The 72,089-nt window shown below is 40.2% G+C and overlaps 1 protein-coding gene across 1 annotated transcript; it reads left to right on the plus strand.

The window, feature by feature from the left end:
* The first annotated feature begins 4,906 nt into the window (after positions 1-4,906).
* bcas1 (breast carcinoma amplified sequence 1) lies at positions 4,907-60,516 on the plus strand. The gene is made up of 19 exons (XM_031894600.1): positions 4,907-5,087; positions 9,005-9,086; positions 11,628-11,700; positions 16,491-17,071; positions 28,196-28,357; positions 29,603-29,665; positions 37,489-37,632; positions 39,471-39,506; positions 41,084-41,269; positions 43,114-43,155; positions 44,325-44,516; positions 45,595-45,636; positions 46,245-46,424; positions 47,996-48,037; positions 48,793-48,834; positions 50,811-50,957; positions 52,299-52,364; positions 56,483-56,776; positions 59,126-60,516. Exons 2-19 carry the CDS (start codon positions 9,015-9,017, stop codon positions 59,198-59,200), a joined length of 2,439 nt encoding a protein of 812 aa, XP_031750460.1. The 5' UTR covers positions 4,907-5,087; positions 9,005-9,014; the 3' UTR covers positions 59,201-60,516.
* Positions 60,517-72,089: the final 11,573 nt, after the last annotated feature.

Genomic DNA, 72,089 nt, shown 5'->3' on the forward strand with positions numbered 1-72,089 from the left:
GGGTGCAGGGCCCAATGGGGTTCCCACCCCAGGGGCCCTGCAGGTGCCCCTGCCGGCTTTGTCCCCTAACCCCCCCCCGCAGGGGCCCCCCTAACCTCCCGCAGGGTCCCCCCTAACCTCCCGCAGGGTCCCCCACCCGACGTCTTCCCCTGAGCGTGCATAAATTTAATGCGTCTGGAGGAACAGAGGGTGTGCCGACAAGGGTCGGGTCTGGGCCGCCGGGACCCACTGGGATTTTTCCCGGTGTCCCGGTGGCCCAGTCCAACCCTGAGGGGACTGGCATTGCATAGTGGAATCTGACCAACAATTTGCAACAGTTACTGTTTAACCAGCTTGTCCGGCGCCGCCCTGACACTGAGCTCTAAAAATTCTGCCCATAAGTATAAAAAAGACTCTTTTTATCTTAAAGAAAGAAATCATTGTCCATTATAAACAGATCCTGTAGTGGTTTGGCAGCCTCCCTGTATGTTTTATGTTTTACTAAGATTTATTTCTTGCTGTATATCTGTCTGTTTGTCCGGCAGTGCAACACCGGTGTAGGTCAGTTTCCCATGAGCCCTCATTGTGTTTCTGACTCCTGCGCAACAGCTTTCTCCTTTCGTAACAAATCACTTGGAAAATGTATTAGACAGCAAATATATTACACTTGTACATATCCTGTTCCATAGTCTTTGAAGTCTTGTTTTTCTCTTCACTGCTATCCCACAGCCATAGTCCCTTCCCAGAGGCTATTATCCCCCCACTGCTACTATAGGCACCATCTCTCCCTACTATACCTGCTATCCCACAGCCACAGTCCCTTCCCAGAGGCTATTATCCCCCCACTGCTACTATAGGCACCATCTCTCCCTACTATACCTGCTATCCCACAGCCCCAGTCCCTTCCCAGAGGCTTTTATCCCCCCACTGCTAATATAGGCACCATCTCTCCCTACTATACCTGCTATCCCACAGCCACAGTCCCTTCCCAGAGGCTATTATCCCCCCACTGGTACTATAGGCACCATCTCTCCCTACTATACCTGCTATCCCACAGCCCCAGTCCCTTCCCAGAGGCTATTATCCCACTGCTACTATAGGCACCATCTCCACTTACTATACCTGCTATCACACAGCCACAGTCCCTTCCCAGAGGCTATTATCCCCCCATTGCTACTATAGGCACCATCTCTCCCTACTATACCTGCTATCCCACAGCCACAGTCCCTTCCCAGAGGCTATTATCCCACTGCTACTATAGGCACCATCTCTCCCTACTATAACTGCTATCCCACAGCCCCAGTCCCTTCCCAGAGGCTATTATCCCCCCACTGCTACTATAGGCACCATCTCTCCCTACTATACCTGCTATCCCACAGCCACAGTCCCTTCCCAGAGGCTATTATCCCCTCACTGCTACTATAGGCACCATCTCTCCCTACTATACCTGCTATCCCACAGCCCCAGTCCCTTCCCAGAGGCTATTATCCCCCCACTGCTACTATAGGCACCATCTCTCCCTACTATACCTGCTATCCCACAGCCACAGTCCCTTCCCAGAGGCTATCCACTGGTTCCACTGGAGACTGATGGGAATGCTAAAACAATCCCTAGCTGAGTATACTTCTTAGCTTTATACAAATCAAGAGAAAAATATAAAAAGGCAAACTGTTGGGACCCTTTGACAGAGGAGTGTGCCTTGGGGCGGCCATGCTCGGGAAGGAACAATGCAATATTAGGTTAAACAAACCACCAAGAACACAGATTGTTAACGTTGCGTAGATCTGTCCCAGTTCACAGGAGAGTTTCTTTTCAATATTTACTCGGTTTGTAGGGTGTGACCAAAGAAGGATTTCAAGAAGCCAGAGTTTCAGTGAGTTGTTCCGGATTCCTGTATGCCACCCATCTCTCCCCAGCTGAACACAAACAAATACAACAATTTTCCAAAATAACTTTCAACACCGCTGTGACCTTTTCCTAAAGGTACTGATATAGGATTACAGTCGGGCTACCACAACAGTTTTGCTGATGCCAAAAGCAGAATATTTGCGGGAAAATAATTGGCGCACACGGTTTCAGCTATAGTGACGGTTTCAGCGACACTGCGCCGGTGGAAATATTATGAGCACTTCCTGTGACCTGGGTTTTCCTTTCCAGCCATGCGAGAAGTTATTAGGTTCATTGTGACTGAGCTAACATGGGAATTAACCCATCATATTATGGTTTTTTAGAACAAACCCACTTGTTCAAAATGTATAATCTGAGCAGCCACAGCGAAGCAGGTAGATCCCAAGGTAATTATCATCACTCATCATTTACCACATGAAAGCCAGGGTGCAAAAAATAGGCCCTGTTCTACCCCCTCTGGGCCCTTGCCACCCACCCGCTCACCACCGCCAGCCCCTCCCCCCCACACACACTCTTTATAGGAGGGCGCACAGAGATTGGCTGGGGAGGGCAGGCAATCTAGTCTGAGTCAGCCAGGCCCGGATTTGTGGCGAGGCCACAAAGGCCCGGGCCTAGGGCGGCACAAGCATAGGGGCGGCATGCCGCCCCACCGCAGGCAAATTTTAACATTTTGCTCCCATACGGAGCAATGGGGAACTCTCCCCACCGCTCTGTATGGGAGATTCAACTTTGGCGCTTGCGCATGCGCGTTCGCTCGGCGGGGGGTTTCACGCATGCGTATTGGCGCGGCGGGGGGGGATAGGGGGCGCCAAATGGGGGCGGCCTCGGGGGGGGGGGCCCCACTACAAATCCGGCGCTGGAGTCAGCGAAGCCCACCTGGTTTTTTCCCAGTGTCCCTCTGGCCCAGTCTGACCCTGGATGAAGTGCTGCAGGTCTCTGTGCTCTGTGGCAACCCAAATGAATACAGTACTATATTTAAGAATACGGTACAGTACCTAAAGGAGAAGGAAAGGTAAAAACGAAGTAAGTTTTATCAAAAAAGGTCTACAGTATGTAAATACAGCCATAAGCACTCACAGAGTCCTCTATCAAAGGAAACACAGGATTTCTTGTCTCCTTTTTTTCTTGTTCTTCGGTATCAGACTTTCCTCTCTTCAGGTTTGGGGCTGGAGTCTGCTCAGTTCTCTCTCCCCTCCCTCACCCCCACCCTCCTCCTGCATAAGAACATATATATATGTTTATCTTTAAGATTCTTATTTACTTTTTATTCTGATAACAGAGTAAATACCTGTATCCTGCTGGGAAGCTTGTCCATCTTGATATCCATATTGATATAATCTCCTTATATCAGCAGTTTACAGAGTTCCTATTGTTGGGAGGGTGTTTCCACACACTATATCATAAATCCATGTTGGTCTATCATGAGGGTACCCCAAGTATATATCATAAAGGGAGCTCAGCGGAACCAGTCAGACTCAGTTTGGTAGCAGTTTGTGACTGTAAAAATGCATAAAGCTATAATATAAACCTACATGTTTCTGCAGGATACATTGGGACTTACCCTGAGCATGTGTACAGGAACATTTTAATGCTAGGATTGGCTACAGCCTGGTCTAGCCCTGCAAATGTTGTTGTGCTCTGATCGGCTACTGATTGGTCTAGTCCTGCAAAAGTTCTCATGTTCCGTTACTGAATGATCTAGTACTGTGTATATTCTAATATTTCACGTAACTACAGGTATGGGACTCATTATCCCGAATGCTTGGGACCTGGTGTTTTGCAGATAAGAGATCTTTCCGTAATTTGGATCTCCACACCTTAAGTCTACTAAAATATTATTTAAACATTAAACAAACCCACTAGGAGTTTTTTGCTTCAAATAAGGATTAATTGTATCTTAGTTGGGATCAAGTACAGGTACTGTTTTATTATTACAGAGAAAAGGGAATCATTTAACCATTAAATAAACCCAATAGGGCTGTTCTGCCCCCAATAAGGGGTAATTATATCTTAGTTGGGATCAAGTACAGGTACTGTTTTATTATTACAGAGAAAAGGGAATCATTTAACCATTAAATAAACCCAATAGGGCTGTTCTGCCCCAATAAGGGGTAATTATATCTTAGTTGGGATCAAGTACAGGTATTGTTTTATTATTACAGAGAAAAGGGAATCATTTAACCATTAAATAAACCCAATAGGACTGTTCTGCCCCCAATAAGGGGTAATTATATCTTAGTTGGGATCAAGTACAGGTACTGTTTTATTATTATAGAGAAAAGAGAATCATTTAACCATTAAATAAACCCAATAGGGCTGTTCTGCCCCAATAAGGGGTAATTATATCTTAGTTGGGATCAAGTACAGGTACTGTTTTATTATTACAGAGAAAAGGGAATCATTTAACCATTAAATAAACCCAATAGGGCTGTTCTGCCCCAATAAGGGGTAATTATATCTTAGTTGGGATCAAGTACAGGTACTGTTTTATTATTACAGAGAAAAAGGAAATAATATTTAAAATTTAGAATTATTTGCTTATACTGGAGTCTATGGGAGATTGCCTTTCTATAATTCGGAACTTTCTGGATAACGGGTTTCCGGATAAGGGATCCCATACCTGTATCTGTAAACTTCCAATTTAAGGGAGGGAGGCCCTAAGCAAATTTTTGTCCCCTGGCAATGTCCTAGTGATTTGCATCTATGAAAAATTGCCATACTGGAAATGATGCCATCTGAACTCTGAGCCTGAAGCCACAACTTATGTGTCATTCATGAAATTTGGGTGCTTATATACTTACTGTGTATATATATATTTTTTTTTTGTTGGTGTTACTGTTCCTTTAAATTACACAGTACCCTTGGGGCATATTTATCATTTGAGAGCTGATGATGCACAGAAGCTGTTCCTGTTGCGCTGAATATGAAATGTACACAAGCACGTGCGACTGTGCAAGACCATTAGGGGTATAGGCTGTAGGAGCTGTGACTTGCACTTACGTTGCACAAACCATGTGAGTACACACAGAGTTTCCAGTGCAGAAAAATACAATCAGAGAGGAGGCTGCTCCACCCTTTGGTGTGGGAGGAATACATCTGGTCTGTGCAGGTAGCAGGCAAGGGACGGGCACATCTCAAGGTTTAGAAGCTGCACAATTTCTGCGGGCAGGCTGGGAAGGCAGGAGAAAGGTGCCCCAAAGGTAAGAGGATCAACCCCTGTGTATCAGTGGTAAGCACTTTACTATATGAGTAGCTGTGCTGACATTGTATGTGCATCTGGTGCCAACACACAGGGAGGCAGGGAGATTATATAGATGCCAGTCGTGTTGTGGCCACACAGGTATCAGCAAAGATCTTCATTAGCATCTGTATAACAGAGCATGTTGGGGAGCATAGGAACATATCCGAGTTAGTCTGGGACAGTGCAGTTTGAATAATGAAAGCAAATGTCTGATTGGTTGCTGTGGCTTACTACACTGATGCAGTTACATATATATATCCGTTGTCCCATTAGGCTCAGGTAGCTGAGCAGAATAAAAGTGCTCCAAAACCAAGGCACACCACATAATTGCAATTTATTCACATTTTTCAGGGCAAGTCTGCTTCGGCTATTGGCACAACCAACAGTGGGAACCCTGGAATTACCTTTATGGTATTGGTTGCGCCAGGGTTCATCAGTATCAATAGGGGCACTTGCTCATGATTCCTCAGACAGTACTTTTAATAAACAGAGCAATGGTTTCATCAGTTATTAATGCTGCAATCGTGAATGAGCCCTTTAGTGTCTCAGCTCAACCCAATTAATGTTTATTGTTCTTAAGAGCTCAGCCTCTATATGCAGCCATTTACCAAGTGCTATAGCATTTGATAGTTAGGAGACCACTCCAAATGTTGGGGTATTCCCCTTGTCTCCCTTGTAGATATTAATATGTATTTCTGGAGTCTCTGCAGAGGAACAACATATGTACTCATAGAGGTGTGACTGCAGGTCAGGTGGGAATAGAATGCATTTGCCTGGAATGCTAAATGCCCAACGCGGCAGCATCCTTGTTTCCAGAAGAAATTCTAGGAAGAGAATCTAAAATTTAGAAGCTCACCAACTGGGGTTTAAAGCACAGCCAAGGCAGAATGCTGATTGGATTTCCAACTGCAGACTGGTTTCACCCTTATGTTCTAATGGCCAGGTTGGCTACAGGTTGGTCTAACCCTCTGAGTGCTCTAATGCTCTGATTGGTCATAGGTTGGTCTATTCATATTGATGTTCTAATGCTCTCAAGCAGCTATAGGTGGTCTAGGCCTATTAATGTTAAAATGTTATGACTCACTTCAGGTTAATCAGGCTGGCCACAAGTTGGTCTAGCCCTTAGAAGGTATATGGAGACATAACTGTGAAGTTACTCCAATCTGAACTTAAGCCACTCTCTCCACAGCCCTCCCACCACTCACCAATTGGCCTTTGACAATATCTCACTGTGAAGAGGTTTGTCTACGTCTAGTGCTAAGGACTATCTAATGATTTAATTGGCAACAAGGTGGTCAAGCCTCCTGAATTTCTAATATTTTAATTGGCTGCAGGATGATTTAGCCCTTAGAATGTTCCATTCTTCCATTCTCCCTGTATACATAGTTAGTCCATTTCTTAAATGATTTGTTCTGCTTGCTTACAGGTTGGTTAAGATTCTAATTAACTATAGAGTGGTTTAGCCCCAGGAATGGCAAAGAACACACATTTGCACAACAGGGCAAAGCAATTTGGGGATCTTCCCTCTGTTATTGTGTCTTAATACAATATTTTGAGGTGCACCCCTTAGTTAGGTTTAGCTCCAGGTCTAGTCCTTAGACAGTGACTATGACTAGAGGCTGAGTGTAACCCTTTGCCCTTCAAAACTATATAAAGTCAGATGGAGTTTCAGTCCCAGTAAATAATCAAATTAAAATTTAACCTCTACCATTGACATTTCAGTCTAACTGGACACCCCTAGTGTCAAACAGAATGGTTTAGCCAGGCTTCCCTGACTTATTATATGAGCAGTGGTCCCATTGGTTTCCTATTGTAGAATTATACAAATACTCTCCATGGTAACAGTGAGTTTGATAACAGTGAGTGGTAACAGTGAGTTTGATTTTGGGGTGGTGACACCCAGTGCCAGGCAGATATACCAGAACACTATAAGATAGCTACAATAAAACCAGGGTCCACCCAGATTGACTTTTTACAAGACAGAATTCTATGAAACAGTAACTGGGCTTAGTTCTTTACACGAAGGAATGCAAAGGTAAGGGGACTTCATGCATATATATATATATATATACATATATATATATATATATATATATATATATATATATATTGAGAGAGAGAGAGAGAGAGAGAGAGAGATTTGGAACCTGCTATCCAGAAAGCTCTGAATTAGGCCATCTCCTATAGACTCAATTTTAAGCAAATAATTAAATTTTTAAAACTGATTTCCTTTTTCTCTGTAATAAGAAAACAGTACCTGTACTTGATCCCAACTAAGATATAATTACCCCTTATTGGGGGCAGAACAGCCCTATTGGGTTTATTTAATGGTTAAATGATTCCCTTTTCTCTGTAATAATAAAACAGTACCTGTACTTGATCCCAACTAAGATATAATTACCCCTTATTGGGGGCAGAACAGCCCTATTGGGTTTATTTAATGGTTAAATGATTCCCTTTTCTCTGTAATAATAAAACAGTACCTGTACTTGATCCCAACTAAGATATAATTACCCCTTATTGGGGGCAGAACAGCCCTATTGGGTTTATTTCATGGTTAAATGATTCCCTTTTCTCTGTAATAATAAAACAGTACCTGTACTTGATCCCAACTAAGATATAATTACCCCTTATTGGGGCAGAACAGCCCTATTGGGTTTATTTCATGGTTAAATGATTCCCTTTTCTCTGTAATAATAAAACAGTACCTGTACTTGATCCCAACTAAGATATAATTACCCCTTATTGGGGCAGAACAGCCCTATTGGGTTTATTTAATGGTTAAATGATTCCCTTTTCTCTGTAATAATAAAACAGTACCTGTACTTGATCATAAACAAGCTAGAATGAATCCTCATTTAAAGCACATACATTCTACTGGGTTTAATTAAATGATTTTGTAGTAGACTCAAAGGATAAGGAAATGTACAATCAGTGGGGGTGCCAAAATGTTAAGCACCCCCCAGTGATTGTAATCACTTACCTTATAAGCCTTGTCGTTTTCAGTCTTTCAAGTCTTCGTTTTGTTTCCATTTAATTTGTCCCTTTTATAAAATACAAGGTTGTCAAAGCCATGGGTGTAACAGTCACCCCAAATCTCTCCCTAAATGGCCTTCAGGCTGGGCCCCCTTAGCTCATAACAAGGTTACAGATATATAGAAACATTGGGGTAACAGTCACCCTGCTATAGTTCCAGGGGTACCCAGGGCACAAATAAGCACTCACCCCAAATCTCCCCCTAACTGGCCTTCAGACTGGGCCCCCTTAGCTAATAACAAGGTTACAGATATATAGAAACATTGGGGTAACAGTCACCCTGCTATAGTTCCAGGGGTACCCAGGGCACAAATAAGCACTCACCCCAAATCTCCCCCTAACTGGCCTTCAGGCTGGGCCCCCTTAGCCCATAACAAGGTTACAGATATATAGAAACATTGGGGTAACAGTCACCCTGCTATAGTTTCAGGGGTACCCAGGGCACAAATAAGCACTCACCCCAAATCTCCCCCTAACTGGCCTTCAGGCTGGGCCCCCTTAGCCCATAACAAGGTTACAGATATATAGAAACATTGGGGTAACAGTCACCCTGCTATAGTTTCAAGGGTACCCAAGGACCTTGTGCTACAATTTCATAAAAGCTCCAAGGAAAAATGGTGGAAGCTTCTCTGTTTCTCAGCGTTTTCAGTCTCTGTTTAATTCTATTTTGTTAGCAATGTGTAATTTCTAACCTGCAACATTATGTTCTCATTAGGAGGAACAACACAAGAATAACTCTTTGTCCAACGCTTGGCTGAAATCAATGTATAATAAATCCCAAGGTTCTCACTGTTCTGTAAGCAATGCACAAAGAATTAAATATTGTCATTTTCCCCACAGAGTGGTCATCATGGGAAATGTACTTAGTCATGAAGAAGGATCAGAAGATGAGGATGTACAAGTCCAAGAAAAGCAACCAGAGGTACAGAGCTATGTAATTATACTGAAATTGTGGATTTCCAGGCATCATTGCTGGAATTCTATCAACACACAGTCTTAAAGGGCAGTTTAAAACTTGGCCTCTCCCCAACCCTCTCCAACCTACTTGCCCAGCTCAATCTCCACTTGTGTTGGCCCTGCCCCCTTGCGTGACATTAGAGATGGGCAGGTCAAGCACAGCTACTGTGTAGTGATGAGCGAATCTGTTAAAAGATCTGCGAAACGGCGAAAAATTCTCGAAACGGCGAAAATGTCGTGCGACTAAAAAAATTGTCGCCCGCGACTATTCTTTGTCGCCCGCGGCTATTATTTTGTCGCACGGCTATTGTTTTGTCGCCCGCGGCTATTATTTTGTCGCGCGGCTATTCTTTCGTCGCCCATGGCTATTATTTTGTCGTGCGGCTATTATTTCATCACCCGCGGCTATTATTTTGTCACCCACGGCTATTATTTTGTCACGTGCCTATTATTTTGTCACACAGCTATTATTTCGTCGCCTGCGGCTATTATTTTGTCGCACAGCTATTATTTCGTTGCACTGCTATTCTTTTGTCGGCCACGGCTATTCTTTTGTCACCCGCGGCTATTATTTCATCGCACAGCTATTATTTCGTTGCGCGGCTATTATTTTGATGCCCGCGACTATTCTTTTTTGACGCCGCCGACAATTTTTGGACGTGCTGCGAAGTTTTCCGCGGCGAATTTTTTCATCCGTTTCGCGCAACAATCCGCCAATGGCGAAATGCGGAATTTCGCCGTGAATCCATGCCTGGCAAAACATTTCGCCCATCACTACTACTATGTATAAGGATGTGCGGCACATATGGCTGGGCTGGTTCTGAGTTGGGAGAGGTTACATTCAGTGCAAGAAAAAGCAACCCAAGTTTAAAAATCTGTTCATACTTTATACAAATTCATGAACCTATTTTCTTAACCTTTGCCAAAACCTGTTTCAACTCCAACACAGTTCTGGTACATTTCTATACTGATTTTTTCATTTCCTCCTTTTATATTCCCCTTCAGATACAGGTAAGTTATTTGCTTTTGGGAGTTTTCTGTTTTACTTAATAAGACAAAAACACCTTCTTGACATTTTTGTACCAGTCCATTATTTTGTTGGATTCATAAAATGCTATTTTTTATAGAATTGTACATTTTTTGCATATAATGCTTAGATTCTAATTAGTATGAGTAACTGTGGTTTTAATACATAATATGATCAAAGTTAAAACTAGTTTATCAAGTTTAAATAAACATTCACATGAACAATGTAAACTGAATGCAAAAAGATAATGTCTGAGTCAAACAATAAAAATATCTGCTTTCACCTCCCTCACTCTTGCCTGGAGGCACAACATATTTTGGATTGGATCCACGAAGAATAAACATTCCTTTCTGTAACAACACTGTGTAACAGCACATACATTTACTTACTAGATTCACCAAGTGCAGAATCAGCCCCAAATCCTATGTCACCTGTAGACCAGTTAGGGGGAGATTTGGGGTGAGTGCTTATTTGTGCCCTGGGTACCCCTGGAACTATAGCGGGGTGACTGTTACCCCAATGTTTCTATATATCTGTAACCTTGTTATGAGCTAAGGGGGCCCAGCCTGAAGGCCAGTTAGGGGGAGATTTGGGGTGAGTGCTTATTTGTGCCCTGGGTACCCCTGGAACTATAGCGGGGTGACTGTTACCCCAATGTTTCTATATATCTGTAACCTTGTTATGAGCTAAGGGGGCCCAGCCTGAAGGCCAGTTAGGGGGAGATTTGGGGTGAGTGCTTATTTGTGCCCTGGGTACCCCTGGAACTATAGCAGGGTGACTGTTACCCCAATGTTTCTATATATCTGTAACCTTGTTATGAGCTAAGGGGGCCCAGCCTGAAGGCCAGTTAGGGGGGATTTGGGGTGAGTGCTTATTTGTGCCCTGGGTACCCCTGGAACTATAGCAGGGTGACTGTTACCCCAATGTTTCTATATATCTGTAACCTTGTTATGGGCTAAGGGGGCCCAGCCTGAAGGCCAGTTAGGGGGAGATTTGGGGTGAGTGCTTATTTGTGCCCTGGGTACCCCTGGAACTATAGCAGGGTGACTGTTACCCCAATGTTTCTATATATCTGTAACCTTGTTATGAGCTAAGGGGGCCCAGCCTGAAGGCCAGTTAGGGGGAGATTTGGGGTGAGTGCTTATTTGCACCCTGGGTACCCCTGGGAAATAGGTAGATGTGTTAAGACCAGCACATTGTTACCTAAATCCTATTATTTTAATAACATCTCTGTAACTTTAGCAAAATTATTTACAGGGAGAAAACTATTAGTGATTCCTTCTCTAATTCTGCCTAAACTTTATTCAGCAAATAATACATTTTCACCAAATATAAGTTAGTAAACCAAAATATATAAATGAAACATCTCAGTAAACTGGGAATAAAAACAGTCTTATTTATAAACTTTAACCATTTTTCTAAGTCCATATGAGCCTCAAAAAATCTCAAAATAAATTATCTTTCTCTTCTTTATTGTAGTTTGCAGTTCAGAATGGATCCGTCCCCCTGCAGAACTCTACTCTGGTTAAAGTCATACCAAGCACTGACCAAGGTAATTTCATTAGACTTTGCATCCATGTTCTTTAAGTCATCAAATCTGATAGAGAGGTGCCCGTCTGACTATAAAACAGAAGATTAAATTGGCTTTTTAATTAATAGGATGGTATGAATTATAATATTAGCAGGTAGGCAGACAATGCATAGAAAGAGCAATGAGAGGGACAGTGGGGAGGCACAGATGGGACACAGGGATGGGGGAACGAGGCAGGGATTAGCCGAACTGCTGGCCCAATTGCCGCATATATGGCCAATTTAAATGCTGTTTCAGATGCTTGAGAATCTCCATGCCATTACTAATATCCATAGGGCAGTACACTGTCGGAGTCTCTGATGTGGCACTTATTCTCCCTGCCTACAATTTCGCTGCTGGCACTTTGCTACCATCGGCTGTTTTCTCCCTTTCGTTCGTGACATGGGCAGGGCCAACTCTCTCCTTTTTATTTTTAAATATGTCAACATTCTTGTATATATTCAGGGTGTGAGCTACAACCCAGGCTCCCAGAAACCTTGACATGTATCAATTCCAAAATAAATATGTCATGATAATAAGTAAACTGTCAAGCGCTGTATTAGCTTGTTGAACATGCTGCCAGGCATTAAAGGAAAACTATACCCCTAGAATGAATTCTTAACCAACAGACAGTTTATATTATGTTAAGGGACCTATTAAAGAATCTCACCAAACTGAAATATATATATATCAGTAAATATTGCCCTTTTATATCCTTTCCCTTGAGCCGCCATTTAGCGATGGGCTGGGTGCTCCCTCAGAGATCAGCTGACAGGAAATAATGCAGCTCTAACTATAACAGGAAGTAGTGTGGGGGCAAAAGACAGAACTCTGTCCATCAATTGGCTGATGGGGCCTAGCATGTATGTGTGCCTTGGATTGTTTGTGTGCACTGTGAATCCTATGATCCCAGGAGGCGGCTCTGTGCGTGTTGCATGTTGTGTGATTAGAAGATGATTTTTTTATGTACCAGAGCGGATCCAAGCAGTAGGAAATAGATGTGTAAAAGACACAAGATGATATATGTCTAGCAGATTTAAAACAGGTAAAATCTAGGTTACACATGTTGTTGTGGACATGTTGATGCACATAGAGCAGGGGCGACCAAGACGTCATTCGGGGTCCACCAGTCGATCCCCAGTGGATTTCTGGTGGACCCCCCCGAAGCCGGGGATGTGGATGTGCAGCATGAATGCGTACGTACCCTGCATCTTCAGTGACATTTACATCTGCAAACAGTACATGTGTGCTATGTAAGACTGCAGGCTTACACAGGCAGAACTTACTTTTGATAAAATGTCCTGCTTGGATTGAGCACAGTAATGGTTAAGCTGAGCTCAGGAGAGGAGGTTAGGAGAAAAAACATTTCTCCAGCAGAGTGCACAGCTAGAGCAGAGTTGCTATGGAAACCAGCAATGCCATCTTTTCATTGGCTGCTAGACTGGAGGATGTGTTTAGTAACCTGGATTAAGAAGAACTGGGCATGCTCCATTAGCCAAGAGCTAAAGTCAGTTCCCAAAGGAGGAGGCCTTGTGGGTTAGAGGAGAAGTGATTAAGGGGATGCTGTGGCCTTACTATTAACCTATGAACAACCGGAGTGGCAAGTATTTCAAGATTTCAAATAGGCTGTTCACTGATTAAACTGTTTTGTTGGGGGTTTACATGTCCTTTAACATATAGACAGAGACAAGAGGTCCCCTACAATCACCCGTTATCAATATACATAGAAAATTAAGATATTCTGTGCATTAAGGTATCAAAAACAGGGATTGCTTGTCCATATATTGCAATATAATCAAGTTGGTCAAGTTTTACCTAAACCTTACTTGCTTTCAAGTCCAACAAAGGCTGTCCTTCCTCCCCTTATATAGAAGCAGATTATATGGTGGCCTGTGCCACAGTTGTGAGACTGTATAGACTGCTGCTTGTAGTGTTTCCCTACAAGATATCTGTCTATAACCTGTATTGACCAACATGTATCCCCCCATTTATCCTGAAAGTCTTGTCAACAAAATGGCTACTCTTTCAAATAAGAATACTCACAAACCAGCTGATAAATGCCGATTCTGTAACAATTTATAGAATAATAGAGTGAATATAAAGCAGCTCATACAACGTACAGGAGATATGGTTGCCTTTAATCCCAGCTGACTTGCAAGGTGTTAACCGCAAACACTGTAAGCCATGTAAGTGTGGACTTTAAGGCATAACATACACTGATTAAACAAACAGTTGGTATGGTTTCCTCTCTTCCTGATCACTTGCTGCCTACGCCCTAGGTGTGCACATACCTGTATTTGTGTTTGGGAAATGGGTGGCTGGTCTGATACCAGCTGCTGTACCTACCACATGTGACTCACCTTGGACAGATACAATGGCAGCCTGGGTAAAATTCCACAATTGCCATAAATACATAATTCACCAATATGTCCCTACTGAGATCCTGATTCTGACCCTGTTGCTCAAGCCAGCACATCTAAATTTCCACGTTCACATTCCAAGGAAAGTCCAAATATATCAAAACCCCACACCTTTGTTCCACAAGCTGAACCAGCAAATCATCATATCAGCTTGTCATCCCCAAGCCCTGCTGCTGGGCTTTAAACAGTTGATTAGTAATGTCTAAACCCAAGGCCTTACGTAAATGATGGATACAAACAATAATTAAGAAGATGGACATCCATGGACAATGGACATCCCATCAGGGACTTGTATATAATGCTGGTTAGGACCTCAAAGCAAGAAATACATTGAGAAAGACTAAAAGACTAGAAGGAGAGACCTGATTGTGAGAGGGGAAGTTTTTGGTACAGGTTTGGAAGAAGATAAACTAAGGAAGCTGCCCAACTTGCTGGAATAGTGTCAAAGGGAAAGCTTATGGAGACGGCATCGCCAACTAGGAGCAACTGTGCAGTAAAGTCCATACCCCTCTCCTGTAATGTCTGTTCAATGGTGCCATGTACACATAAAACAGATATTCAACTCTGTATAAGGTGCACAGATGCCAATCTAGTGAGTGCAAAAACAGTCACACCATGAACAGGGCTACTTTCTTTAACCTTGCTTTGTACTAGTTAAACCCTGAAAGGATCCTACAGTCGGCACTGCCCCAGCTGAAACATGACTCATACCAGGCTGGTGCGGGTTCCTGCCTTGGCACACACATATTCAAGCCTTAGATACGGACTTTGACCTTCATTGCTTAATCGAATGTCAGTTCTATTGTCTGTTGGATGGTTCCTAGAATAGCTGCAGTTTGGATGAGGATTATAACCACTTGTCTGCCCTATTAGCCTAATTAAAAATATTCTATCTCTGTACAGGCAGCACACATAGCCACAGGAGCCATGTAACTGTAACTGCAAAGTGAGCATCTATAAGAATACCTATGGATGTAAATCTAATTTGCTCTCATATAGATAATAGACGCCTGCTCATCACTGACACCGTGCATTAAGCCACATTCCAGTATGTAACATTGCCTTCCCCACCCGTCTAACCTCTCATGTATCATAGCTAAAATATTAAAGTCAAACAGGTGTGTCTGGCCTCGAGCCAATGCTAGTGCTCACAAAGGACCAAAGAGAGGCAAAAGTGCCGCATTTATGATGCTCGAAGACAGGATAAATAGCATGTGAGTCACTCCTTTACACTCCAAACAAAGGCTAAACTCAAGCCAAACTGAAGTTTGGGCATTACGCTAAGGGGCTGATTTACTAATCCACGAATCCGAATCCGAATGAGAAAAATTCGGATTGGAAAACGAACATTTTGCGACTTTTTTGTATTTTTTGCGATTTTTTTCGCCGCCGCTATGACTTTTTCGTAACCGTTACGACCTGCGCGAATTGTCGCGACTTTTTCATTGCCATTACAAATTTCGGGAATTGTCGCGACTTTTTCATAGCCATTATGACGTTCGTGAATTGTCGTGACTTTTTCATAGCTATTATGACTTTCGTGAATTGTCGCGACTTTTTCGTATTGAGCGCTTGAAAATTACGAAAAAAACGGATTCGGACGCTTTTCGGACGTTCGTGGATTAGTAAATGTGCCCCTAAACTTATGACTGGGGGTTAACCAGTTAATTGCTCAAAAGAGCTGAAATATGAAGGTCACTGATATTTTTATTACTATGAAGTTCTGGTCAATGGCAAAACATAGGCAAACTCACCAAAATAACTCGGCATTGTTCCTTATAAAAACTACCTACAACAGCTGGTGTAAGTATTCTTAGCCAATATATATGGGGGACCATAGAGTGCAATATCAGATGATTTGGTCATGGATAATAGATTTTAATGAAGGCTTGGGAGGTTAAGCCACCTAAAACTAACAGCAATGGATTTCCTAAAACAAACAGAATGTATTACACATAAAGCTGACACCGATTTTATACCACAGTACATTCTGGGTGTATTAGTGATGAACAACGTTTTACGGCAAGATTTTCCAAAAAATCATTTTTGGGCTACCATTAAACACTGTGGGCAAAACTTTCAAAATCATCCAATATGCCACTGTCCTAAATGACTACAGTTCAGTATTCCATTAAAATGGGACTGTTATAGTTAAAAAAAAAAAAGAAAAATGTACCCAACCCATAACAGATATTTCATAAATTAATGGCTAGTTTGGATAAATCCAAACCTTGTGGGGTTTTTTTATGCCCAGAATACCCAAACTAGCCATTGAGCCCAATCATGATCCTTATGTTTGTATATCAACGATGCATTTTTCCTTTGATCCTAACAAACTTTTTTCTCTTCAAGTTGTTTTAGTCGATGGCAAACAAGTGACGCGGCAGAAAAGCATCATCTCATCTTCCGAAAAAATGATTGTTTTTAGTCCCATCGCTAACGGAGGAATTGACTCCAAGCCACCTGCACCAACGGCTCAGTCTAAGTTTAGACTCTCTATTTCACGGCCGCCCTCAGGCCGTACTATATTCCAAGTCAATGGTCTAGAAGGAGGAAAACTTGAGACCCCAGGTGCCTCAGAAGGACCACTTATAACTGAAAATCAAAATGACACACCAGTTGTACTGGAGACATCAGTGACGAAGGTCCAAAATCAGCCACCTCCCTCTTCATTTGCCATAAACACAGCATTGTCACCATCTGCACCTGTTACTGTTGAGCCACCACTGGCGGCATCAGTGTCTAGTGGATTGGAGACACCTCCCAAACCCAAAGAAATAAGCTTTTTCCAGAGGATATTTATGCCAGAAAAGAAAGTGCAAATTGAAGAGCCATCACAACCTCAACTGGAGGAAAATGAGGAGGCAGGGATCATGGTGAAACATAATGCTGGATTACAGAGTATGCCAGTGACCAATAACCCTCAAGCTCAGGTAAGTCAATTGTGCACTTATTGTACCTATAAATAGTTTGGAACAGTATTTTCTCAAAATGTATGTCCATCTTCCTCATAATCTGGGTAAGGTCAAATGAACTCCTTTTTCTTTTTTCTGCATTTTAAAGGCAGGTATTATATTGAAAGGTCAGACTACAATTGGAAAGGGTTCAAAATGTTAGTCGAGTTTGGACAACAGGTCAGTGAAGTCTTTGTTGGCCACAGCACAGTCATTGGTAGGAAGTCCTCATTGAGCTCTAATTGACTGCAGTCTGTCTGTCTAAAGTAGATTTTGTACCACATAGTCAAATCTAGTTCCCACTAGTAAAGGCCGGGGACTAAAGACTGACAATATCTAGAGCAGATAAACCCTTTGTTATATTTTCATATCAATGGAAGAATGAAACCAGTGTTCTCTAAAGAAATATTTGGTAGAGGAGACATGGGAGTGTCCCAGTTTCTGACTCTCTACCTCGGGCAAGTGCCTAAATTCCTATGGGGTTGTTTGCTGTACCCCAGGGCTCACCTCATTGGTTGACCTCCTCCAGATTGTCAAAGGGCATCATCTTATCATCCTAATCCCTCCTTTCTCCCTTGGAGAGGAACATCACAGAATGTATAAGATTTTGTTTAGGTTTAAACCCAGGGAGTTTGCTTGGCGGACTTGCCATGCAAATAAAATACCAATAGTGACCCTTTTCCTTAGTTCTGTGATGGGTTTATAGGCACTCTGGCTGCAAATGTCTTCAGGATATGGAATAATATTGTCCCTTAAATGTGTCTTAAAGTCATTTTACTTTTATGATCAGCCTGTGCTAGAGGCAATAGATGCTCAATATGACGTGACGCACCAGGCACATTTCTTATGTGAATCATGAGCTGAGTGAAGCTCGTGCAACAGTGACATCTAGTAAATACATTTCCTTATTTTGCCGGTATCTTTAGGGCACATGGTATTTCTCTAAAACTCAGTTGAAAACTGCTCACAAGGAACCTCTTAACCCCAGCAATGCTGTTCTGTGTCATGTCCTGTAGATTCTGTCCATCAGAGATGGATGTAGGATGTCCAAACAGACTGCTTCCCTGGGCCTTGTATAAAGTGGGGCCACACTATATAGCAGGCGTATGTAACAAGGGATAGGCAGTAGAGCAAGGCTGAGACAGTAGGGCAAGTTGGAAATTGAAATACAAGCTAGAGATAGTTGAGCAAGGAGTTGAGAGAAGGAAAGAAGACAGTAGGACAACTTCTTCCTTGCAGTGCTTGGGTACTAGGTTCAACTGTGCATCATCTGCAAAGAGTTTGTATATTCTTTTTGTGTCTCGTGGGTTCCCTTCAGGTACTCAAGTTCCCTTCCACATTCCTTACACATACAGGCAGGTTAACTGGCTACTGATATAACTAACCGTAGTGTCTGTGACAGGTATCTTAGACTGGGTCCTGCATATATTGTTTGGCCCATGGCCCCATTGCTACTGAAGAGAGCACCGCTATTGAAGTCTGTTTGTGTAAAGAAAAAATCCAGGAGCCAGTTATTCAGCAGCATAGTACAGTTCACAAGAAAGCTCTTTAGTGCCCTCCATAGGGAGCCTTAAGAACTGCAAGCCTGATTTTCACCCAAATATTGGAAGCCACAATTCAATAATATATTTGAATATATACAGCAACACAGTCTGCAGTATTTATACAACTCCAGCTGGGACCAGTGACAATATTTAGTATATATTCAGTAAAGAGTAGTTTATACATTAAATCCACATTCAGCTGCTGTCACACACAACACAGAATTTGTAAACTGCATTGTACAGTATAACCTCAATTGTACATTTTATACATGATATTTCCACATTTTGTTCTATGCCACTTTAGGACATATCTATTTTAATTTTAATGTATTTTTTATTTATTTATTTTTGTATGGGAAATAAAAGCCTGTATTAGGCACATATTCAGTGTTGCCAATCCCAATTTCTGTAGGGAAATAAGAGCAGAGCAGGCAGTAACCCTTCCAACACTTTCCCCTGTCTCTGCCCCTATATATTAGGTACCTATCTAGTGCTACCAACCCCTATTTCTGTAGGGAAATGAGAGCAGAGCAGGCAGTAACCCTTCCAACACTTTCCCCTGTCTCTGCCCCTATATATTAGGTACCTATCTAGTGCTACCAACCCCTATTTCTGTAGGGAAATGAGAGCAGAGCAGGCAGTAACCCTTCCAACACTTTCCCCTGTCTCTGTCACTATATATTAGGTACCTATCTAGTGCTACCAACCCCTATTTCTGTAGGGGAATGAGAGCAGAGCAGGCAGTAACCTTTCCAACACTTTCCCCTGTCTCTGTCACTATATATTAGGTACCTATCTAGTGCTACCAACCCCTATTTCTGTAGGGAAATGAGAGCAGAGCAGGCAGTAACCCTTCCAACACTTTCCCCTGTCTCTGCCCCTATATATTAGGTACCTATCTAGTGCTACCAACCCCTATTTCTGTAGGGAAATGAGAGCAGAGCAGGCAGTAACCCTTCCAACACTTTCCCCTGTCTCTGTCACTATATATTAGGTACCTATCTAGTGCTACCAACCCCTATTTCTGTAGGGAAATGAGAGCAGAGCAGGCAGTAACCCTTCCAACACTTTCCCCTGTCTCTGTCCCTATATATTAGGTACCTACCTAGTGCTACCAACCCCTATTTCTGTAGGGAAATGAGAGCAGAGCAGGCAGTAACCCTTCCAACACTTTCCCCCTGTCTCCATCCCTATATATTAGGTACCTATCTAGTGCTACCAACCCCTATTTCTGTAGGGAAATGAGAGCAGAGCAGGCAGTAACCCTTCCAACACTTTCCCCTGTCTCTGTCCCTATATATTAGGTACCTACCTAGTGCTACCAACCCCTATTTCTGTAGGGAAATGAGAGCAGAGCAGGCAGTAACCCTTCCAACACTTTCCCCTGTCTCTGCCCCTATATATTAGGTACCTATCTAGTGCTACCAACCCCTATTTCTGTAGGGAAATGAGAGCAGAGCAGGCAGTAACCCTTCCAACACTTTCCCCTGTCTCTGTCTTTATATATTAGGTACCTATCTAGTGCTACCAACCCCTATTTCTGTAGGGAAATGAGAGCAGAGCAGGCAGTAACCCTTCCAACACTTTCCCTTTGTCTCTTGCTAGCTCTGAAAAGCAATATATCTGCTGTTTCCATGTTACAAAGCAACTGATTGTCTAGGAACAGAATGGAATACCAGATATAAAATGTAATATTAAATGCAGATCTCCAGTAGGAAAGATAACACAAATAAGCTGAGGACTTAGGCATTTAACTTACGTTCAGATTATACCAAGAAACTTATTTCGTCAGAGAATTCTCCTATCTTAACCGCGCTGTGTTTGTTCTACTTGATTTCAGAGTAAAGTGATACAGAGGGAAGTGCCAATACACAAAGGGGCGATTCATTCCGACACAAAAGCATGTGTTATTATTATTATTATTATCATTTTCGCAGTTGCCAGAATTTTCTGCCTTAGTTTGCAATGAATATTGATGCTGGCACATACAAAATGCAAAAGTGATTAACCCCCCCCCCTCTTTTTTTAATAGAGGATAAAGTTGAAAAGCTGCACTACCCCCTCAGACTTGTTTTGTGTTAAAGGGCAAGTAATGCTTCAATTAAACTTACGTAAAAAATTAGGGCATTCGGTTGCTGTGCTCCTTTCCACAAACAGAGGCTCTGACACCATGACTTGCCTAGTAGAAAAGAAATAAATCATATCTTGTCCTTCAAAATAATGGTACACTGCAGCAATTTGGAATAATGATCACTTAACCCACAGTCAAATGTTAATTAAAGACATTTTTACACAGATTCCTTTATGCTATCAGAGACCACCCCAAGCCCAAGTTCTTCCCTTTCCCTGCTGCACATATCGGCTCTCTTGAGAAGCCCTGCTCTGAGCTCTGTGTGGCTGTTTTAGGATGTTGCCACTTCACAGGCTAAAGCCTCTCCAAATACTCTTGACAAGCAGCTTTGAACATATTGGCTTTGGTTCAAATGTGCTCTTTCCCCATTGTTAGAAAACAATACTTAGACACCCTTGCACTACAGGAACAGAAAAAGTAGTACAGTATAGTAGATTTGCTTTATTTCTTTAGTAGAGAGCTGCCATATTGTTTCCCTTAGACAGTACAGTATGAGGGTAGAGCTTATTGTATGCCCAGAACATTCCTTCTCTGTATATTTGTATTTATACATATGGGAGGTGCCATATTGTTTCCCTTAGACAGTACAGTATGAGGGTAGAGCTTATTGTGTGCCCAGAACATTCCTTCTCTGTATATTTGTATTTATACATATGGGAGGGAGGTGCCATATTGTTTCCCTTAGACAGTACAGTATGAGGGTATAGCTTATTGTGTGCCCAGAACATTCCTTCTCTGTATATTTGTATTTATACATATGGGAGGTGCCATATTGTTTCCCTTAGACAGTACAGTATGAGGGTAGAGCTTATTGTGTGCCCAGAACATTCCTTCTCTGTATATTTGTATTTATATATATGGGAGGGAGGTGCCATATTGTTTCCCTTAGACAGTACAGTATGAGGGTAGAGCTTATTGTGTGCCCAGAACATTCCTTCTCTGTATATTTGTATTTATACATATGGGAGGTGCCATATTGTTTCCCTTAGACAGTACAGTATGAGGGTAGAGCTTATTGTGTGCCCAGAACATTCCTTCTCTGTATATTTGTATTTATACATATGGGAGGGAGGTGCCATATTGTTTCCCTTAGACAGTACAGTATGAGGGTAGAGCTTATTGTGTGCCCAGAACATTCCTTCTCTGTATATGTGTATTTATACATATGGGAGGTGCCATATTGTTTCCCTTAGACAGTACAGTATGAGGGTAGAGCTTATTGTGTGCCCAGAACATTCCTTCTCTGTATATTTGTATTTATACATATGGGAGGTGCCATATTGTTTCCCTTAGACAGTACAGTATGAGGGTAGAGCTTATTGTGTGCCCAGAACATTCCTTCTCTGTATATTTGTATTTATATATATGGGAGGGAGGTGCCATATTGTTTCCCTTAGACAGTACAGTATAAGGGTACAGCTTTTTGTGTGCCCAGAACATTCCTTATCTGTATATTTGAGCAACACCCCCATACATCCCCACATCTGTTGGTTGACAATCCCATAACCTGATTGCCCTTATAATAACAAAAGCCTTGCCGATGCTGATGATGATACCGCCATTCCTTCATTCTCAACAGTGTCTGCTTCTACCCTGCACAGAAGATTACCTCCTGTGGGTTCTGCAATCAGTGTAGCCCAACTCAGTACTGATTTATACAGAAGAATTTCAGTTCCAAATCCAGAGAATAAATCATTCTGTCCTACAGAGCTGTAGAGAGCCGGGTGCATTCTCCCCGGGATAGACTGGCATAAGTGGCATTTCTGCATCCTAATGGCCACTAACTTGTCCCTCCAGAGGGGGCGCATTCAGTATAAACAGAATATTTCCTTTGGAGGCACCATCACTGGCCCCATTGTTGGACCATAAATGAATTGCAATCTATGGGCACTTGAAGTGAGAGGTGGATTTTGTTATGGGAATAACAATCCCTGTTGTATATAGGGTAATGGGCCAGCACTATCTTAGGGCAGCCCTGGAATTCACAGAGGATCAGTAAATGTTTAAGGAACAGTTGTTCTGAAATGAAAGATGTTATTATTGTCCCTGATATATATGAAATGGCTTCCAGGAGCTGGGAGGGTGGAATATATTATCTTTGGTTTATTAAACAGCCAGAGGAGGCTAAATATGCTTAAATATTCATATATTATAGTCACTTTTTTAGTTGCATACAAAAGTGTGTTTTCTTTTTCTCCCTCTCACAAAACTACAATCCTGCCCTGCATAGATCCTATCTGATGTCCACTGTAAGCAGCAGTTCTGCCCTGCTTTTTGGCTGAGATTCTAGCTATCTGTATAACAGAGCATTCTGTCACAGTGGCACAGATCCTATCTGATACCCATTGTAAGCAGCAGTCCTGCCCTGCTTTATGGCTGAGATTCTAGCTATCTGTATAACAGAGCATTCTGTCACAGTGGCACAGATCCTATCTGATACCCATTGTAAGCAGCAGTCCTGCCCTGCTTTATGGCTGAGATTCTAGCTATCTGTATAACAGAGCATTCTGTCACAGTGGCACAGATCCTATCTGATACCCATTGTAAGCAGCAGTCCTGCCCTGCTTTATGGCTGAGATTCTAGCTATCTGTATAACAGAGCATTCTGTCACAGTGGCACAGATCCTATCTGATCCCCATTGTAAGCAGCAGTCCTGCCCTGCTTTATGGCTGAGATTCTAGCTATCTGTATAACAGAGCATTCTGTCACAGTGGCACAGATCCTATCTGATCCCCCCATTGTAAGCAGCAGTCCTGCCCTGCTTTATGGCTGAGATTCTAGCTATCTGTATAACAGAGCATTCTGTCACAGTGGCACAGATCCTATCTGATCCCCATTGTAAGCAGCAGTCCTGCCCATGGGCGTCCGCAGAAAATTTTCCAAGGGGGGGCAAGTAAGCTAGCATCATCCTGCAACAGATAAATATATATATATATTTTTTTTTTTTGCAGGATGATACTAGGGGAGGCTAAATATGGCCCATACACAGACTGACCTATAGCTAATGTGACACTTAGTGGATTCACTGCTGACGTAAAAAGTTAACCTCCCAACTACCTCTTGCCGTTCCCACTGACTCCCAGGGATACTGTACAAAAGTGTGGGTGGGGGTGCTTTTTTTTTTACCCTAAAATGTTTAGTATTAGTAGTAAAAGTATTCATACGCGCACTTCTGTTAGGGGATCTGCAAACATTTGTGTTTGGGATCAGTTAGCTTAAAGGGGTAGTTCGCATTCGAATTCACTTTTATTTTTAATGGTTTTTCAGTTATTTCAATATTTTTTGGCCCCCATTTGAAATCTGTATAGAGGCAGAAGAGAAAGGCAAATTATTCAAAAAAATTAATTAGGAAGACCAATTGCAAAGTTGCTAGGAATAGGCCATTTTATAACATACTAAAGGTTAACTTAAAAGTGAACCACCCCTTTAGATGTGTTTATGTTAGTTTTATAGCAAGAAAGGCAGTGGGTACTGACTCCCCATTATATACAGTGAGACACAGTCCGTAGTTACAAAACCAGCACATTATATGCCATGAGAAGCAGTGGGTACAGATGGCAGATATTCAGGCCCTGGCACTATAACACTGGCACTGATACACAACATTGGCCCCACTGTAACTTACTATAAATGAACAAAACAATGACAAAAAAAAAAAAAAATAGTAAGTGCAAAAAACAACAACACATATATAAACACACAATGAGCTTTTTCAGAGGGAAAGAGTTAACTTACCCTCCATGTGTTAGGGTAGGGGATAGATTATAAATTAAACAATTTAATGTCAGCTAGTGATTCTTTAGAACTGTATAGTACCTGTGGGATGAAAACTGCAGCAAAAGTTGAGAGTTGGTTCTCAGGTAAAGTTACAGCTGCAGATTCATCTTTTCAGTCTTTATTTCTGTTTCCAGTTTGCAAAATCTCCCGATCCCTGTGTGCATCTGTGCTCTGATTGGTCAATTTTACTGTCTGTCAAGGAAGCTGTGCTCTGATTGGTGAATCCACAAGAAGAAAGATCCAATCGGAGCACAGCAAAAACGGGCTTGAGGGGAAAGTGCAGAAACGGAGTAAGGTTTTTGTTTTTTTTGCTACTTTTCCAGGGGGGGGCAAGTGACCCCTCTTGCCCCCTTCTGTGGACGCCCATGGTCCTGCCCTGCTTTATGGCTGAGATTCTAGCTATCTGTATAACAGAGCATTCTGTCACAGTGGCACAGATCCTATCTGATCCCCTGAGCTGCTTTATGGCTGAAGAATTTATGTATGGAATTTATGTATGGAATGGATAAGTTAATGCCCCCATCAGTTTGTGACTCAGGTTGGTCAATATCAATTCACTCCTTCCCCCCCCCCCTACATATAAACACAGATGGAAAACAAAAAAGCCAGCAAAGGAAATGTTTCAGATGTTCTGTACACAGTGAGGTTTCTGTATCTTGTTCAAGGTCGAACACCAACAATGTTTCCCACTGACACAATGTAACTCTCAGCCACAGAAGAGATGGAAATGAAACAAAATAAACCTAGGAGTAAAGGGGTTAAATGTGGATACTTGTTTAACTATTTCACAGGGACATTTCATTGATTTCATTGGTCTGACCTTGGGAAGGAAACATCTCACCTCTGTGTCGGGAGTTGTTTTTCATTGTTTTGAAAGATTGTTTCATTATTATGGTATTTTCCATACAATGGGGCTCCCCCATAATGAATCCCACCTCTGCCCTACACATATACCCACAGCACAAAAACTATATTACTTTTCTTCCCTAGTCTTTTAGAAAACCCCTAGATGTAGAGGACATAGGTACATTTATTTTACAGTGGTGTAAATGGACAAAGACATTTTTGTTGAACACATATTTAGTACAACCTGTAGTTTTATGGCACAGAGGGAAGGTTTATGGTGGTTGAACCAGACATAAACATGACAGATGGTTAGTCTCTCATATAATGTATCCTAAGTTGTATCAGCCTGTGGGAATCTTGTGTAAATATCCCTTACATTTCCTACTCACTGAAAGAAATAAGCATTCAACCTAAATCACTCTTTAACTGGCCTACAGACCATTGGGGCAACCCTGCTATAGTTCCAGGGGTACCCAGGGCACAAATAAGCACTCACCCCAAATCCCCCCCTAACTGGCCTTCAGGCTGGGCCCCCTTAGCTCATAACAAGGTTACAGATATATAGAAATATTGGGGTAACAGTCACCCTGCTATAGTTCCAGGGGTACCCAGGGCACAAATAAGCACTCACCCCAAATCTCCCCCTAACTGGCCTTCAGGCTGGGCCCCCTTAGCTCATAACAAGGTTACAGATATATAGAAACATTGGGGTAACAGTCACCCTGCTATAGCTCCAGGGGTACCCAGGGCACAAATAAGCACTCACCCCAAATCTCCCCCTAACTGGCCTTCAGGCTGGGCCCCCTTAGCTCATAACAAGGTTACAGATATATAGAAACATTGGGGTAACAGTCACCCTGCTATAGTTCCAGGGATACCCAGGGCACAAATAAGCACTCACCCCAAATCTCCCCCTAACTGGCCTTCAGGCTGGGCCCCCTTAGCCCATAACAAGGTTACAGATATATAGAAACATTGGGGTAACAGTCACCCTGCTATAGTTCCAGGGGTACCCAGGGCAGAACGTGCTACTGCTACATTGCTGCAACCAGTAGTGGGAAGTCTATAAACAGTCTGGCAGATACTACTTTCAATAACAAATACAGTTGCACATATATTTACATCTATTACATGTTTTAAGGGGTGGTTCACCTTTAAGTTAACTTTTAGTATGTTATAGAAAGGCCAATTCTAAGCAACTTTTCAATTAGTCATCATTATTTGTTTTTCATAGTTTCTGAATTATTTGTCTCCTAACTCTTTGCAGTTTTCAAATGGGGGTCACTGACCCCTGAGCCAAAAAGCAATAGCTTTGTGAAGCTACAGTTTAATTGTTATTGTTACTTTATATTATTTATATTTCTATTCAAGCCCTCTCCTATTCATTTATAGAGATGTAGCGAACTGTTCGCCGGCGAACTAATTCGCGTGAACATCGGGTGTTCGCGAGTTCGGAAGTTCGCAAACTTTTCGCGTATGTTCGCAATTTGGGTTCGCGTGGCGTTTTTCCGCTGCGTTTTTTCTCACCCTAAAAACGCTGCACAAGCCACACATGGTGTTTTTCAGCAAATCCCGTTTCCATGGTGCTAATAGTGCGAAATAGCAAAAAACGCTGCGTATTTCCGGTAGGTCTGCCAGCTGCCTTTGCGGTTTTACGCAACGCTGTGTCAACAAAGTATTTTTCAGAGAAATTTTTGCCCTTGATCCCCCTCCTGCATGCCCCTGTCCAGGTCGTGGCACCCTTTAAACAGCTTTAAAATCAGTTTTCTGGCCAGAAATGGCTTTTCTAGGTTTTAAAGTTCGCCTTCCCATTGAAGTCTATGGGGTTCGCAAAGTTCGCAAACTTTTTTTTTGAGGTTCGCTACATCCCTATTCATTTATCAGTCTTTTATTTAAACCACACCCTGGTTGCTAAAGTAATTTGAATGCTAGCAACCAACCAAACTGGAGAGCTGCTGAACAAAAACTCAAATTATTAAAAAACTGCAAATAAAAAAAGAATGAAGACCAATTGCTAATTGTCTCAAAATATTACTTTCTACATCATTCTAAAAGTTGACTCAAAGGTGGACAGCCCCCTTAATGAATGTATATTAGAAAGTTGCTTAGAATTAAATCTTTTTTTGGCTTTTGGGTGGAGTTCCCCTTTAAGGCACAGGGGCAATAGGCAATTTCTCTGAGTCTGTAGATTTCTAACAAATCCAGATTCATTCCAAGTGATTTTCTCATCTCTAATGAGCAGTGCTAATTGACACATAGGGGAAATTAAATGGAGCCTTGGCAAGTAAGACCCCAACCATAAAACTGCTAAGCTGTATAAGGGCGGCTTTGGAGTGTTAGGGATCTATATGAGTTCCTTGCACCATGATATTCCAGAGAAAGCACTTGTCAGTGACCAGTGTGCAAAGTTATCAAGAAAATGGGCACTTTGTGCGTGGATAATTAGGCATTGAAAGAACTGACCCAATAACACAGCCACGTGTCCCATCTCACAACTGGAGAGCAGTCCCGAAAGAAAGGGGGGCTTGTTTTGAAGGCTGTGTGATTGCTCCATATCTGTGCATGTCTGTGTGGCCGAGCACAAAATGTTACTCTAACCATTTGCAAACTCTGAATACATTAGCGAGGAGAGAGAAAGGAGAAAAAACAATGACTTGTCAATGCGCGATTGTTCCAGCAGTGTGGGATGAGGAATGAGAGGAATTAGACTGCGAGAGGGAATGAGAAAATCAGAAGTAGTATTCTTGGACGGCTGTGAAGCTAAATAAACAGTATCTGGCTGCTCACTGCTCTTTGCCTTGCAGAACATAGATGACTTCAACCAGGAGGCTGTTAAGGAGTTCAGCTCTGAGCTTGCACCAAACCAGGGGAACAACAACAGTCCGACCACTTTAGAAGCAAGTCTCCCAGCCCCACCACCATCACCACCAGAGGTCCATCCAGTCATGAGCTTCTTTAAAACCTTGGTAAGATTTATAGACCATCTTGCTATGCACATTTCCTTCTCATTGTTAGCTTAAGGAAAGAAGCCGGATCTAATTCTGAGCTGATGTTTATACTTTACGATACAGCTTTATCGTTTTCTAAAACTTCGGCGGAGGCTTTGTGAGAAGCATCTTCGCTTACAAAAGACATTCTGAGTTTAGTGCTGATGATTAGGGACATAGGAATGGGTATTTAGTTACTGATAGACGTATAATAGAAGATCAAACTCATTTCTGTCATGTACAGGTTAAACTGAACTGGGGTTTTTCGTTAAGAAATATACAAATTCTGCACCATATTTATTATGTAAGGGCAATAAAACAAGTGGAGGCTCCACATTTTTTTTTCTCAGACTAGGCATTCAGGTTCAAATAATGGATTTTATTACTTTCAAAACACTGCAAAGAAGTTTGGGTGCACTCATCGATGATGAAATTTATTTTTTTAGGCAATAAATGTTAAATAAGATCATTATGTATAACCCTATCATAGCTAGAAAGTCATAGAAATGATCAAGTTCCACTAAACAACTTGATCACACAGTTTACCACAGGAATCTTTGAATAAAAATATTACAGGTATGGGACCCTTTATCCAGAATGCTCTGGGTATTCCAGATAAGGGATCTTTCTGTAATTTGGATCTCCATACCTTAAGTCTACCAAATAATCAATAAAACTTGAATTAAACCCAATAGGATTGTTTTGCATCCAATAAGGATTATTTATATCTTAGTTGGGATCAAATATAAGGCGCTGTTTTATTATTACAGAGAAAAAGCGAATCCGTTTCAAAAATTTGAATTATTTGATTAAAATGGAGTCTATGGGAGACAGGATTTCTGTAATTAGGAGCTTTCTGGATAACGGGTTTCCAGATAACAGATCCTATACCTGTATATTATATGTTTTATTTATTTTTTTTAATTTATGATATATATTATGTATACTTCTTATAACTGATTATATATTGTATGTATACTTCTTTATAACTGATTATATATTGTATGTATACTTCTTTATAACTGATTATATATTGTATGTATACTTCTTTATAACTGATTATATATTTTATTTATAATCTATATTTTATAATGTATAGGTTTTAGTTATACATTATATTTTACTATGTATTTTATTTATACTTTATATTATTTCATAACAAATGGAATATTTGCAACAAATGTGGCTTTCTACATCATTCATATTTTTGGGGGTTTTCTAAAGGTTTCTCCTAACAAGTCTGTACTGAAATCTGAGGAAGAGTCAAAAAAAGATTCCGACGATAAGGTAGGAACCTGTTTGTTACTAGATAGATAGTATTTTGAAACAAAAATTCCCCCCCACAGAAAATGCAATAAAAATAGTAGTTTTAGCCTGTGCCTAGTAATGGCATAAAATGTGAAATAAAACTGCCCATAATGTATCTTGTATATCAAAGATGGATGTTTTTAACTTTATTATTGCATAGATCTGAAATAGATTTGTAGGAAGGGTTAATACCAACACCATACAGCTTACAATCTTGAAGGGGCGAAGACACACGGAGCTACTAGTAGCAGCTACTTGTCGGGGCTACTAAAACAGACAATATTAATCATTTACTGATAACTGTCTCTACGTGTGTTTTAGCAGAGGCAATTCTCAGTATTGTCTATGGCAGGGTATTTTCTGGCTGTGACAAGTAGCTGCTACTCAGTAGCTCTGTGTGTCTTCGCCCTTAAAGATTGCAAGCTGTATGGTGTTGGTATATAAGGTAGAAGTGCATGGTCTACAAGGAATAGAATGATGGGACATTCCCAGATCTTGAATTTGATAGCACAACATGATTGGTTGGGTTTTAACAGATTAAAAAAAAACAGAAAAAATATTCTCTGTGCACTTGCAGCTCCATTGTTGACATTGCTCAGGAAGTAGTGACAGTGCAGCAGGTTATTTCCTCCCCCCAGCTACTGAGAACCTTTAGATATAATCTGGACACACATATGGGGATGCCTATATAAGCCTACTGTTTGCCCACTGATCACCTTCCACACATATTTTATTTTGGTCTGAGCAATAAACTCTGATTGGGACAGATGGTAATTGCTCAGAACCATTAGATTTGGGTGCCCAATATCTTTGGTGTATGTTCAGTTTGCTTGAAAATAGTTAACCAAGCCAACAATATTGTTTGGCTAAGAAACAATGTCAGACTGCAGTGCCAGGAGCCTACCAGAACACCTTAAACCATGGCACACAATACAAATCAATTTTCCTTATCTTATCACTCTCTTCTGTAAAGAGAGTTTTCTCTTTATATATGATCATCCCTATATCAGTTTTGTTTGTTGAATAGAAATGAAAAAGACCATGGTATACACAGACTGGGGGGTGAAACGCGTCAGGTCTGACGGCCAAGTCCAACCCTGATGGTATATGAATAAAATACCAAATTTTTGGGTGAGCACGAGGGCCCAACAGTTTTCCAAGTAGTCCGTGGGCCAGTCCAATACTGCTAGTAGGTAGGTTTAAGAACCAACGTTTCACATATTAAGAACAGATGAGACAGATGAGACAAGGCTAGTTCAGTAATGGGTAGATGTACAACTATGTATCAGTTTAGAACTTAATATATATATATATATAATAAAATATAATAATAACAACAACAATTCTTCATTGCCATGTACAAAGTACATTGAACAAAGTGATTTAAGGAATAAGGGGGATAATTCTTTCCCTCAAGGCCATCATATATAATTCATAGATATGTAAACTATGGCTGGAATTCCTAAATCTGCTTCCTACTCACAGGGCAGTTTGGGCTAAATAGACTGTGACTGATTAGTAAATCCCTCTCTGTGTGGGGACAGAGGTCCCTGCTCTGGTATCAATGGCCTCTATAGTAGCAGTAGTACATTGTGTGGACTAGTGGTTTAAAGGGGAACATTCACTTCTCAGTTAACGTCTTTGTGGTGTCATTGCAAGACAATCTGCACTATTATTCATTTCTTATACCAGGTTCGTTTTTGAATGAAGTTCTTATTTTGTGGCTCTTCGGTTTGGGTTTTCAACAGCTAGCTGGTTACTACCATTACCGTCCTTAACAACCACAATTTTTATGACATAGAATGAAAAGTAAATGAAACTAAAAGCTTCATAATCGGGCAAATGTCTGATTGGTAGGAATGAGGTTGTCTTCTAAAAATGAATGAACCTTATAATCTTATAGAATGCTATGAAAATAGGAGCTTTGTAGCCCCCTGTGACTTTCTGGGCTAGAAATGACAGGACCTACTAGGGCTGATACAACCAGGTGGCTTTTATAATATGACATAATATTCCTACTGTTTTTAAATGTTGAAGGAAACAACAAAATGTTGAAGGAAACAAGCAATTGCCCAAGAACTGTATTTTATAGTATATTTTTATAGCAGACAAGGCTCCAGTTCCCACAATGCCTTGCATGCTCTGTCATTATGAGACCCGTGAAGAAGAAAAATCATAGAGGCATTGTGGGAACTGGAGCCTTGGCTGGAGATAAGCTGACTACTTCCAATGGCGCACACAGTCAGGACCAGCAGTACAGGGAACAGCAAAGAACATAGAGATACTGCAGGAGCAATTACATTTATATATAATAATTTAAAATGTGTAATCAATGTATAGTAGAAAGTTCAAATATTTTCTGTTTAGCTAATGAATCTGCCTAGGTATATACACTTGTGAAGGCTTAGCAATACTACATCATATGGGAGTAGGATATATATTTATTTCACTGTTCCTCTTCATGTGTCCAATATTCTATGTGTGTATAATTACCTCTGTTTTACAAGCGCAGGCAATAAAGGTTCAGCCAGGGAGTAATATTAGAAGGGTGGTGAATTTTCTTTTATTACAGAAGTGCCTTGATCTGCATATCCTGCAGGCGGATCCCTGTTTGCCTTCCCATGAGCCTGAGCAAGCAGGCCTAGCCCAAAAATTCTATTTGCTTTGGGGTTTCTGCAGAAGCCACAGCACAAGCAGAGAGCCAGAGAGGTGCCAATATGACTATGAATAGAAAATAGAAAATAATTGCAAATTTGCAAAATCATACTTTGAACTACAACTCCCATCATCAAGGCTGCAGGCTGAGTTATACAGGGAACTCTGAGTATCACTCATGTATTATAAGGGATAATGTACCCCCTACTGTAAATGATAAGGATATTAGAAGTCACTGAGGGGTTCTGTGCCCATATAAAGGCACAAGGCTGCAGGCTGAGTTATACAGGGAACTCTGAGTATCACTCATGTATTATAAGGGATAATGTACCCCCTACTGTAAATGATAAGGATATTAGAAGTCACTGAGGGGTTCTGTGCCCATATAAAGGCACAAGGCTGCAGGCTGAGTTATACAGGGAACTCTGAGTATCACTCATGTTTTATAAGGGATAATGCACCCCCTACTGTAAATGATAAGGATATTAGAAGTCACTGAGGGGTTCTGTGACCATATAAAGGCACAAGGCTGCAGGCTGAGTTATACAGGGAACTCTGAGTATCACTCATGTATTATAAGGGATAATGTACCCCCTACTGTAAATGATAAGGATATTAGAAGTCACTGAGGGGTTCTGTGCCCATATAAAGGCACAAGGCTGTAGGCTGGGTTATACAGGGAACTCTGGGTATCACTCATGTATTATAAGGGATAATGTACCCCCTACTGTAAATGATAAGGATATTAGAAGTCACTGAGGGGTTCTGTGCCCATATAAAGGCACAAGGCTGCAGGCTGAGTTATACAGGGAACTCTGAGTATCACTCATGTATTATAAGGGATAATGTACCCCCTACTGTAAATTATATGGTATATAAGGTTCTGTGACCATATGGATACAAAGCCTCAGATCCTGTGCTTTTATTCAGGACCTGAAACTCAGGAGTGAATTCTCCTACTGTACAATTATAAACCATGGGGTACATTATATTAAAAATGCTCCTGTTTAAATTAGCAATGAAACTAAGTAACATCACTGTGCAACATACATAAGGATAAATGTTATAACATATAAATGTGTATCATATATATTTGCTTAAGTGCCTGGTCTGTTTCTATAAAGCAGGGCATGTGTTATAAACAAGCTTTGTTTGCAGAGGCCAACGCCTTTCCTTCGAACAAAGACAATCATAAGTACTGTATGTGACAACGGCTTTGTGAGACCTTTAATTTCAGCCCAAACAGCTCCTTACGAGTGTGTAAATATTTGATATTAGAAGCATCAAGGGCTCCGTCCTTAACTCTTTCCCTCTTGGGGCGCCCCGTTAGTTGATGGGGTACAAAATGGTGATATCTGATCCATTTTCCATCTTACACTGAGGTTATTATGCAGTACATTCTTCACTTCGTAGGACTGGTCAAGTATTCACAATAATAAATGAGGTTTAAAGTGGCAGTGCTGAAAAAAACCGTAGGGTCTAACCCCTGGCAGAATGTTATCTACTGTAAGTTCTATCTACTTTTTCATGTAACTTGTCCGAGGACAACCAAAAAATAAGAAGGTGGTGAAATTAGTTTTTCCCAGCATGCAATGCCATGTAGGTACATTCTTATTCATGTACAATTATTGCTTAGATGCCTGTGAATAGTATACTTTTTGCAAACTGGAATTAAGGCTAGAATGGTCATTATGAACGCAAGTGTCATTTCGGATGTAAATCAGCATGTTTTTTTACACAGAATGCAATTAGTGATGAGGGAATCTGTCCCATTTTGCTTTGCTGAAAAATTAGCAGAACTAAAGAAACAGCGGAAAAATTTGTGAAACGCGACTTTTTTGATGCGCAAAAAAATTGCCAATGGCAAAATGCGGAATTTTGCTGCAAATCCATGCCTGGCAAAAAAATTTAATCATCACAACATGCAATGTTTTTTCCAACAATACCAGCATAATTGCGCGGGAAAGTTGCACGCGTATTTATTACAGGCCAAGCCAATACTACATGACCTGACTAAAATGTCTACCTTTTACTTACCCCATGTCACTCAGTTAACACTAGACCACCACCCCGTACCACTTGGTCCACATACCCAGGGTCGGACTGGGGGGTGCAGGGCCTTCCTCCGGCTGCATCCCCCGCAGGGGCCCCCGCCACACACCCCTAAACCCTTTTCCCCCCCTGCAGGGGCCCCTGTCCCACGTCTTTCCCTGGATGCGTATGTGAAACACATCAGGGGAGGTCATACCACCCCCTGCACCACTCAGGCCCTCCTCCTGATTTCATATAACTCCCCCCTCCAACTGTACCTCAAGATACATACCTGGTCAGCCTAGGGCACAGGGTGAAATCTAGGTGGGCCCCGACAAGCCAGGACTGCTGCCTGCCTGGGATCTAAGGGCCCCTGTAATCATTTTGCTGCGATTGCAATAGGGCCAGAGGTAGACAGGAGATATCCAGTGGGGTGTGTGTGTGGGGGGGGGGGGGTTAGTGACAAGGGTGGACCCTTGAGATGCTGGCCCCATGGGCCTCAGACCCTCCAGTCCAACACTGCTTACTAGCAGTCATGTTAACACTGTAGATAAGGGATCCCCAATCTTTTATAGCTGTGAGCCACGCTCAAATGTAAAAAGAGTTGGGGAGCAACACAAGCATGAAGAATGTTCCTGGGGGTGCCAAATAGGGGCTATGATTGGCTATTCGGTAGTCCCTATGTGAACTGGCAGCCTATGGAAGGCTCTGTTTGGCAGTACATCTGATTTTTATGCAACCAAAATGTGACTCCAAGTCAGGAATTCAAAAATAAGCACCTGCTTTGAGGCCACTGGGAGCAACATCCAAGGGGTGTGGGAGCAACATGTTACTCCTGAGCCACTGGTTGGGGATCACTGCTGTAGATAAAACTGTGGCTGGCATTTAAAAGGTTAAATCTCTTCCTTTTTCTGGAAAGTACAAAGTGCGAAGATCAAAGCCAAGGGCGGATACTGTTCATAATTGTAGGTCGCCCCAATAATACCAGAAAAGGGATGAAAATGCAGGAAGTTCTCCTATAGAAGTCTGTTATAGGCTATCATTTATCAATAATATAATAATATCAATAATCTGATTGTGCTTTAAAAGAAAATACTTGCCTTACACATATTTGTCCTGTAATTCCTCTAGAGCAGCCTTTGCAGTTTCACTTACACATGAGTGGGGGGGGGGGTGATATAAAAATCACTAGCAAAAATATGCAATGCAAACAATTGTTCCTTTGTGCAAAAAGTTTTCATTTGTGAATATTTTACATGTATGCAATCCCAATGACATCACTGATTCAGGCTCCATTCATTGGTCGTCTCAGGGTGTTGGGCAGTTGGAGTTCCTAGTCATTGTTTCTCTGCAACAGAAGTTGGTAGGGAGAGTTTATAGAACTGATATAAATACATTCATTATTGCATTGCCGTAGTACAACTTTATAGCATTGAAACAAGACAGAGTAAGAGTTTCATTAGTTCAGAGACCTGGAGACAATATAATAATAATAATTATTATTATACAGGTATGGGACCAGTTATCCAGAATGCTTGGGACCTTGGGTTTTCCGGATAAGGGGTCTTTCCATAATTCGGATCTCCTACCTTAAGTTTGCTGAAAAAAAAATAATTTAAACAGTAATTAAACCCAATAGGACTGTTCTGCCCCCAATAAGGGGTAATTAGATCTTAGTTGGGATCAAGTACAGGTACTGTTTTATTAGTACAGAGAAAAGGGAATCATTTAACCATGAAATAAACCCAATAGGGCTGTTCTGCCCCCAATAAGGGGTAATTATATCTTAGTTGGGATCAAGTACAAGGTACTGTTTTATTATTACAGAGAAAAGGGAATCATTTAACCATGAAATAAACCCAATAGGGCTGTTCTGCCCCAATAAGGGGTAATTATATTTTAGTTGGGATCAAGTACAGGTACTGTTTTATTATTACAGAGAAAAGGGAATCATTTAACCATTAAATAAACCCAATAGGGCTGTTCTGCCCCAATAAGGGGTAATTATATCTTAGTTGGGATCAAGTACAGGTACTGTTTTATTATTACAGAGAAAAGGGAATCATTTAACCATTAAATAAACCCAATAGGGCTGTTCTGCCCCCAATAAGGGGTAATTATATCTTAGTTGGGATCAAGTACAAGGTACTGTTTTATTATTACAGAGAAAAAGGAAATCATTTTGAAAAATGTGAATTATTTGATTAAAATGGAGTCTATGGGAGATGGCCTTTCCGTTATTCAGAACTTTCTGGTAAATGAGTTTCCGGATAAGGGGTCTGATACCTGTACTGTGAAAAGTGAGAGCCTGAGAATGATAGTAAGGTCTAGCAAGAGATAACCCTCCAGTGAGTGAAAGGACAACTTCCCAATAAGAAACTGTAAGAAATATAATATATATGTATAGTTATTCCTTTGCCACACTTCTGTCTTCTCAAAGGTCCCAGTGGTGGTGTTTGAATTATGGTCACCTTGTCCAACCATTGTCAAAAATATTTATATTATGCTGTTCTAGTTCTAAAATAGGATCTGGATTTTTAAGAAAGAGATAATAGAAACTAAGAAATATTGTTCAGGGAGAGCAAGGTTTATGTTGCAGAGATTGTATCTTTCTGCATTGATACCAGGAATGTGTGTGACCCCCAAATGAGGAGGTGTAAAGGGAGCATCATAGGACTATGTATGGGGAAAAAACACTTGTTTGTTTCTTCAATTAACTTTTTATTCAACTTCAGACTTTTTTCTGGCTTGAAACTCAAATACAGAACATTCACATAGCTATGATACATAAATGGCAATGTTTGGTGGCTCTTTGATCGCCCACAATTTACACAATCCCTGTGTGACTTCATTGTTTGCTGTCATGTAACAGCCTATGAGATGTTTCTCTGTATTAGCAGTTCAAGTCAGGACAACCTTGAGAAAGGGTTAATTCCCTTTGGAGGGATGTGGGGCAAGGGAAAAGTAAATTTGGGTAACTTGTTATCCAAAAAATTGGTTTTTGGGTAATGAGTCCAATATCAGTATATCAAAACAAAATACTTGCTTGGGAATGGAAACAAAATCCACACAAAGTGACCTGTTGCCATTGTGTGTCTTAATATGTGACAAAAAAGAAAAATGGAGGACTACGAAAATCATCATCCAGAAAGGAGAAAGCAAAGAGCCTTCCTCAGCAAACAGCAGAATCAGAAGCAAAGAGCCCAAAGAAGTCTGATAGCCCCAAATCTAGGACATTAAGCAGACTCTTTGGACACAAGGTCTGTAGATTCTATAAGTTCAGTTAGAAACCCTGGTTTGCAACAGATGGGAGCTCAGATAAAGTGTCTCTTCCTGGATTTACATCCAAAGCCCCATCTGTGATACTGGGTTTCTATACTGTTCTTTTAACCCACTGAAAACTTGCACTGAAAACATTAACCATGAAACTACTAAAAATAACAATGCGTTACTCGTACCTAAAGGCTTGGTAGTGTGATAATACATTATAGGGAAGGGACTGTAGGGGATTTATACAAGATGTTGGCGCTCTTTTCCTTTCTCGTTCAGTTATACTGTGTGACATACACAAAGAGTGTAGGACAAGTGAGTGGGGCCCTATAGCAAATAGTATGTATGAAGTGTCTTTGCCTTTACTGACTCTTGTAAAATATGCGAATAGAAAAGATGGATGAGTAGAGAGTGTCAGTACAAAGTCAGTTAAAGTGTATGTTCCTCGGGGGTGGAGTCTTACGGTTAGAAATTCTGAATGAATGATCCTCATAGGTGCATGTTGTGTAATAACTTAAACTCATAATAATTAACAATGTAATTATCTTAATGATAGTATTTAAGCAGCTCATAAAAAACATGTATATGTATAACTGTATATTTCACTGATCAACAAATAAACCTCTTACTGAACCAAGAGGGTCTTCCTGGGACAGAAAATGGACTTTTGTCTTTAAAGTCAAAGGGCATGGCCAGACCAAAATATTCATCTAGATATTTAGATTTAGATAAATATAATTTAACATATAATAATTAAATAGAGATAGATAGAGACAGATCAATACAGTAGATAAATAGATAGATAGATGATAGATAGATAGATAATAAATAGATAGATAGACAGACAGACAGATAGATAGATAGATAGATAGATAGATAGACAGACAGACAGACAGATAGATAGATATAGATCAATACAGTAGATAAATAGATGATAGATAGATAGATGATAGATAGATACCCCCCAAAAAATTAGTTCTTATGTATCATATATAATTATATATGTATCTATAATATATAAATATGATACAGATAGATAGATAGATAGAGATAGATCAATACAGTAGAAAAATAGATAGATATAATAGAGAGATAGATAGATAGATAGATAGATAGATAGATAGATGATTGATAGATAGATAGATAGATAGATGATAGATAGATAGATAGATAGATAGATAGATAGATAGATGATAGATAGATAGATAGATAGATAGATAGATAGATAGATAGATAGATGATAGATAGATAGATAGATAGATAGATAGATAGCTAGATGATAGATAGATAGATAGATAGATGATAGATAGATAGATGATAGATAGATAGATAGATAGATAGATAGATAGATAGATAGATACCCCAAAGAAATTAGTTAGGGAGACAACTAAATACATACAGTAGATAACGATCATATATTTTCTTTTTCCCATTACCCCTCCAGCTTTATTAAGCAACTCAGAGATACATTGAAAACAATTCCACTTGATGCCTTCGTAGAAATTAAAGTGCCTTCCACAGCAGCCAGAAGTTTTTGATTTTAGATATGCCCACAGTGGGGCAGTGCTAGGCTTTGTATAAAGACGTTTATGGCTGTAGACTTTAGTCTAGAAATGAATGTGAAATTGCAAGACCATGTATCATATTCTCAGATCTGTCTGAGCATTCCCACTGGTAAATAACTTTAATTTAACTTTACACATTGTCATTTTTTATGCTAATGTAATAACAAAGCCTTAATTACATTTACAAAGCCAGTTTTCCACTGAGCAGAGGTTGAACTTATCACAAAAGCATTCATTTTGACATTCTTTTATTTTTATTACAGTCCAAAAAGGGAGAAGACCTATCAAGCGGTAACAAGGTAAATATATAGTTTATAGCAATGATCCCCAACCAGTGGCTCGAGAGCTTATTTTTGAATTCCTGGCTTGGAGGCAGGTGTTGATTGCATAAACCCAGTGTAAAGCCAAACAGAGCCTCTATAGGCTGCCAGTCCACATATCAAATAGCCAAGTATAGTTCTTATTTGCACCCCCAGGAACCTTTTTCATGCTTGTGTTGCTCCCCAACACTTTTTCCATTTGAACAGGATTGGACTTGGCTGCCGGGATACTGGGGAAAAAACCCGGTGGGCCCTGGCGGCTCAGACTCGATCCCTCTCACCGCTCCCCTGATGCGTTTCATTTAAGCGCGTTCAGGTGAGGATGTCACGCAGGTGGCGGTAGAGTGGGTGGGCCGTGCTCCCCCCAGTCTGACCCTGCATTTGAATGTGGCCCACAGGAAGTGATGAGAGAATCTGTCCTGTTCTGCTTCGCCAGAAAGATCGCGAAACAGCGAAAATGGCACTTGGCTAAAAAATGGCACGTTCGTCTAATAAATTGTCGCACACCATTTTCGCAGTTTCACTAGTTTGTCACTGTTTCTAATAAATTTTCACGCATGTCATTTTTCTTTTGTGCACATGGCAAATTTTTTTGACCCAGGCACCAATTTTTTGTCGCGCATTGAATTCTTCTGCTGTGAATATTGACACCCATTTTGCAAAAAAATCAAGCAAAGGCGAAATGCGGAAATTTGCTGCAAATCCACGCCTGCTGAGCAATTTCACCCATCACTACTCACTGGTATAAAAGGTTGGGGATCCCTGGTTTATAGGATATGTATATAAACTAGTTAATCTTGTAATCCTTCTAACTGCCTAATGTTTGTAATGAGTAAATAACTTTAACTCTGTATGTAAATCCTCTGTTTATTACAAGATTGTAATGTGCAAGCAAATTGCCGGCCCTTCCTATTCTACTCTAGACTTTATTTTGGAGCAGATAAAAGGTTGAAAAATGAATTGTCTCAACAAGAAATTGCTTTTCTGGTGCAAATCAAGATTTTGGTATTTATCCACTTTTCCTGAGAATTCTCAATGGCATTTTGTCAGCGGCAAAATATGCAAACGGAAAGCCGAGATCCATACAAAACAATGGGTACATCAGCGTGTAAAATCTTTTCTTCATGTACTCAACAAGTTAACAGAATTATCAAGTTTCCATTGAACTCTATGAAAAATGTGTGCAATTCTCAAATAGAATTTCTCATTTGTTTTGACAAAATGAAATTAAGAATATTTGATTAACAAATAATGATGATACAAGTTGATTACCAGTCTGCACCATTTCTCAAGAGCAATATTTAGCAAGAGTGTTGGGAAATGTTAAAATAAATGATTTTAACATTTTGATCAAGCTTCCCCTTAATATAAAACAAAGGGCAGTAGTTGAAAACAGAGTTGTCTCGTACAGAAGAAAAAATAATCATGGAAGGTATTGTTATCCAATGGGGACACTCCAATTGGATGTTTTTTGTTAAAAACCAAGGTGCTGCTAACCAACTTTTTTTTAACCTAATTCACTTCTAATTCCTTCTCTAACCACTAATACGTTCTAGGTTGTGGAGGAACAGCCTGTAGCAGTAACAGTAAATTCAGAGCAACCCTCCCCTGAGCAGATACTAACACAGGACACTAAACCCACTGAACCCAATGTCCAACCGCAGATCACAGCACCGGCTTCCAAAGATGAAGGAAAGGCTGCCAAGGAATCCATTGCAAGACCTCGGCCCTTTTGGAGAAAGGTAAGTTATATCTACGTTGTTGCTGTGAATTCTACGCTCTGAGGTGTTGATGCTCACTGCACACCAGTATTTATTTCAGGCCAATATTTACTTTAGTTCAATTTATTTCCCACCACATTGTATTATTTTAGAGGTGTAGACAAGCACTCCAGCCAAGTAATTTAGCCAGTAAATGTTTAGTACAATTGTAGAACAGAATAATTGATGTATTATCCCAGTTCAGTTTAAAGAAATGTCATTACAAATAACAACTGGGTTTATACATATATAGATATATACCCCTGTACTAGGCACAAGTATGCCCCCACCTCCTAAGTTTGCTCATAGCCTGTACAGAGAGATACCATAAAACTATGGCAGCATAGGGATTCCCCTGTACTAAGCACAATTCAGCAGGAACAGCCCCCTAAGTTTGCCCATAGCCTGTACAGAGAGATACCATAAAACTATGGCAGCATAGGGATTCCCCTGTACTAAGCACAATTCAGCAGGAACAGCCCACTAAATTTGCTCATAGCCTGTACAGGGAGATACCATAAAACTATGGCAGCATAGGGATTCCCCTCTACTAAGCACAATTCAGCAGGAACAGCCCCCTAAGTTTGCCCATAGCCTGTACAGAGAGATACCATAAAACTATGGCAGCATAGGGATTCCCCTGTACTAAGCACAATTCAGCAGGAACAGCCCCCTAAGTTTGCTCATAGCCTGTACAGAGAGATACCATAAAACTATGGCAGCATAGGGATTCCCCTGTACTAAGCACAATTCAGCAGGAACAGCCCCCTAAGTTTGCTCATAGCCTGTACAGAGAGATACCATAAAACTATGGCAGCATAGGGATTCCCCTGTACTAAGCACAATTCAGCAGGAACAGCCCCCTAAGTTTGCTCATAGCCTGTACAGAGAGATACCATAAAACTATGGCAGCATAGGGATTCCCCTGTACTAAGCACAATTCAGCAGGAACAGCCCCCTAAGTTTGCTCATAGCCTGTACAGAGAGATACCATAGGCTGATAGGACAATACCTAGAAATACATTTTAATATTCAAGGTATCTAAAATGATTCATTGTGCAGGTGACTCTTTTAAATGAAGAATGCCAAGTTTTGGATACTTACAATTAGCAATCCGCCATGAGGTCAGTTATTGGTGCTAACGGTATAATATAATTGGTGATGAAGAAGCTCAACAAGTAAAAGGCTTTACAAAGTGTAGCTGAGTAAAAAGATGAAAACTTTATCCTGTGCTTAATTGCACATTGACTTGTACTTTGCTGATATGATTCCTGCTACCAAGCTTGCGTATCTCCCTCACTTGGATTCTCTGGGGGACTTACATGCTTTTCTTGCATGAATTCATCTCTAGAAGATCTTCTTCACATTACCAAACTGAAGCCACATTTTTCTCATAGAAGTTGAATCAACTTTGTCTTCCTTCCTTCCTACTGCCTCTTACTGAGGTCTTCTTCCTATTCTTATATCAAAAAAATGTGCTTTTCTTGGGCTTCTTGGGCTCTGCTTTTGTATTCTCGCACCTTCAAGCAATAAGTTCTTTTCTATGTGCCCTCTTTAAACATGGCAGAAATCGATCAGCGCATCTTTGGCAACTCTCTGATGTCCGTTACAAATGGACATAATCTATCAGCACAGACTTTTAGATGGCTGATACAATGGGAAGCATCCAAGTAAATGACTGGACGGATCAGCATGTAATTGTTCATTTTACAATTGAAGATCAACTGATCAAAAGCTCAAAAAGTAGTAATTTCTGGCAATTTTGTAACCAGAACACATTTTAAAGAAACCACAAACTTGATACTTATATTTATTTTTCTTCATAGTCTTTTAAAGGAGATTCTCCAACTACTAAGCAAGAGGAAAATGTAAGTCTTTTTGCTTCTCACTTAAAAAAAGTTCTCACTTAAGATAAATTCTACCATTTCTGCTGTATGGCAGACGTGACAACTATTTGGTCATTCTTTACTATTGGAAGATATACTGTATAAGGTTATTGTTTTTAGGGGTTAAACCTCAAAACTTCAAGATAATGGTTGTCATAAGCCTTATTAGCCATAAGCCAGGGGTATAGACATTGGGGCTTATGGGGCCCCACTACTTCTTATGGCAGGGATCCCCAACCAGTGGCTACGGGGCAACATGTTGCTCCCAACCCTTTGGATGTTTCTCTCAGTGCCCCCAAACCAGGTAGTTATTTTTGAATTCCTGACTTGGGGGCAAGTTTTGGTTGAATAAAAACAAGATTTCCTACCAAATAAAGCCCCCTGTAAGCTGATAGTATGCATAGAGGCCCCTGATAGCCAATCACAGCCCTTATTTGATACCTCCATGAACTTTTATGGTGCTTGTGTTGCTCTCCAAGTCTTTTTACATTTGACTGTGGCTCACGAGTAAAGGTCCCCATACACGGGCCGATTCTAGCTGCTGATATCGGTCCTTTAGACCGATTCAGCAGCTGATCGGTCCGTGTATGGGCACTACCGATGGGCCTGCCCGACCGATATCTGGCCTGAAATCGGCCATATCTCGATCAGCTTGTTGATGGGGCCCCCGGACCGACTTTGCCTATACCTGCCGTAATAATTAGATCGTTTGGCCCTAGGGCCTGGATTCTCCCGATATCACCCACCCGTAGGTGGGGGATATCGGGAGAAGATCCGCTCGCTTGGCGACATTGCCAAGTGAGCAGATCTTAAGGTGTATGGGCACCTTAAGAAAGGTTGGGGACCCCTTGCTTATGGTATAAGTGATAACAAGCCATTATCCAAGCAAACCATACTTCTTTGCCATGAAAACCCACCTTAGCCCTTTGTTCTACCCACATATCTATCAGGAGCTTAATCAAGAAAGTTGTCTTAAAGAAATATATGGTTTGCACATTGATTCCAGAAGCAAATACAGATATTGTAGGTGCAAGCAGCAGTTTCTTACTTATCTCTGGGCTGAAAATAATTCCTAATGTGTTGCTTAAACTTGACTTGTTCCACTGTGTAACCTTTAATTCTTCCACTAATATCTGATAAATATGTTCCAGGTTGAGGAGGAACAATCAGTGGCGGCTGTAGAAATTAACTCAGTAAATGCTGCTCCTGAGCAGATAGTAATCTCCAATGTTAATGCTGCTGCACCCAACGTACAGACAGAGACCCCCAGCCAGCCCTCAGGCACTGATGGGAAGGCAGAGAAGGAAACCCCTCCAGAAAGACCTAAGCCTTTTTGGAGAAAGGTTGGCATGATTTATTAGGGTTTTTTTAGTTAGGATTATGTAAAACACAGATAGATACAGGGGATATGTTGTTATAGTGATAGCACTTGACTGAAAACAGTGGGGGTCATTTCTTAACACTGGGCAAATTTAACCATGGGTAGTAACCTATGGTAACCAATCAAATTGTTGCATTCATTGTTCTACCTGCATCTAGCTGAGAAAAGCCAATCACTGATTGGTTGCTATAGGTTACTGCCCATTGGCAAATTTGCCCAGTGTTGATAAATGAGCCTCACTGGCTGGCCAATTTAAAAAAACAAAACAAAACAAAAAAACAATATGGAATAAAAGGTCTTTGTCCAATTTTTTGCAAATTCATAAAAAAGAATATACCTAATTAATGATTCTGGTATTCCAGTTCTTCCTTCAGAGGGACATTGATATCCTCTTATCTGATATGTTTCAAGTAGATCCAGCTACTTTCTAAGAACTGCATTGCAATAAATGCATTGGGGACCAGACGGGAAGTTTGCTGTAGCCGTACATATCTCATGGAACTTAGTGTAATAAATGCCTGCTAACCCACAGAGCTCCAACGAGGGTCTCACTGAATTATACCCCCTGTGTGAAGCTAAAAACAGTTGGACTAAGTGGCCAGATTTACACAAGGACAGTATTTCTTTAGCAACCATTTAGTATATAGCTTTAGTCAGTCTATTGCAGGTTGAATAATGAAAAGCAGATCTCTGATTGGTCACCTTGGGCTACCGTACTGGTGCAGATCTCAAAAACAGTTTGTTCATTTCAGTTTTGGTTTCGTTTAGCAAACCATGTGATGCTATGGGTCACTAACACCTTTAGGTTTTCCAGTCTTTCTTTTGGTAAACTCCTTTATATGGACAGGTTTCAACCAAAAGTAGAGCACAGAAATCCTAAATGATATGACCAAGGTTTCCAAATGATTATCTGCCATGATCAGCACCTTAGTTTTCATAGTGGTTGGACTCTATAAAACCTTATACTAGACTCCCATTTCTCAGCAGAATTTATGGTTCAGTTCTAAATCTCACCATATTAATATCAATTTTGTCTTCAGTCTTTTAAAGGAGACCCTGCTGTCACTAAAATCCCGGAAAATGTAAGTTATTCTTAAGAACCGTCTTAAAGATTCATTCCTTCAAAGCATTATATTGCTGAAAAAAGAAGGGAAAATGAATAATTTTTCCATATTATTTCTTTAAAGGAGAAGGAAAGGCTAATAAAGAGTTAATCTAAAACTAAGTAAGCTTTATCAGAAAGGTCTATGTAAATACAGCCATAAGCACTCACAGAAACGCTGCACTGAGTCCTCTGTCAAAAGAAACACAGGAATTCTTTTCTTCTTTTGTGTACACATATTCTTCTGTGTCAGACTTCTGCTCTCAGAAAAATGCATCCGGACATGGCACCAGTTGGCTCAGTTTGCTCCTCTCTCCCCCTCCCTTCTCCTCCTTTCTCCTGTGCTGTGTAGTCTGAGCTACCAGCAGCCAAAGCTGCAGCATAGAGGCTACTTAGACTAAGCTAAAATGGCAGCTGCTATCTTGAACAAACAAAGGGAGCTTCTAGGGTTGTTTACTCAGGTATGGTAAATCTTTCTGCAGAATAAATATAGTGTTGTAGCTTGCAATGTTGTGACTAATCTCTTGGCAATAATGCCTTTTACTATGTTAACGATGGATTTCTGAGAATGATTATAATCTGTTCCAGGTTGAGGCAGTACAGCCTGCAGTAGCTGTAACAGTAAACTCACAGAATGCTGCTCCTCAGCAGCCGCTCACCTTGGAAACTAAGCCCACTGCCCCTATTGTTGAACCAGAGATCCCAAGCGGCAGTGCAAAAGCAGAGAAGGAATCTACTCCACAAAGACCTCTGCCTTTTTGGAGAAAGGTTTGCATTTCTGCAACTGATTCCTTATAGGGAAACTATCATGTCCTGGCAACTTAAGTGCTAATACCAACCTATTATTGTAATTCAGCATCTTTAAATTGTCCATATCTCAGCTTCTTTTGATGTGGCTGGTCCTCAAAGTGAGCAGGTCCTAAGTGGTCCTACCTTGGGGTGTCTGGGAACAGGTAAACCTTTATCAGTTCATGAAGATTAGTAACAATAATTCTATATTAGTATTTCTTTCCCAAGTAACTGTTATTCACCATATAGTTATTCGCCAAACAGTCAAAAACCCTTCAAGATAGACTATTAATATGAATGTTTCGGCAACCTTAGCCTAAAATAAAATGGAAGAAACATATAAATTAACAAAAATGTATTTTGAAACTGGGGTAAATAAAGTGCAGCAAACATGATAGTTACCCATTTAAGGTAAAGTTACCTTACGTTGCCACAATATATGGACGAATCACGCGAATGCTTTGTCTAAACCCTGATTTTCTATGTAACATGAATCAAGCCATACTTTGCTTTGACTTCTCTGATTTGAACTGAAATTTACCACTGGAATGAAATCCAAATGACACTTTGTTGTTGAATTAGGGGCTGATTTACTAATCCACGAATCCGAATCCCGAATGAGAAAAAATCGGATTGGAAACGAACATTTTGCGACTTTTTTGCAATTTTTTCGTTGCCGTCGCAACTTTTTCGTAGCCGTTATGACTTGCGCAAATTGTCGCAACTTTTTCGTAGCCGTTACGACTTGCGCAAATTGTCGCGACTTTTTCGTAGCCGTTACGACTTGCGGGAATTGTCGCGACTTGACATTGAGCGCTAGGAAACGGCAGTCAAACATTTCCGATTTTTTCGCAACGGCTACGAAAAAGTCGCGACAATTCGCGCAAGTCGTAACGGCTTCGAAAAAGTCGCGCCGGCGACAAAAAAAATCACAAAATATCGATCATTACGAAAAAAACGCATTCGGACGCTTTCGATCCATTCGTGGATTAGTAAATCGGCCCCTTAGTATTTGCTGCATCTCAAAATAAAGCACATAAGTGATTTGGTGCGTGTAGCCTCTCCACTCAGCAATTTTTAAAATGCACTGGAATAGGAGGCACAATGGTAAATTAATATGACTTGATATATATAGTATCTAATCTCTTCCTGTCTAATTATTTTTTTTAGATCACAGTAGACTCTCTTGTTTATTCCAGGATTTTTTTTTACATGTGTTTCTCTTACTTCCTTTCTGAAGCCAATTAAATCTTCAAGAAATTCTTTATATTCGTCCATCTTGGGTGCTTCAGGAGGGTGATTTTTGCTTTGGTGGCATCTACTTTATCTTCTTTATCATGTCTGCAGAACTGACCACTCAGGTTGCAGTTGCTTCCATCTACTAAATCCTTCTTTGATTGGATGATGTCAGTGATGTCATTAGGACACTTACATTCCACTGTACGTGGCATCTGTAGGAAGAGTTGAACATCTTTCTGAATGACAATGGATATGGGGCAAATTCTCTACAAATTTGTTGATGCGTCATTAATATTTACCTTGCTTTCCAGTCTTTTAAAGGTGACCCTCAGCCAGTTAAAAATCAAGAAAATGTAAGTTGTTGCTAATGTTTATAATGCTGAACTGACCCGCCAAAAAATGAAAAAATATTGGGATTTAGCAATGTTAAATAAATGTTAAATAAACACTGTAGCAATTCTTTGCGTAAAAAAAAAAAATTTGTGGACAAATTCTAATTTTCGGAAATACATCCAAAAAATTCTAGACTTAGCCCTCATATTACTATTTTTGTTATAATTGTCTTTTTATATATATATATATATATAAGTAATGAGCAAATCTGTCACATTTTGCTGCGCCGCAAAATGTGCAAAATGGTAAAAAATCTGCGAAATTCATTGACGTCAATAGGCGCAACTTTTTTACGTGTGTGACTTTTTGTTACGCAACTTTTCTTCTCATTCCAATCCAATAAAGTCAAATCAATGGGCATTGCTTTCTCACTCTAAATGCATTGAAGTGAATGGGCAGTTTTTTCGCTTTTTTTGGTGATTTTCTTTTTTTTGCTGAAAAATTCGACAATGGCAAACGTGGATTTTTGCAGCAAATCCATGCCTGGTGAGAATGCTCGCTCCTCGCTAATTTTTATCTCTTTATTCCATTATTCCATTCCATTTGGATGACTTTTTTGCTTCTATTCTTATCATCTTCTTGCTTCGGCTTAAATCGTGCATTTCCTTTTTCAGTTCCAGCCTGCTTTTAAAATCATTTTTTCAACAATGGGCATAAATAAACAGTAACTGCGATAACAGCAAATGTGACTTGTACCCAATATTTTATACTTCAGTCTTTAAAAGAAGAGCCAGAGGCAGAACAAGTAACTGAAAGTGTAAGTGATCATAACTTTATGAATATACTTTTTGGTGGGTTACTAGTCATTTTTTATTTCTGGTAAATTTGCACATTCCAGTTTAAGTGAAATGAAAAAAATAAAGTGACTTCACATTATGTTTGGACGAACTTTCAATATTTTGCCGAATCCTGTAAAAACCGTGTTTGGTGCCACCACTTTCATCTCCACTAAGAGTGCAAATATCCATACTTTATGCACAACTGATAGAAATGTAAGAAACCCAGGATTTGGACTGCAAGATCAATATAATATATGGTATATATATATACAGTATATGGTTTCAGCTAAACGAAATCTAAACCCTTTCAAGTCTTGGAACTGTAGAGCTCTGAACACTTACGGCAATATAACCATGTTTAGTTGGTTGTGCTGGTCTATGAATTTATAAATGAGGGCTTGGATTCTCTTCAGAATTTGGAAAATATTACACGGAGGACTAGGATAGCTCTGATAGATTATAAAATGTTAATGTTGTGAGTTCTCACGTCCCAAAGATTTAGCTTTGAGCAATAATGGCGATTTAGCAGTATCGTTCTTCAGGACGGCAACTCAACATTATAAATAGGTGGCGTATAGGTGGTGTATAAGATTCATGCAAACTAGTTAGGCTGGCCTTGTAGCTAAAGTTAAGTCTTTCCATTACAGTCTGTCAGTAGCTGGTCACACCATAGACTAGGATCCTTTGATTCTAGGTCTCAACATTACTGTGGAACTAAGGAAGACTAGTACAAAACTATTTCAGAATAATGGAGATTTCTGTGAGACAGAAACTGCAAGATTACTTTATAATATAAAATATCTCAAAAAGAGCAGAATAGGTACATTTCAAGTATTAGGTTGTTAATGTATCTACTATTTTATGTCACAAATATATCAATTTCTTCCTGTTTTACTGGGTGCAGAAGAAATATGTAATTAGGGAGATTTCTAAAGGCATAAAGGTCCTGATGACTAATGGTATTTAATGAGTACAAGAATGTACTGCTTGGGGAGTTCATTGTTGAGTCACATGGATAAGTCAATAAACTATGGTATAATAACTTGCTTATGGGTTTCTCAGCCAGAAACCTTTTTGAGAGGTCCTTAAGATAATTAAACGTAACATTTATTAGAATGCCTTGGGAGGCACTGTACTGAAAAGCAATGTTAACACCAGACTGATAGAATTGGTATCACCAACATGAAGAGGAGGTAAGGTTTCAGGAGAAATTTGGAATAGATCCTTAGTTTAGAAATTTAGAACTGCATGATAGCTAAGTGGTCCTTTCTTACAATAGTATATGAGTCCTTTACTTTTATCTTTTATTTATAAAGAGCTGAAACACATCAACAGTGCTGTACAGGGATTACACATCATTCATATCAGCCCCTTTGCACCAGAAATTATAATCTCATAAAATACACGAAAATCAAGTTTATTAGGTGCCAATCAGCCTGCCCCAAGAGTGGGAGGAAAGCACAGAAATTGCACACAGATGTGGGTAGAACCTACAATTGGCAGAGCACCTGTGTTAAAACCAAACTCAGGACCCCAGTGCTAACCACTAAAGGTGCCCATACACAGGCCAATTCTAGCTGCCGATATCGGTCCCTTAGCCCGTGTATGGGCACTAACGATGAGCCTGTCCAACCAACATCTGACCTGAAATCAGCCAGATCTCGATCGGGCAGGTTTAAAAATTAGTCCGATCAGGGACCACATTGGCTCATTGATGCGGCCCCTGAACCAATGCCCCTGAACCGACGCCTATACCCATCGTTCTAAACAACTGAATTAGCCCGATATTGCCCACCCGTAGGTGGTAGCCAAGCGAGCGGATCTTAGCGTGTATGGCCACCTTTAGACACCATGCCAGGTTTATTGTTCTAGCTTCTCATTTATACCTATAAAGGCCATTTGCAGTGTTTGGTTTTTGCTTGAAAGGTTTGTTTCTGGCTTTTGAATAATTTAGGCATCAGCAGAGAAAGAAGCCAAAGCAGATGCTGGGGCGCAGGCAGCCACATCCAGTGGCAAAGGGCTAGAATCGCCAGACAAGGGGAAAAAGACTGAAGATGGGAAAAACTCTAAACCAAAGCTGATGATGTTCTTCAAACAACTGGTAAGGATGTAGCAGCACACAGGATTAATCATAAAACAAGCCGGTGAAAACCCACCATATTCCATACTATAAGGTCTAACTAATCAACTAAAATCTATTGCTTGTTCAACCTTTCCCTACTTACTGTGTATCTTTTCGCTCTCATTTTGTCTACTCATCTTTCTTAACATCCTCACCCATCTTTGTTTAACATGAATATGTGCATCACATTTTAATTTATTTACATGTATTAATAAAGGACTATGTAACTTCTGTAGATAATGGTATAATAATTGTTTATGAGTAACTATATGATGTCAAATGATGAACTTATGCATATAAAAGCCAAAAGCTTATAGTCAAGGCAGCTCCTAAGCACAAGAGGTCAATACAAAAAAGGTAAATTGCCATTATCAGAGCACATCCAGCTGGATATTACTGTCATAACATGAGTGATGTCTGCCATAAAACCCTTTGCCAAAAAATCCTTCTATTGTTTTCAGGATGTATAATTGAACAGTATATAAATTCCTATTTTATAGTTATAGAAATAGTTTTTTCCCGTGCCCCCGTTGCCCAGTCCAACACTAAAAATAATAGCTGCGGGCGACAAAATAATAGCCGCGGCTGACAAAATAATAGCTGCACGGCAAAATAATAGCCGCGGGCGACAAAATAATAGCTGCACGACAAAATAATAGCCGCACGACAAAATAATAGCCGTGGGCGACAAAATAATAGCCGTGGGCGACAAAATAATAGCCGCGGGCGACAAAATAATAGCTGCACGACAAAATAATAGCCGTGGGCGACAAAATAATAGCCACGGGTGACAAAATAATAGCTGCACGACAAAATAATAGCCATGGGGGACAAAAGAATAGCCGCGGGCGACAAAAGAATAGTCACAGGCGACAATTTTCTTTGCCGCACAACATTTTCGCCGTTTCGCTGATCTTTTGAAAGATTCGCGAATTTTTCAGCAAAGCAAAACAGAACAGATTCAAGTCATGTGTATGAGAACAAATAAATAAGGACTCATGCCTTTAAACATTACTGACTGATCGTAGGTACAGAAAGGAAGGTACAGTATGAAAAGTCTAATATGTCTATACAGTAATAAACAAACAATCTTTTCTTTATTGCAGTAACCTATAGCAACCAAAATGTGCTTTTTGCAGCAAATTACAGATTCAGTGTTATGATAAATTACTCTGGGAGAAGAAATTAACATAGAAATCCCATAATATTCTGCAATGGATTTTTTTTCTTCCGTTTTAAAAACCAAATTTGAAATTGACCTTAACATGTTTGTTTTAATTGCAAGGCCATGGCTAAAAACTCCCTTGTTTGTTATTTTAGTCAGTGATTGGTGATGGAGGTAATGGCAATTCAGAGGAGGTTAACGAGAAAAGTACTGGCCAGTCAGTAAGTGGAAAGAATTTCCTTATGCAGTTCCTCTGGTGGAGGCTTTCCTGTCTCTGTCTGAATGCAAACATAAAAATGTCATATAAATTGTTTTTTTTTTTTAATATTGAGATTTTATTTAATGTATAGAACTATAATTCTCTTACAAGAGAACTATATCTAAAAACATTGTATTTTTATATTTGATGTATAAAATCTAGAAAAACGTACATTCTTCTGTGCTTCAGAACTACAAATAATGACCCTACCCTGTAAGCTGCCATTAAAGTTCTCTGGTCCAGCTCTCTGATTAAAGGCAAACTACACCCCCAAACAATCTATAAAAATATATTGCATAAACAAGCTCATATGTAAATCCCAGCTTCATATAAATAGGCTCTTTTCATAAAAATATACTTCTAAAGTAGTGTGTGCCACTGGGTAATCCTAAATAGAAAATTGCCATTTTAAAAATTAAGGGCCGCCCCCTGGGATCATGCGATTCACAGTGCACACAAACAAGCCAAGGCACACATACATGCTGGGCCCCATCAGCCAATTAATGGACAGAGTTCAGCCTTTTGCTCCCCCACTACTTCCTGTTACAGTCAGAGCTGCATTATTTCCTGTCAGCTGATCTCTGAGGGAGCACACAGCCCATCACTAAATGGCGGCTCAAGGGAAAGGATGTAAAAGGGCAATATTTACTGATATATATATATATATATATTCCAGTTTGTTGAGATTATTTAATAGGTCATAAATATGATATATATTAATATGATATAAACTGCCTGTTGGTTAAGTATTTATTTTGGGGGAATAGTTTTCCTTTTAGTTAAAGATTCTGTACCACACCCCGCAAAAGTTCTAATCATAATGTTCTAGTCTAGACCACTCCTTGACTCCAGATTTTTTCCCCATTTCATGTAAGCTTCCATCATAATGTTCTAGTCTAGCCCATTGCTTTTGTTACAGACTCTGCCTTTCCTCTGTAAGCTCCATTAGAGTGCTCCATTAGAGTGTTCTAGTCCCTCCCACAGGTTGAGTCTCTGACTCCACAGGCTCTTGTTATGATAGATAACATACATACAGCACAAGTGCTTTCTCATAAACATTCAAAGGTAAACAGAACCATTACATGTTGGTTCAGATTAAAACCCATGAAACTAAAGACTCTAGCGGGACACTAGACTAGTCAACTTTGTTAGCAGCTTTCAAATGTATTTCTGAAGCATGGGTTCTGCATCAACTGGGAATCAAATAAAGAATGATATGGGAGGGGTTAGTTCCCCTTTAAACTTTACCAGGAATATTTTATAAAACTATTTGTAAACAAAGAGTTTTTTTTTATGTTTGCATTGAATTCCCCTTTTTAATTTTAAGCAGAAATATTTTCAAATATTAGGGTATGATTCTTGCCAGTATTCTTTCTCTCTTCTGCAACATGACCAGCATAAGCATTAAAGAGCCAATCGTTTTCTACAACAGGGGTTGCTGTATGAAGCACTAGCCACTGGGGGAGGGAGTGTCTATTATTGTTGGGTAAAATGATAAGATAATAGCAAGAGTAAAATAATAATAGCAAGAGTAAAAGAGTATTAGGATAATGAAAAAGCAGAACAGAAAGAGAAAGGAGAGGAAAAAAAAATGTAATAATATATGAGAAATAGAACTGGGGGAACCAGCACAACATTACAAATGGGAAAGAAAGATAAAACAGGAGGGTATAAATGGAGTAGTAAAGAAAATAGAATAGAATGATACATAAAATAAATACAGATAGAAAGTTATACTCTGGTATACTCTCCATTCAAGAACCGGTTATGTATTTTTTTACCTTAGGAGAAGGAAAGTCATTTTGGCATTGTACTGCCAATTGATTAGTCACAATCCTATATTTATTCTGCAGAAAGCTTTACCATACCTGAGTAAAGAGCCCTAGAAGCTACCTCTGTTTGTTTAAGGTTTCAGCTGCCATTTTAGCTTGGTCAACGTAGCTTCCTATTGCAGCTCTATCCATTGTAGCTCAGATTACGCATTCCTTAGGGAGGGTGGAGTGAGTTTTATGAATTCTTATGGGAGGGGGGAGAAGGGAGAGAGGAGAGAGCTGCACAGACTCTGGTCCTGGGAATGAAGGATTTTTCTGAGAGAGGAAGTCAGATACCGAAGAACATGTTTACAAAAAAGGAGACAAGAAATTCTGTGTTTCTTTTGATAGAGGACTCAGTGCAGTGTTTATGGCTGTATTTACATAGACCTTTCTGATAAAGCTTACTTAGTTTTTTCCTTTCCTTCTAACTTCTAGTCTAGCAAAATGTATGTGTCAGTTAAAGTTTGATTCAGCTGAACATGAATTTGGTTGTGTTTCTAATGCTTATGTCTTGGTGATTTTGCCTACAGAATTAAAATTGCAAACAAACCAAATATTCTTTTATACACTTCAAATATATTACTTTATTATAATATATTACTTTCTTAAAGTGAACTTTTAGCATGATGTAGAGTGGTGTATAAGATGCATAAGGGATTGCTTGAACATAAATATTTCATAAAATAATAAAGCAATAAAACCTTAAAATAATTCTGTTATCTAGTTGTCTAGATCACTTACCCTAGCAACCAGGTAATTTATTTTACATTAGAATGAAATAAAAATAGAAAGGAAAACATAAAATATGTATTGCCAGCTTAACAACTACCTTGCTCATCTACAAGGAAATTAATAAAAATAGAGTAAACATATCTCTTAGATATGCTGACTAGTCTCTTATTTTCCCAAGTATTATGAAAAAGGCTGCTAATTAGTATGGTACCTTACATTTAGAAACTGATTTAGGAAGAATAACTAAGCAGGAAATATACCAGTTTTCTAAGAATTATTTTTATTTCAACTAATTTTCTCTGAAATACAACATAGGCAGTACAGTATGAGGGTACAGCTTATTGTGTGCCCAGAACATTCCTTCTCCCTATATTTGTATTTATACATATGGGAATGAGGTGCCATATTGTTTCCCTTAGACAGTACAGTATGAGGGTATAGCTTATTGTGTGCCCAGAACATTCCTTCTCTGTATATTTGTATTTATACATATGGGAGGGAGGTGCCATATTGTTTCCCTTAGACAGTACAGTATGAGGGTATAGCTTATTGTGTGCCCAGAACATTCCTTCTCTCTATATTTGTATTTATACATTAGGGAATGAGGTGCCATATTGTTTCCCTTAGACAGTACAGTATGAGGGTACAGCTTATTGTGTGCCCAGAACATTCCTTCTCTCTATATTTGTATTTATACATATGGGAATGAGATGCCATATTGTTTCCCTTAGACAGTACAGTATGAGGGTATAGCTTATTGTGTGCCCAGAACATTCCTTCTCTGTATATTTGTATTTATACATATGGGAGGGAGGTGCCATATTGTTTCCCTTAGACAGTACAGTATGAGGGTACAGCTTATTGTGTGCCCAGAACATTCCTTCTCTGTATATTTGTATTTATACATATGGGAGGGAGGTGCCATATTGTTTCCCTTAGACAGTACAGTATGAGGGTACAGCTTATTGTGTGCCCAGAACATTCCTTCTCTGTATATTTGTATTTAAACATATGGGAGGGAGGTGCCATATTGTTTCCCTTAGACAGTACAGTATGAGGGTACAGCTTATTGTGTGCCCAGAACATTCCTTCTCTGTATATTTGTATTTATACATATGGGAGGGAGGTGCCATAGTGTTTCCCTTAGACAGTACAGTATGAGGGTACAGCTTATTGTGTGCCCAGAACATTCCTTCTCTGTATATTTGTATTTATACATATGGGAGGGAGGTGCCATATTGTTTCCCTAAGACAGTACAGTATGAGGGTACAGCTTATTGTGAGCCCAGAACATTCCTTCTCTGTATATTTGTATTTGTACATATGGGAGGGAGGTGCCATATTGTTTCCCTTAGACTGTACAGTATGAGGGTACAGCTTAGTGTGTGCCCAGAACATTCCTTCTCTGTTTATTTGTATTTATGCATGGGTTTTATTTTGGTTCCCATAGATATTTACATATTATCTTAATCAGACTAGCCAAAATAAAAAAGAAATTCCCGACATCTTCACTATTTTATTCTCTATGCATCAGACACTTGACCTTACAGATGGGGCAGAGACCACAAAATCAGAGAAGACAGTAGTGGCGGCTGTGGTGGAACCTCCACCTCCAGCTCCCAAAATCAAGGAGAACCAAAAAGAGAAAAAGGTGGTGGCTGAGAAGATCACCAAGCAAGAAAGCAAAGATATGCCGGAGGCTGTAAGCCCAACACAGCAGCAGGTTTCTGATCCGGCACTGGTGCAGAATGGGGCAGACACAACTAAAGATGGGCAACTGAAGAGGACAGAGAAGAGACAGTCTCTTGGGAGCTTCTTCAAAGCTATTGTAAGTTTAGCCATATAATATAATATAGGTACAGTTGGTCAGGCTCCTTCCCAATGCAAGGAAGGTCTAGTTCTACCAATTTAATTAATTGTTTGGTCATATTAATTAAATATGGACCAGTTTTAATAATAATAATAATTATTTTTCTTTATTAATAGGGGGACATGAACAATTCTATTTTTATTATATGTCTTTTTGCATTTTTCCAAACCACAAAATAATAGAACAATAATAACATAAACAGAAAGGTAAAAAGAATAAGTGGACGATATCAGGTAGCAAGTACCTTAAAAAAAAATAATTACATTTGCAGCCATGGGGCAGTCGGTTCGGGGACCGCATCAACGAGCTGATGCGGTTCCCGATCTGACTGGATTTTCTAACCTGCCCGATCGAGATCTGGCCAATTTCAGGCCAGATATCGGTCGGCCAGGCCGCTCGGTTTTGCCCATTCACGGGCCGATTAGCTGCCGAATCGGTCCAAGGGACCGATATCGGCAGCTATTATCGGCCCGTGTATGGGGACCTTAAGAAGATGAAAGGTGGAAAGAGAAAGGAATGTTGAAAGAGAGATGAAAGTAAGGGTGATAAGAGGGTGATATAACAATATACCTGTTAGGAGGTCTCCCATTGTAGAACATTAACATGCTGATATCAGTATATTAATGATATATGAGATATATGTCCCTAATTATAGTAGTTCATAAGGTGGGGGGAGGGTATCTGAGGCACCTTAACGTATCCAGAGCTGCTGTCTATGGTTTGAGGGCTATTTTCTCTGGTGACTTCTTGTATTGACAGAATATCAGCTGGTTTCCATTGCCTGACTATGGAAATCTCTGCCACCCATATAATACAGTGCAGCACATACACCTGCCTGTATTAAAGCTTGGAGTCTGTTATTCCATGGGGAGACAGTTAAAGGAGAGTCGATTCCAGTTTCCATTTGCATTAACTTGCAACTGAAAATGGTGAATTTTTGGAGAGTTCCACCATATAATGAGAGGCCTTGCCCTACTGTACCTTCTGTCACACACTCTTCATACATAGATCTGCATTAGCCAGTCCCCTCTTTAGGGACAGCAGTCTCTCAATGATCCAATTCATTTGTCCTTTCCTGCTTAAACACATTAGTCTTCTTATTCCTCTAAATCGTCTCCATGCCTATATTCTTTTATTTGTCATTACACAATATGGAGAGGTCCTAAGAAATACGTCAAAGTACTCAGGTCTCAGGTACAATGTGTGCTGTTTGTGAATCTGTTCCCATCCTGTTGTTTTATGAGGATATTAATATGCACCGTCCTGTTGCTCTGGAAATGAGTCCAATCAGTCAGCCCTAAGGCACAGCTTGGCTAGCACCCCTCTCTGCTCTTGTGCTGTGGTTTAGCAGTCACATATCTGCCTTGGATGAGTGAAAGGGCATTTACTATTTATTATAGTGTCTGCAATATAGTTATGTCTCACTGGGGCCCAAAGCAGCAATTACCCCAATGTTCTCTATATAATAGATACCTTGTAATGAGCTAAGGGGGCCCAGCCTGAAGGCCAGTTAGGGGGAGATTTGGGGTGAGTGCTTATTTGTGCCCTGGGTACCCCTGGAACTGTAGCAGGGTGACTGTTACCCCAATGTTTCTATATATCTGTAAAGTTGTTATGAGCTAAGGGGGCCCAGCCTGAAGGCCAGTTAGGGGGGGATTTGGGGTGAGTGCTTATTTGTGCCCTGGGTACCCCTGTAACTATACAGGGTGACTGTTACCCCAATGTTTCTATATATCTGTAACCTTGTTATGAGCTAAGGGGGCCCAGCCTGAAGGCCAGTTAGGGGGGGATTTGGGGTGAGTGCTTATTTGTGCCCTGGGTACCCCTGAAAATATAGCAGGGTGACTGTTACCCCAATGTTTCTATATATCTGTAACCTTGTTATGAGCTAAGGGGGCCCAGCCTGAAGGCCAGTTAGGGGGAGATTTGGGGTGAGTGCTTATTTGTGCCCTGGGTACCCCTGGAACTACAGCAGGGTGACTGTTACACCAGTGTTTCTATATATCTGTAATACTCAGTACAAAAAAATTGGCAAGAAAATATTCTAAGCAACTATCCAGTTTACATTTACATCTTCATGCACGGATTCAGCTTATTGATCAGAAGTGAGAAGCACCGGGCAGAGAACAGAAAGGGACAAAGCTTTCCGAGGCCGATATACTGGGCATCAGAGACACGACAGTAGAAAGCACCCTTATTGATACACACAGACTCCTATATGCCTACAAACAAAGGTCTTAATCTCTTCAGATATCACTTAAACCTTAGTAGCAGTCATTCTAATTTTCCTTAAAAATTAAATTCCAGGGGCCGAAACGACTGAGCGATGCAGCAGTGCAGACAGACCCAGTATGTATCCTCCCAGCAGAAAAAGCCAAGTAAAACAAGAAGACGATGCCGGGAAGGTTGCAAAGCAATTTGGGGATGGGGTTGGGGGGGGGCGCTGATACTGCTAATGTATATTTCAGGTTAATATGTACAGAGATCAGCCATTAAATGCCACAGGGTCACGCTGGGCCTTGCAGTGGATTGCCATATGATGGTTACAGAAGGCTAATGAGTATAATGACCCCTTTATCAAACCCAATTGTGTGATTTTGCATGGAAGTGATATAGGTGGGCTTTGTATTAACCCCCTCCTCTGAGAACTAGACATCCCCATCTGTACAAGGTAAATATACAAATATATGGGCACAGACTAAGGAGCCCTATTTATCTGCATATTAGTATTTATTAATATGAGTGGAAGCTACCATACTAGAAAAAGACCCACATAAGTCAGTGCCCCCCCCCCAGTGGCCAAATGCCATGAAAACATCATATATGTCCATAATTAGTCCGTATAACTCCCCTTTAATGAACAATACTATTCCTCATGCATATATATTCAATAGAAGAGAGGAAAAATGACCCATATAATAAATGTATGTATACACCTCTCAGTTGTCCCACTTTCCACAAGACCATGAATATCTATGAAATGAAGGGGGGGTTATATTAAAAAGCATGGGGTTTGGGGGAGAGATGGGACTTGTTTGGGTATAAAGGATCTGGCAAGTCAAATTATCCAAATGTTCAAACAAAGGGACAGACACATTAATGAGAAAAACATATTCCCCTAATTCGGATGCATTTGCCCATTGGGGGCATGGAAATGGGGCTTTCCCTGTCTTGTCACAGCCACCGATCTAAAACATGGATCATATATCCACTATTTCCACTCTCGCTAAGTGTTAGGGAAAGGCTTATCTGAAAGACTCTGCAAGTTATAATGGGGTCATTTCCGGTGGAAAGTGAAGGTCACACATTTAGGTTGCACCTTGAGATGCTGATATACAGCTTGAATAAAAACATATATATAAGTCATGATTTTTGTTTAAGCTTCATGCGATAATTATGCAAACCAGCTGTAGGGGGCGCCAATACCAAATACCTATATACTGTACAATGTGTTTTTAAGCATTTAATTAGACTTCTCATAATGTATACTTTATTTACCAAGTCTAATGGATTTTCTGGTTGATTGTCTAATTAAATCTAAACTAACAGTCTGCCTGATTATTATTGTATTACACTGTATGCAAAATGCCTGTTATTATCTTCTGCTGTCTGATACTCAATAAAAAGAATGATGACTGTTTGACTATTTGCTATAGTATTTTAAATAAAGTGCCCTTACTGTACAGAGATCAAATCCATTTCATGTTTTTCTGTGAGTTTTTTGGGGGTTGGATTCTTCATTGGCGCTAATGGAACCAGAGAAATGCTTCAAAGAGACCAAACAATGTCAGGCAGCAGCAGGAAAGTCATCAAGAGACTGCCCTGTATTAAATGGGGATACATTCTTGGGAAGAGATGGTAATTATTGCCTTTTTTTAAAGCCCTATACAGGTATGGGATCTGTTATCCAGAATGCTCAGGACCTGGGGTCTTCCAGATAAGGGATCTTTCTGTAGTTTAGATCTCCATTCTTTAATAAATATTAAACATTAAATAAACCCAATAGGATTGTTTTGCCTCCAATAAATAATAATTATATCTTAGGTGAGATCAAGTGCAAGGTGCTGTTTGAATATTACAGAATTTCTAAAAATTAGAATCATTTGATTAAAATGGAGTCTATGTGAGATGGTCTTTCTGTAATTCAGAACTTTCTGGATAACAGGTTTCCGGATAATGGATCCTATACCTGTATATATATATATATATATATAATATTTGATGCAGTTTGGTTCACCAATAAGAGATATTATGGAAATAGAGAATGTACAGAGAAGAGTGACTAAGCTAATAAAGGGAATGAAAGGGCTCGGTTATGGGGAAAGGCTGGCCAAGTTGTGATTGGTTATACTGGAAAGGAGGCAGTTTAGGGGGGGTATAATCATTTTATATAAATATATAAGGAGCAGTAATAAAATAGAAAAAATATAGAGAACAGTGACTAAGTTGATAAAGAGAATGGGGAAAGGCTGGCCAAGTTGACAAATGTATAAAGCAGAATATTCATAAACACCATCCCTGCCCATTGCTCAGATCAGTAAGAAGAATCCAGATATATCTCAGTTATTTTTTGGGAGCACTTGTACATGGAAGGATTTGTCTGACACAAATGCTGGACATGATCTTCCCCCTAAAGTTATGAAAACACTCTCCCACCAGTCAGTTGCCTGAAACACCATCAATCGTGTGGAAATGGCTCTGTTGCATAACCTTTATATTTTTTGGAGTTTGGTTGGGTCAAGAAATGTGCAGGGGAACCTCTTCTGTGCTGTGACAGCTGCTATCTCTTCTCTTCTTAATTCATAGTTTCTCTTTATATATTAGCGGTGAAATCTTGGAGTCCGACAACAAACCAAAACAAAAAATCTCATATAACTTAATATTTAAAGCCTTAATGACAACTGGTGTGCTAAACTGTAGGTTCTCTGTCACAGTATGAGTCAATGTCTCACAAGTAGAATATGTGCAAATGGCTGAACATGGTGTGTTTTGTATCAGCCACAGACACTATGTTCAACCTTAAAATTATACTATCCTCTATCATTTACAGTAGGGGGTACATTATCCCTTATAATATATGAGTGATACTCAGAGTTCCCTGTATAACTCAGCCTGCAGCCTTGTGCCTTTATATGGGGGGCACAGAACCCCTCAGTGACTTCTAATATCCTTATCATTTACAGTAGGGGGTACATTATCCCTTATAATACATGAGTGATACTCAGAGTTCCCTGTATAACTCAGCCTTGTGACTTGTGCTTTTATATGGTCACAGAACTCAGTGACTTGTAATATCCTTATAATTTACAGTAGGGGGTACATTATCCCTTATAATACATGAGTGATACTCAGAGTTCCCTGTATAACTCAGCCTGCAGCCTTGTGCCTTTATATGGTCACAGAACCCCTCAGTAACTTCTAATATCCTTATCATTTACAGTAGGGGGTACATTATCCCTTATAATACATGAGTGATACTCAGAGTTCCCTGTATAACTCAGCCTGCAGCCTTGTGCCTTTATATGGTCACAGAACCCCTCAGTAACTTCTAATATCCTTATCATTTACAGTAGGGGGTACATTATCCCTTATAATACATGACTGATACTCAGAGTTCCCTGTATAACTCAGCCTGCAGCCTTGTGCCTTTATATGGGCACAGAACCCCTCAGTGACTTCTAATATCCTTATCATTTACAGTAGGGGGTACATTATCCCTTATAATACATGAGTGATACTCAGAGTTCCCTGTATAACTCAGCCTGCAGCCTTGTGCCTTTATATGGTCACAGAACCCCTCAGTAACTTCTAATATCCTTATCATTTACAGTAGGGGGTACATTATCCCTTATAATACATGACTGATACTCAGAGTTCCCTGTATAACTCAGCCTGCAGCCTTGTGCCTTTATATGGGCACAGAACCCCTCAGTGACTTCTAATATCCTTATCATTTACAGTAGGGGGTACATTATCCCTTATAATACATGAGTGATACTCAGAGCTCCCTGTATAACTCAGCCTGCAGCCTTGTGCCTTTATATGGTCACAGAACCCCTCAGTGACTTCTAATATCCTTATCATTTACAGTAGGGGGTACATTATCGCTTATAATACATAAGTGATACTCAGAGTTCCCTGTATAACTCAGCCTGCAGCCTTGTGCCTTTATATGGGGGGCACAGAACCCCTCAGTGACTGCTAATATCCTTATCATTTACAGTAGGGGGTACATTATCCCTTATAATACATGAGTGATACTCAGAGTTCCCTGTATAACTCAGCCTGCAGCCTTGTGCCTTTATATGGGCACAGAGCCCCTCAGTGACTTCTAATACAGAATGACAAATAAACATATGCTAGAGTTGCCTATCAGCCTTATAGTGTTTTTTACACTGTTACCTATACCAATGCACTTTATTATATTTTAAATAGAAACTACATGAAATATTAAATGTATATAAGTAGTCTGTTTCACCTCCCCCTAAACTCTAACCAGTGATGGTTCCAGTATGGTCAGTAATTTGGATGCTCTTTCTAGAGTTAATAGCCAGCCAGTGTTGACTGAATCTCTCAGCTTTGCACTCTCAGGCCATCAGAGCTGCAACTCCCAGCATGTCAGCGGCACCGATGGGAAACACCTGCAGCCCATAATGCTGATCCCTATCCCTAACTGTATCCCAGTGCTGCCTTCTCGGTATAGTGGGGTCCCCCAGATTGCTGAAAGATTGGGGGGGATATTCAATCAATACTGATAAAACACTGACTGACCACCGGAAGACACTTTTATTGAACTCTATGCAGTATGATTAATCCTGTCTTGGCAAAAAAACAATTATGGCATCCTCATTCATATTTATAAATACAAATATGTGGATAAATAACATATGCATGTGCCTAAATACATTTTACTAAACATTTATCGGTAAATACAATGGCAGTAAGGCTCAGACCAAAGTACAAGGGTTAGTTTGGATGCAAAATTAAGTGCAGGAAAGAGAAATCCTAAGGAAAGTAATGACAACTGAGACTATTAAGTGCAATTTTAGCACCACAAGGGGGCACTGTTTCCCAGTGCAGGTGGCAACATGAAATCACTTGCAAGGATTGCATTTTTTTGTAGTATTTTTTTGCATTTATTTCTATTCAGGCTTCATCCTATTCATTCCTCATTTTATTTTTTAAAAAGCTTTTTTTATAACAAACATCAAAGTTGCTTATTACATATAGAAGTTGGCATGCAATGGTAACAGAATAATGATTACCCTTTAGCATTTATGAATATCCAGCGTTTTTACCTGATTATAGACATAAAGTTGGGGCGTAACCCCTAAAGAATATTTTTATCAGTTCCAATGGTATTATCACTTTAATTTGAAATTGGAAGCAGTGAATCGATATTCTAAAATATCACATCCTCTCCTTGATCATAAGAAAGCAATAAAGTAAAGTAGTAACTGCAGATATAGAAAAAACAGTTATATAGCAAAAAAAAAACCAAAAACAAAAGTAATAACTTATTTAATGGAGACATATTTTCAAGTGTGAGCCTGGTCGCCATTTCTTGTTATTGCGCTATTTCCCATTATAGTGTAAGGAGGTGGGTAGGTAATGTATTGTTGAACCTGTACCTTATCCAGGTATTCATTCTTCATTCTAACAAATGCCTGAATCATTCAGCCTTGCAACCAGGTTGCAGCTGAAATAATAATAATAAAAAAAACAATTACAGACTGTCTTAGTTTACTGTAAGCTTAACTTCCCCTTTACATTTCTGACTAGGCAATAAAACAGAAATCCAGAAGGGCTGCATTGCACCTGGGCACGTGAGAAACTTGCTTGTTGGGCTGTAAACAGGAAATGATTCAGGGAATATTAATGTGTTCTGGGTGCCTATGGATGCCTTTGGGTGTGTCTGCAGGTAGAAGCTATATTGCTATATTTATTCTATGGTACAAACAATACACACATGGGGAGGGTGACCTGCTACAAACCAGAGAGAAAAAAAACAACCTGTTGCCAGAGATCCAGCTTTCACAGCAGGAGTTGCTTATACATACATTTGCCCCCATTTAAATGCTGGAAAGAGGCAGAAGAAAAAGACAAATAATTAAAAAAACTAGAAAAAAAAGTTGCTTAGAATTTGTTATTCTATAACATACTAAATGTTAACTTAAAGGTGAAGTGCCCCTTTCAGCATATATATACATTAGCTGTATGCATCTTTATCTATAGAGGTGCCCCCTACCTGGTACAGGTATGGGATCCCTTATCCGGTAACCCGTTATCCAGAAAGCTCCGAATTACAGAAAGCCTGTCTCCCATAGACTCCATTTTAATCAAATAATTCAGAATTTTAAAACTGATTTCCTTTTTCTCTGTAATAATAAAACAGTACCTTGTACTTGATCCCAACTAAGATATAATTACCCCTTATTGGGGGCAGAACAGCCCTATTGGGTTTATTTAATGGTTAAATGATTCCCTTTTCTCTGTAATAATAAAACAGTACCTGTACTTGATCCCAACTAAGATATAATTACCCCTTATTGGGGGCAGAACAGCCCTATTGGGTTTATTAAATGGTTAAATGATTCCCTTTTCTCTGTAATAATAAAACAGTACCTGTACTTGATCCCAACTAAGATATAATTACCCCTTATTGGGGGCAGAACAGCCCTATTGGGTTTATTTAATGGTTAAATGATTCCCTTTTCTCTATAATAATAAAACAGTACCTGTACTTGATCCCAACTAAGATATAATTACCCCTTATTGGGGGCAGAACAATCCTATTGGGTTTATTTAATGGTTAAATGATTCCCTTTTCTCTGTAATAATAAAACAGTACCTGTACTTGATCCCAACTAAGATATAATTACCCCTTATTGGGGGCAGAACAGCCCTATTGGGTTTATTAAATGGTTAAATGATTCCCTTTTCTCTGTAATAATAAAACAGTACCTGTACTTGATCCCAACTAAGATATAATTACCCCTTATTGGGGGCAGAACAGCCCTATTGGGTTTATTTAATGGTTAAATGATTCCCTTTTCTCTGTAATAATAAAACAGTACCTGTACTTGATCCCAACTAAGATATAAATAATCCTTATTGGGGGCAGAACAATCCTATTGGGTTAAATTAATGTTTTGTTGATTGTTTAGTAGACTTAAGGTATGGAGACCCAAATTACTGAAAGATCCCTTATCCGGAATTCCCTTGGTCCTGAGCATTCTGGATAATGGGTCCTATACCTGTATATAGATGTATGTATAACTTTATTTATAAAGCGCCACAAGGGTACGCAGCGCTGTACAATCTTACAAAATACAAAATTACACACAGGGAGGACAAGTTTTATAATAAATAAATACAATAAATATATATAAATGCACAGGGAATAAGTGCCATGTGGTATGAGACACAGTAGGAAGGAGATCCCTGTATTCCATCCCTTTATTTTCAGGGATTCACAGTATTGTGTGCCTGGAGGAACATGTATTTGTCAGTTCTGACTCACTGCAACCTGCATTTAGTCCCAACATCTTACCTAACCCTAAATGGGCCAAGACAGGTAAGGGGGTCCTTCTATTGATCAGACACAAGTTACATTTTTCCAACTTCAACCATTTAACTATGTAAATAATCCCATAAGAAAAAATAGCATTTAATGGAGCAGAGAGGTAATGCTATGAGTCAGACACACTGACCATTTACTTATCTCATGTTTGTACAGATCCATGCCTAAAGGCCAAACACTAGAAGATTTGCTCATTTGGCAAGGTTGCAGAACGAGTGCGTCTTTCCACCAATATGCCCACTTAAATTGGGTGATATCAGAATAATCTGATTGAATCAAATTACAATGACGAGAATAGGACCCAACAGAGCAAGGACCTCATCAATGAGCTAATACTGTATCATATGGGAAATCAAACCTGCCCCATCGATATCTGGCCAATTTTAGGACAGATGTTGGTCAGGGAGGCCCATCGGGGTTCCCATACACAGGCAGATAAACTACCGAATCAGTCTGAAGGACCCAAATCAGCAGCTTAAATCTGCCTGTGTATGGCCAGCTTAATAATGCTCAAAAGGGCAACAGTCCCATTGGATCCCTCATGTCTATGTCCACTGTTCCCTCAAAAGGATCTTGGAATAAATGAGGGAAAAAAAATATATATATATATACATATATACAGTATTATTCTTAAATTTGTAAACCCAGCTGTCTTTCTGGGGCTGGGAATAATTATCTCCCTGGTAGGTTTCCCTTCCTCACAAACCATTTATCATTATAATGAATTTCAGATATGGACAGGGAAAAAGTAGTAGAAGAGAATGTCAGTAATTGGATGTACAGAGGGCAAGTAGTTGGACTATTTTCAGATCACTAGATAATATTCAAAAACTCAAAGGAGTTGAGAATGCACATCTGGCCAACTGCTTGAATTGAATCATTTCTGCCTCTTGGCCTGTAAGCTGCCATCATAGTGTTCTAGTCCCACCCACTGTCCCAGTGTAACCCCCATATCATATATGCACATAATGTACCTGTATAATATATAGGCACAGATATACCCCCCACCTTTCCCCCAGCCCCCCCCCCCCCCACTGTCACAGTGTAACCCCCATATCATATATGCACATAATGTAACTGTATAATATATAGGCACAGATATACCCCCCACCTTTCCCCCAGCCCCCCCCCCCCCCCCACTGTCACAGTGTAACCCCCATATCATATATGCACATAATGTACCTGTATAATATATAGGCACAGATATGTCTCGCTTTCATCGTCAGTAGATGCTGGGAGTTGTAGTGGAACTGCAGACTATACAGATCACTTATACTAATAACTCTGAAAAATACCAGCAAATAAATGTCCCCTAAAGAATTAGAACAGACAAGGAATAGCAGTCTGGCTGATCCAGAAGTCCCTTCAACCTGAATACAGCAGATATTTACAATTTATACAATTTATACAATGAATACAGAATTTACAATTCCTTTCACGTTTAATTACAGATTAACTGCCTGTTAGCAAAGGTGGGATTACTCTAAATACATTTACTCAATTTGGCTATTTCCTTAATGCAGTAATCAGACCTCATAATTTTGAACCCCCTTTGTGCTCCACTAACATCATAACCAATTTACAGATGAAAACGGGGGTGTACCAGTCACCTTGCTATAGTTAAGGGGTGCCCAGGGCACAAAAAACACTCATCTCAACTGGCCTTCTGGCTGGGCCCCCTTAGCTCATAACAAGGTTACAGATATATAGAAACATTGGGGTAACAGTCACCCTGCTATAGTACCAGGGGTACCCAGGGCACAAATAAGCACTTACCCCAAATCCCCCCCTAACTGGCCTTCAGGCTGGGCCCCCTTAGCTCATAACAAGGTTACAGATATATAGACACATTGGGGTAACAGTCACCCTGCTATAGTTCCAGGGGTACCCAGGGCACAAATAAGCACTCACCCCAAATCTCCCCCTAACTGGCCTTCAGGCTGGGCCCCCTTAGCCCATAACAAGGTTACAGATATATAGAAACATTGGGGTAACAGTCACCCTGCTATAGTTCCAGGGGTACCCAGGGCACAAATAAGCACTCACCCCAAATCCCCCCTAACTGGCCTTCAGGCTGGGCCCCCTTAGCCCATAACAAGGTTACAGATATATAGAAACATTGGGGTAACAGTCACCCTGCTATAGTACCAGTGGTACCCAGGGCACAAATAAGCACTCACCCCAAATCTCCCCCTAACTGGCCTTCAGGCTGGGCCCCCTTAGCTCATAACAAGGTTACAGATATATAGAAACATTGGGGTAACAGTCACCCTGCTATAGTTCCAGGGGTACCCAGGACACAAATAAGCACTCGCCCCAAATCTCCCCCTAACTGGCCTTCAGGCTGGGCCCCCTTAGCTCATAACAAGGTTACAGATATATAGAAACAAAAAAAGGATAAATAGATGATAGATTTGTGCTGTAGTCACGACCCCTATACATTTGCCCCCACCCACTTTCTGCAGCTTTATTGAACAAATCTTTTCTCTTGCTAAGGGAGAGATCATATAACCTGTAGGTAAAACACTTGGATGGTTCAAACACATGCTTGTTTTAAATATCCCATTGGGAGACAGAGAGAGGAAACAGGTGAAGCACTTTCCGTTTTGGAATACATCTTGTCTCTACATTCCGGTACTATTGCTGCAACACAGGGATAATAGTAATAGTTATGCTAAGGCCACATGTCTCTATCTGCTGTTTATTAATCTTGCAGAAAAAAAAACAAAAAAAGAACTGATCTTTACTTACTCATATTGCTTTTCTGTCACTTTCTGGTATTGTAGTGGTTTCTGAGATATTAGCAGTTTCTAACTGCCATTACCAAAATTTTGGTTCATTTGAGAAACAGCAACCCTAGGGCTGCCGGCTAACTCATGATGGTGAAAGTCTTTAAAAAATGTAGTTATACTTCCCCTCTATTCCTTCTGCTTTTGCCCTAGTGACTCAGTAGTTTCTATATAGTTCAGCAGGAGCAGCTTCCATGCAAGGAATGCAGCACTTCAGGGTAAGAACAGGGAACATATTGTATCCTAACAAGCGGATTGAACTTAGGGTAATAGGCATGTAACCTCGGCTGTTAATGGTGCTTACAGATCTGTGAATTAGCAGAACATATGCTGTGCATTAGCTCCTGGGGTTCCCAATATAGGCACCTGTACTCACTTAATGGCTTTAGCAGAGCTGCCTGGGAGAGATACAGGGAAAGTGGGACTATACGGGAGCTGAGTCCCAGCCTATTCCATGGGGAAGGGCATTGGAAGTCGGAGTGCGCTCCGTGTATCCAAAGCAGCCGGGATATTAAATGGTGCACGTTATAAATTCAAAAACACTCAGGATGCTGCAGGAACGGAAACGGATTATTTTAGGTGCATTCCAACAACTATAAAGCAAAAATCTCACAAAGATGCATAAGGTTGATCATAATACTGAGCCTCATGGTCCCACAGGGTGATTACTCGTCTGTGGTTAACCTTGGCTACTGCGGTGACTGGGGCAACTAATCTCCCCGAAATGTCTTCCCATCAGCAATAAAGTGAATCATTGTTGGGAAGCCATACGCAATGCTTTGTTTTCTGTATTCATGTAAAGTTTCCTCCTGCAGGGATCTGTGAAGGTGTTACTGGCTCAGCTTTCAATTTTTAGCCTTTCAGTCTCCATTGTTCTTTGGCTGCCCAGCTACATCCGACTGCACTGATGGACTCAATGGTGAGTTTGGTGTCAGCGAGGGCATGCACAGTAAAATGGGGTATGGAACAGCCCCCTACGTTTGTTCATAGCCTTTACAGAGAGATACCATAAAACTATGGCAGCATAGGGATTCCCCTGTACTAAGCACAATTCAGCAGGAACAGCCCCCTAAGTTTGCTCATAGCCTGTACAGAGAGATACCATAAAACTATGGCAGCATAGGGATTCCCTGTACTAAGCACAATTGAGCAGAAACAGCCCCCTAAGTTTGCTTCTAGCCTGTACAGAGATACCATAAAACTATGGCAGCATATATATTCCCCTGTACTAAGCACAATTCAGCAGGAACAGCCCCTTAAAGGAATATTGTCATGGGAATACACATCAGTTAATAGAGCTTCTCCAGTAGAATCCTGCATTGAAATCCACTTTTTACTATTTTCTGCAAACAGATTTTATATTTAATTTTGAAATTTCACATGGGGCTAGCCATATTCTTCATTTCCCAGGGTGCCACAGCCACATGACTTGTGCTCTGATAAACTTCAGTTACACTTTACTGCTGTGCTGCAAGTTGGAGTGATATCCCCCTCCCCCTCCCAGCAGCCGATCAGCAGAACAATGGGAAGGGAGCAAGATAGCAGCTCCCAGTAGGTATCAGAATAGCACTCAATAGTAAGAAATCCAAGTCTGGCTTGGGACTCCTCCAGTTACATGGGAGTAGGAGAAACAATAGGTTAGCTGAAAGCAGTTCTAATGTGTAGCGCTGGCTCCTTCTGAAAGCTCAGACTCAGACACAATGCACTGATTTGCTATTTTCTTTACTAAAAATAATTCAGCAGGAACAGCACTGTTAGAGATACCTGAACTCTTCTGCCCTCCTTTTTTTTCAAATAATTATCCTCATGCTTACACAAGCAAATACAGAGGAAACCAGTTTCTTACACTGTTCCCAATCCCAGGGTGTGAGAGGCGGAGAAAATCAATGGATATACCTTCTACTTAAATAATCTCCTTAATTGAACACCACCCTGTGTCTTCTACTTACCTGCGCCTCCCTCTTCTAAATCACTCAACTACATTCTTCATCTACATGGAGATCTTCCCCCAGCAGCCCAACAGGTATTCTGTGTAACCAATGGAAACCACTTCATCTCTATCTCAGAGATGGGAGGCCCTACACGCACACACATATATGGGTGCCCATATAGTAAGAAATTCTCTGAGCACACAATATGCTAAAAAGAAGGTTTTCCCAGCCTAAAAGGTGTGTATTCCCTTTAATCATCCAGGATTGGCTTTACATTAATGACATTATGATAAATGCCCTACTCTTGGGAATGTTTTCCTTGAAGCCTATAATTACTAAGTGTTTCACTCTCAGCTGAACACTCATTTGGGTGTGATGCCTCACTGACCGTTCTATTATGAGCATCACCGGCCCTGCTAATTATAGAATCTCAAGCCATTGCTGCTATGAAATGGGTCGGCTAAGGATCCTTTAGGCTGAATCAGCACTTTTTTTGTAAGTATCCTATCCAAGTGATCTCTAAATTATTGTACAGGTATGTGACCCGTTATCCAGAATGCTCGGGACCAAGGGTATTCCAGATAAGGGGTCTTTCTGTAATTTGGATCTCCTTACCTTAAGTCTGCTAAAAAATACAAATAAACATTAATTAAGCCCAATAGGATTGTTTTGCCTCCAATAAGGAGTAATTATACCTTAGTTAGGATTAATTACAAGGTACAGGTATGGGATCCCTTATCCGGAAACCCGTTATCCAGAAAGCTCCAAATTACGGAAAGCCTGTCTCCCATAGACTCCATTTTAATCAAATAATTCAGAATTTTAAAACTGATTTGCTTTTTCTCTGTAACAATAAAACAGTACCTTGTAATTGATCCCAACTAAGATATAATTACCCCTTATTGGGGGCAGAACAGCCCTATTGGGTTTATTTAATGGTTAAATGATTCCCTTTTCTCTGTAATAAT

Source organism: Xenopus tropicalis, chromosome 10, assembly GCF_000004195.4.
Source record: "Xenopus tropicalis strain Nigerian chromosome 10, UCB_Xtro_10.0, whole genome shotgun sequence".
Taxonomy (NCBI): domain Eukaryota; kingdom Metazoa; phylum Chordata; class Amphibia; order Anura; family Pipidae; genus Xenopus; species Xenopus tropicalis.

Excerpts from the sequence above, each read along its gene's own strand:
- bcas1 (XM_031894600.1), top strand. The coding sequence starts at position 9,015 with ATGGGAAATGTACTTAGTCATGAAGAAGGATCAGAAGATGAGGATGTA. Across the intron at positions 11,701-16,490 it reads CATACCAAGCACTGACCAAG|TTGTTTTAGTCGATGGCAAA; the intron begins GTAATTTCATTA and ends TTTCTCTTCAAG. Across the intron at positions 45,637-46,244 it reads TCACTAAAATCCCGGAAAAT|GTTGAGGCAGTACAGCCTGC; the intron begins GTAAGTTATTCT and ends AATCTGTTCCAG.